This window comes from Rousettus aegyptiacus, unplaced genomic scaffold, assembly GCF_014176215.1.
Source record: "Rousettus aegyptiacus isolate mRouAeg1 unplaced genomic scaffold, mRouAeg1.p scaffold_m13_p_8, whole genome shotgun sequence".
Classification (NCBI taxonomy): Eukaryota; Metazoa; Chordata; class Mammalia; order Chiroptera; family Pteropodidae; genus Rousettus; species Rousettus aegyptiacus.
The window spans coordinates 32,656,980-32,728,248 of NW_023416311.1; the positions used below are offsets into that span (position 1 = coordinate 32,656,980).

Here is a 71,269-nt window from a genome sequence, read left to right on the forward strand (position 1 = left end):
GCATAGCTTAGACCCACTATGGTGCTTTTCAAAAAAAATTGTGGTAAAATATATATAACATAAAATTTGCCATTTTGACCTTTTTTGAGTGTACAGTCCAGGGGCATTAAGTACATTCACCTTGTTGTTCAACCTTCCACCTCCAGAACTTTTTTTGAGTCAAACTGGAACCCTGTACCCATTAAACAGTAACTGCCCATTGTTCCCTCCCCTGCAGCCTTGGTAACTGTTATTTTACTTTCTTTCTCTAGAAAATTACTTTGCGTCTGGCTTATTCACTTAGCATAATGTCTTTAGCTTCCTCCACTTTGTAGCATATGTCAGAACTTTATCACATTTAATGGCTGAACGTTTCATTGCATGGATGTACCATGGTTGTTTATCAATCCATCTGTCGATGGACATTGGAATTGTTTCCAGCTTTTGGCTCTTTGTGAATATGCTGGTATGAGATATCTGTTCCAGGCCCTGCTTTCATTTCTTTGGGGCATACACCTAGAAGTGACATCGCTGGGTCACAAGGTGATTCTACGTTTGATCGCGGAAATAGCCAGAAGGTCATCCACAGTGGTGTGCCATTCCGCATACGGTCATTTCTATGCTGTTAAATTATGTAATCGATTCTTTGCTATAGGAAATTGATACTTGGATACTCTGAACCAATACAGAAGGTACATCTCTGCTAAAATTGTATGATATTTCACAGACCTGTCTGCCAAACACTTCTAATTACCATGTTGTTTAATTACCTGTGTCCAGAACCTTAGGATTGTGTGTGTATATTGGTGAGGTGGGGCAAGAAGAATAATTTTGGGGCAGTCACGAAAGCAGCAAAAATAATTCCACATCCTGCAACTCTACTTCAGTTTGGCTCATCCGACATTGAGTTTTGGAAGGGATGAACAATAAAACCGGAGTGAGGAGGAGAGAAAGATAGAGGAGTGGGGTAAGGTTAGATAATAGGGCTGGATCAGTCTGCAGTTTTTTCAACTGGTATGAAATGAATTTCAATGAGATAGTTTTCCTTGCTTCACCACTTCATCTCAGGTGTTCTGAGCCTATTTCCTTTCTAAAGCATTTATAATGTATAAAGTATGCAACTGACTTATAGCTTTTAAACTGAACCTGTTGGTGAAATATAAATGTACAATGGACTTAAAGATTTATGGGGGAGGAGAGAGAGGCAGACAGAGAGAGATCGAAACACTTTATCACTTTATTCTTTTTTCATCAAACCTGTCGCCTCCTGTAGCCATGCGAAATCACCGTGCTTTGGTATTTGGAGAGAGGTGAATATAAAGGCATATCTGCAATTTTTATTTCTGGTGGGCCTTTCTTTGAAACAGCTTTACGATCCTCCCCATGGCAAAGCCTTTCACTGTGATTCAAAAACAGAGAGTCTTCTAAAGGGCCAGCATAGATCCCACATGCTTCTGCATGCTAAAAGAAAAAAAAAAAAATCTGCTGTATATGACCCCAAACATCACTTTATTAGATTAAGGTGAAAGTTGTCCGATTGTTTTTCTAACTGTCCCTGTCCAGAAGGAAGGTCTAGTGCACAGAGCAACATCCCTTTATTTTAAAGAGCAATAGTCTTTCTCACCGGTGTCTTCCGACCACCAGGAAGAGTGGTGTGCACTGCAGACTGGAAAGATACACTTGGAGTCAGATTGCTGAACTTCAACTTCACTACTTATGTGACCCTGTATTACCTCTATGAGACTCAATTTTCTCAAATATAAAATAGAAATTGTTAAAGGATTCTTTTGAATAGAATATTATATGAGTGAAAAAACTTTTGCCAGCTACTAAGTATCAAATAGACATAAAGAATGCTGCTGCTGCTGCAGCTGTGGCTGGATTAATAACAGCTACTTGAAGCTTTGTCATAAGTAAACATCTACTTCTGATTCTTCAATACTGCTAAACATTCTGGCCTGGTCTTGGGATGCAGCCCCACCTCTGCTATGCCGTGTTCTCATTTTTATGTTGTTAAATAGTTATATCATCTCCTACGGGAGGGAAAAAATGGTGAAAGTAAGTAGAAGGAAGGAGAGCCTAGGCAGCATTTACTCAAGGTACATTCACTTTATTTAAGTCTTATTTCATTTTTACCTTGTAAGGTAGAATGTTCTATATATCAGTCACTAATTACATTTAAAAAATTGTTAAGAGCACTGTCAACAAAATTGTAAAAGCGAAATAATATGTAATAGTATGCTGCGTTATTGCTCTTAAGAGTAAGTTCAAGAATAAAATTACACACTGGAGTTTTAGTAAATGAGAAAAATAAAATCAGCGCCAATGTTGTCACCATGCTAGAGCTACTTAGGACATTTACGATGACTTGATACTCGACTAAACTGCATGAAATACAGCCCTGTATTAAGATTGTAGAAAGACTTAATAATCGTATAAATTTGATGTTTAAGTCTATTATTTGAGTCTTGATATCCTCAGTTTTATCTTTGTTATCAAAGTATCATATAAAAATACATATAAAATAATCATTTCAGGGCAAATGGAGCTTCATTTAGTACATTGTATGTATGCATTTTATAAGAAAATAATTGAGCCATATTTTAATGATATATTTTTTATTATTTTTTTATTTAAGCGAGGCAACCCTTGGTTGACCTCACAGATTGCAAGGAACTTGTCAGCTTCCGATCCCTTATTTTTTAAATTTTTTACATCTACAGCACCTGGTCTTCCTAGGTGATCTCCCATCCAAGTATTAACCAGGCCCGATCCTGCTTAGCTTCTGAGATTAATAACATTTTTTATATTATATAATATTAATATTTTGTAATGTCAAAGTACATTCTTATTTAACATTAATTGTTTAACTATTACCAATTTTCAAATTAGTTACACACCTTTCTTTCTAGGAATGCTAACTTGAAATCTCCTTCTGTAGTCTGATCATTATGATACATTCTGCTCTCCTTTAAAGAAAAAAACCTACCTTTTCACAAGTGAATGGCCAGTCTGAAATTGGAAGATGTTTTGAAACCACTGACGGCATAGGAGTATTGAATGGAAAGTGAGTCTTATCTGTAAATCTAGCCAACCTGTTCCCATAGCTCTCAAACCCAAACATGCTGTACCACTTGAAAAATACATGTTCTGTCCATAGCTTTAATATCAATGGCCCCTACTTCTGATGAACTTCTTAAATGCAAGCGGCATTCAGTGGAGAAAAAGGTAGACAGAGTTCTGAATTTTTTGTGTGTCTCTGCTTTTAAGTTTGTAATTGGGTTATTTGACTAGATAAGACTATTTCACTTTTGCTTGCAAGTTTGTGTGAAAATGTGCCCAATAGTTTTTGTCAGAGAATAGGACAGTATTCACCAGGATCTGGAAGGAGGGAACATGAGGAGAAATGAGGAGACACAGGTAGAAGAGCACACGCTTTCAGTCATAAGAAGAGCAAGTTTTGAAGATCTGATGTGCAACGTGGTGACCACAGTTAATGATTTGGCACTGGGTATTTGAAAGTTGCTGACAGTGGAGCTTAAGCATTCTCACCAAAAGAAAAAAAAGAGTTAAAGCTGCGTGAGGTGATAAATGTGTTCACTGTCAAGATCTTGGTAATCATTCCGCAATGTATATCAAATCCTCTCGTTGTACACTTTGAATATATATAATTATATTTGTCTAATATTCCTCAATAAAGTTGGAAAAAATACAAAATAAATTTTAAAATAGCTTTTGTATAATTACGTGTGTTTATTCATAGATATATTAAATAGCTTAGGTTTTCTATTATGAATATTTATAGGAAAATACCTTCAGATTAATATTCCTGAATATCATGTTTTCTTTCCAAGGCATAACATAACGTCTTGGGATCATCTCTTGCTTTAATGAAAACTGTGGCAAATGAACCTCATTATTCCTAAAAATTAGGAAAGCAAGAAGAAAGGATAGCTTGTGAGTTAAATATAATCATTTTAGCATCACTCTGGGGAATGAAGGCAGTTGTGCACTGTCCATGATATTCGGACCCCCACAGCTGCGGGACAGAGAGCTGTGCCCATTGTGTGAGGCTCGCCTAATACATAATCAACCCATTAAACCCCTAAGTATCACCAAGATCAGAAGTCATGTAGGGCTATCTGTACCTCCAACTGCCTGCTGTCCTTTAGGACTTGCTCGCCACATTCATTTTAATCTGACTTTAAGGGAGAAGACAGAGCACCATGATTTGCCTCAGGCCTACCCATTGCCTCCAAGAATCTCTGGCCATTCAGAAAAAAACAGTAACTAATTTAGCTTCTGAATTTAGTACATGCTCTATACGCAGGTCAGGCTTGCTTTCCCTGCACACTCATTGTTTCCCTCTGGAACATAAAGCTTTCTATAAAGATGCAAAGGGGAAGCACAAAATTATTGTCTTCATCAGTGTAGTTCTTGGATTGCGAAAAAATAAAGAAAACAAAACAAGAAAACAAACCCAAAACCCTTAGGTTCTCACTTATTATCAGGCTTATATGAATTCTCATCAGAAGAGCTGTTGGCCAGTTTAGGTGAGATAGGACAAGTGTCCTTTCCTGATGCCATCGCTGCCAGTAGTGACAGGAATTCCCATTTAGAACTTTGCTAACTCACTAGTCTAATTATGATGACGTTGCTGCCTCAGATGTGATGATGTTTGCTAACTTCATAGCAACCTGTTAGCAGTTAATTAAAAGTAGAGATCTTAGAGCTATTTTCAGTGTTTATTTATACCCTTTCTTTTTTGTTTTCTTGGAGAACAAAGATTTATTCTAAAATTAGATCTCGGTAACAATGAAACACCCAAAGCTAGTCACTATAATAATGAAAAAAGTCAGTGGAATTTATCTGTAATTGAATTATTCATTTTATGGATTATTCATTTTATGGAAATTTTTAAATCATTGATTAGATTCTACCTCATATTTAGATATACATCTGGATTGCTTTTATCTTCAGTAAATACATTCTCAAGGAATGCAAACAAAATTGAACATTTGCTTAAGTAAATATAATTAGGAAGATAAATTGATGCTTAGGAAATGTGCTCCAAAGCAAAATAATGGTTTGCATCACTGTTACCTTCAATTTCCACACTAAAATTAAAAAACTGACTGTATCAAAATACTGGTATTTGAAAGTAATAAATTATACAATTTAGAAACAGAGCAAAGTTATTTCAGACCCAAAGCACAAGGAAACTTTAAAGGTATATAATGACATTTAGTACGATTTGAAGTGCAAAAGCATCAAGAATGCAGGGAACAAAACAACTTAAATTTAAAAGGGCCCGTTACTATAAAATGTATTTTAAGTATTTTGCAAAGATAGAAAAGCAGTAGTTGAAAAACCAGCTGAGGCTAAGTCAGTCATACACCTTACCTATCAGCCCACATCTTTTTTCAAACTAATGTAAACACACGTGTTTCGTATTTCTTCCACACCGCATGTCACATAACCCTGTCATATCTATATTTTAGATAATTTTTATCATCCATATTCATCACATCAATTGGCCATAATGCACAGTGAATAGAAATGATTCTCTATATTAAAATTCTTGATATATAATATTCTCTGTAAACCAAAAGCTGATCACAAAAGGTACATTTAATTCCTATTAAATATAAGTATATGTTCATTTGGACATCTCAGATTATTTTTATACTATTAGTAATTGGCGCGATTTACTTTGACCAACCTAGGATAGAAATACCATCTTAGTATCCAGTCTGACTAAATACCTCTTTTGTCAAAATTTGACCTTGAGTTTTGAGTGCTGGAATATAAACTGTGAAACTGAAAACCCCCTGAATTATGATGGCCGATGTTTGTGACCCTACAATATTGTGCTTTTTCTCTTCATTAACATGACATATGAAAGTGTCTCATCTTCAGCATGGGAGGAAGAGGATTGGTCTGAAGAATATCCAAGTAGGAAGCAGAAAGTTACCTGTCTTAAAAATTCCTGTTTTAAAACATAGTAAGAATTTATTCCAAAATACATTAGTTTTAGTATAAAAATGCTGTGTTCCCCAAAATTTTGGTAAAATCAACAATGTGGGAAAGGGCAGCATTTTCATCCTGGAGATGTTGTACCTTGAGAAGAGCAGCATAACATCTCTGCTTGAGAAACAGTATTAATCTATGGTTCTATACAGTGTTCTGAATGTTTTGTTTTGGAAATCATATGTTTTTTTTAAGGTAGATGTGTTTATATGACAGTAAATATTTCTAGGTGTTGAAAGGAGCTCTACAGCTCTTAAAAACATTCACTAAACATATAATTAATCTATGTTTTAATATAAATTAATTTATTTCCTATTCAGGTTAGCTGAATAGGAAATAAAGCAATTTCCAGTGGTGACAATATTCTCACAGTAGCGAAAATAATCTAGCTTATTTTTTCCCCTCACTTCTTATTTAATGCTATCAAGTAAGTCTTTAAAACGTTGTCATGTTAAACATTGCAATTTGCTGAAATTACCCAGAGGAAAAAAGATAATTATATCAACTGCCATTGAAAGCTCAAAAGAATTTATTGATATTAATAAATTATTAACAAAAAATACATGCTCTCCATTGGCTCTCTAACAAGGCTAATAAACCCAGGTATTGTTTCTGCTTTTATTAGATCTTTTTTTGGGGGGGTGGGTGGGAGGGGAGCGGTGTGTGAGTGTGTGTGTGCAATTTTGTTTCTAAACTTGGCACTAAGCTTTATTTTTTATTTTTTTTCCTGATTTTAATTTTTTTTATTATGTAACACTGGTTAATGAAATCCAGTAAGTTTCAAGCGTAGCTTTAAAACATATAAAATATTTCTGCTTTCTGAAGACATTTTAATTAAAATTATGCTTAAAATTAAGACCTGATTTACTCATAAAATTTGTGTAGTGTTAGTAATTAGGTTATAGCCAGCTTTAAGTAGTTCTGAAGTTCTTTTTGTAAGCAACAAAGACAATCAACATCCTGAGTGCTGTGATGAACTCCTTATTTGTATGCCCAGGTGGCATTGTGCCCTTTGGTGATATCTTCCAGTTACTGGCCCTATGTGACCAATACAAGAAAATGGGACTGGATTTGTCTCATTCTATATTTTCTAAAAATGAATACAGTCATTGCATTAACTGTATGCTCCAAATGTTCATTAAAAACCCAAACCGAACCCTTTTTACCTTTAGTAATCACGAAGACTCTTAACATGCTTACATAATATATCGTACATTATACACATGGTGTGGTTTATACTAGTTTCAAAATGTCTTAAACTAATTGATAGGGTTGTGTCAGTCTTTCTTCTTTCCATTGGTCCCAGATTTCCTTGAATGATGGCATCATGTTCATTAATGGTTCTATGCTGAATGCCTCTTAAATAATACATTTTGCAGCCAATGTAAAGAACAGATAAAATGCCCAGTATTAATGCAATACCACCAACAAAGCTGCCAATATCAAATTTTGAAACTTAATTTTCTTTAGAATTTATAGTTGCTGTGATTGTTACTGATGAAGTAACAGATGATGAAACTATTGTGGGTTGTAATCATCTGTGGATGTTGATGTCTGGAATGTGTTTAGTGAAACACGTTATTTTGGGTGTAGACTTTGTGGTGGTGGAAGAAGTATTTATTGAGGCCCGCCGTGTTGTCTCTTTAGATGCTGCTATGGGTTTCAAGGTGGTAACTGCCACATTTCTTGAGACTGAGGAAATTGGAGTAGGTGATGGTTTTGCTGCTGGCTCCAAGGTAGTGACGCACTGAAGACCCCAACACACCCAAGGTGGCAGTGGCACTAGTGAAAGCTGCCCTCATGTGCCCCAGAGCCTCTTCGCATCCCCTTCCGCTGCGCATGTGTGCCTCTCCTTCTGCCGCCTGCACCCCAATGACCAAACCAGGCAGCAGCAGGCTTTTCGACCCTTCCTTGAGTAAAGCATCACTTATTACAAACACTTAAAAAATGAGGATGCTTGCAGATGTACTACATATTTGACATAGAAAATATATTGGGCTAAATCATTCACAAATAAAATATTAACATTTTCTATTTATTTTAGGTTGATGTGTCCTATTTGTTTCACCAACTATTAATTACTTACACACTTTGAATGTAAATGGAATTTGCTTAAACTCAAACCAATCCAACTCATTTTATCCCCTAACATTTGAGTTCTATTGCAGGGTATTTCAGATTACAAATCTGATTTTAATAAAGGTTACAATGAGGATGAGCACCTAAATTACTAGGAGAGGTGGAGGGTTATTATTGTCAATCTTACAAGCCAGCAAGTAGGAAAAATGTTAGGACGAGCAGGAAGAACTACTGCAAAATATTGAGAGTATCAACCGAAAACATATCTGGCAAGTTTGGACACGTATCCCTTCATTTGGACACACAGATTTAGAGAGGAGCGATTTTTAATAGACAAAACTTTTAGGAGCCTTAAAAATTGAAGTGTTGGTTTCTAATATTAGGATTCAACACAAGCCAGAAATCTATGTGGTTTCCAAATATTAAGGAGACAACTATTGATGAAATGAACCAGGAAGGTGGGGGAAACAGCCCTTTTAATGAGGACGAAATAGTCTCTTAGTCATTAATGCCCTTCACAAACCTCAAAACCAAAAACTTTCACCAGGAAAATTAGCATTATTTACATGACTATGGCATTTAGATTTCTGAATAATTATCTTTCCTAATACTCTTACCTTTAAAATCAGCTCATCAATTATCTTGGGGACAGTATCCAGCTTCCTAATCTTCTTTCCTTGGATATGGTAATCTTATCAAAGAATATGTGATGAAAAAATAAACCACTTGAAACTCATAAAGGACTGCCAAATCTCGAATTTTTATTTTTGCATTTATAGATAAAAAGCAAACGATAACCATTTTCCTCTTCTTTTCCCATTTAGATCCTTAAATTCAACTTCAATGACTATGTATTTCAGAAATTACTGAAAGAATTCAAGTACATTGCCTGTAAAAAAGTTTGTAATTGCTTCCTACCTATTTTTTCCTTAATCTATCTTGTAAACTACAGTCAACTCTTGGAGCATCTTAAATAACCTACCTTTAGAAAGGCTTGTTCCTTCAAGAAAAATGAATAATTTGAAAATTCATGCAGATGTGACATTATTCTAACTTCCTTAACATAAGGTAAAACAGTCTTAGGCAGGCCACCATTGAAAAAATTTAAATGTCCATGGTAATTACAGAGGTATGGATCACATTCAGTACTTAGTGTATGACAGTTAATTAAGAAGTCAAAAACAAAGTTAAAGTTACGAATCAGTACCTCTTTGAAAAGCTTGTTTATTTACTTCTAGACAAGCAAATAAGTGGGAAGAGCTATCAGTACAAACCTATTTGAATTTATTCACTACCCTTAAAATCGTCTAAGAGTTCTTAGCACACAGACAAACTAAATTTGGATGCATCTATAATAGCTAAACAATTTACGTGTCTTATTAGGATCTTTTAATGGAATGTTTTAAAACCAGTCATAATTCACTGCAAAGATAAATCAGAAAATCAAACTTTTCAATGACATAATACCTGGACAAAACTGATTATTAACTAGTAATAATTAGCACATGCAACAGATTGAGAAATTAAATCTTCTGCTATATACTTCTAAGTACTTTGTCAGACATGAGAGATTTTTAAATGTTCATATCAATCACATTCATCTCCCCACAGTCAATTTTATTTAAAATGAGAAAACAGTTCTTTCTCTCCAGATTTTCATGTTTATCAGTGCCAAGTAAAATGAAGCGATCTCAGTAGAAATGGTCTGTTAGGGTGTTATTTTAGAAAGGTCTGTTCCTTAAAATGCACTAAAAAATGTCCAGATCATGAGAATGGTCCACCTCGATGGCCTCCTCTGCATCCAGCTTCGTTTCCCCACGTCCTTCCTGTGGTTCTTCAAGAGAGGCCAGGGCCTCATTTGTGTCACTTGCAAAAGTTTCTCGTGAAGTATCATCATCTTCTTGAAAATTCAGACTTTTAATGGCTTGTTTCATCTTTTTCCCCAACACTTGAGTTCTCCTCTTCCTAGCGGCTTTTTTATTTTCATATTCCTTTTGATTTTCAATGTAGAAGATATCCTATAATAATAAATAATTTAATAAATAGGAATTATCGTTTATTAAAAGTTTGTTACTAGGGAGACCCCTTATGTTAATCATTATCTCCATTTCTCACACACACAAAAAAAACACGGAAATATTATTAGACTCATAATTAGACACAGAGTCCAGGATATTAAGTAAGTCCCCACTGCAAGTAGAGGATGAAGTTATGATGCAAATTTAACCTAGTGCTAGGTCCAGGGCCCATGGATAGTCTACCATATCATCTCTATAGTTAAAGGTTTCCTAAATGGGAAGATACAGTAAGAAATTCGTGTTGTTTAGGATTTAAATGGAATATAATTTATTACAACAAAACAGAAGTCTTTGGGATAAAGATTAACTGTGAAATGCCATAGTAACCATATGTGATTACACTAGCATGTTAAGAAACTGAGCTATGCTTATATTGTGACTCTGTATGATCATGTAGCCTACATGGTACAAGAAAAATTCTATCCCTTAAAAAACACTGCTGTAACTCAAGTGTGAAGATGTAAGTCTTTGTTAAAAACTTTTATCACAAGGCATAAAAATAACATAACACCAGAATACATTCCAGGATGCTAGAAAAGGGGTTTTATAGTATGAAAATATAAGATTCCTTTAGTATAGGGTTTCTCGACCATGATGCTACCAAAATTTTGAGCTAGGTAATTCTTTGTTGTAGCAGTCTGCTGTGTGCACTGTAGAATGTTCAGTAGCATACCTGACCTCTACCCACCAGCACATACTCACCTCACCTCATCCCCCAATTGTCAAATGCCCTCTGAGAGGCAAAACTACCAGTGAATGAGAGCTGTTCAAGCAGAAAATGCACTCAATAAACTATTACATGGAAAATATAAAATAACCTGATACAGATAGATAGGTGTTGTTTCAGAGGGTGGGGGAAAAAAAGAATGTTAGGGATCTAAAGAAAAAAGACTGCTAAGACAGAGGAAGTTCAAAGGATTAAAAGAGAAGCTAGTAAAGACAGGACACACTGACATCCTATTATTTTCTGGGAAGGGGCTCTTAAAAGCTATAGCCAAGCCAGTCCCTATTGTATTTTTAAAGTACACAAAGTGCAAATCCCTTTTTGTTTATGAAAAGCACTATGAAGGATGGTGACATAAAGGGGGCCCTCTCCTTCTAAAATTTATGCTAAATAGTTATCAGCAGTACACAGAGGTAGCAGAGGAAGAAATAAGGAAACTTGAAATTAAAGGGATAAGGGAAAGTTTCAGAATATGAGTGCTCTGATGAAGAAGAGGAATATAAGTATTTCCTAAAGAAATTAGGGGGGACTAGGGGTGAAGGAGGAGGATATATATGTGACGGAAAAGTTCTGGAAGGACAAAAAGGGCTACCATTTACTGAATGAGCACTTTTACGTATCAGGCATTATGTTAAGAACTTTACACATATGTTAAGTCTTCTCATTCTCACGTGAACCTCTGAGGTGGGTATTATCCTTGTCTGCAGACAAGGAAAGTGAGGCGCAAGGTTACATGTGCCTCGTGAAGAGCTAACATGTGAAGGTATAACATCTAAACTCATATTTGTTTTCTCCAAATCCATACACTTAAATCCTATCATGTTGCCCTCGCAAGTGTGATAATTTACATTTTTTTTCAAGCATCTATTTACCTTCAAGTGGACAGATAGAAAGAAGCTATAAAAAGAATTTCATTTTACGTGGAAGCACATTCAAGCATCTTGTAAAAACAATTCTGAGTAGTACAATGCTGGCAACACTAGTAAAATTATGAGGTTCCCCTTTTCCCCCCAAATTGGCAATTCTTATTAAAAAGAGACGTCATTCCCATGGTTATGAATTTTGACGGAATTGGGGGATGGCTCCCCCAAAATGTTTTAACATACTTATAAGTTGCTACAATAACAGATAATCTGAGAGCAATTTTTCCCCTCCCATCTGTATCTCTACATAATTAACTCTATGAGTTAAGAACCTGAACTATATACTGTTTGCAGAGACACTGGTATAGCTGAGCTTTTTAAAAAATATAGCAAATGAACTTTTAACTATTCTTACTTTTTTTCAGAAACTTTGTTTTTTTCCAAAACAAAAATCTCTGCAGACTGTGATCATTAGCAATACAGTGATTAAAAGAATTACATGATCATTTGGATGGCATATGAAATTACCTACACTAAAATTCTATTGCCTTCAGGTTTTTCCCTCTAATAAGAAAAGTACTCATCCCATGTACATACAGAAAATTTAGAAAAACACAGAAAAATCTTAAAGCCAAAACATTTGTAATCCTTCACAAACCAAATCACTGATAACACTTTGGTGTTTTTCATACCAACCTATTGCCCCATGCTTCTTTTTCTTTATAAATTTTATTTTGCCTTCTTAAAAAATTCAGAATTACTGCATTTTCTCATTTCCTTAAAATGGCTTCACAAAAATAAGAGGCTAGAGGACAGTCCTTTTAAGAATGTCCCTGTAAATCAACATTCCCCTATTATTAGGTATTCCAAATATTTATATTGTTTATTATAATGCAACATTTCTGGTAATTTAACATAAAAACCTAACATTAAAATCCCCTTCTCCGCAATGAGTTGGAAAAGAATTGAGTTTCGAAGACATGTGATTCAGTGAAAACAACGTGGGTCTGAAATCAGTGTTCTGTGTAAGCCCAGGCATATCATTTTTCATTACTCTTCATTTGCATAATAATACAAAACCCATTTTGATAAATTGTGGTGAAGTCTAAATCATATAAATATTTGGCCCAGTGCCAAGCTCATGGTGAATAAATGTTATTTTCTTCTCTCTTGCTTCTGAAAACTGGTTTGTCTAAAGTTTAGTTACTTACAAAAAGTTTTTGTAGGTATTTTATGTGATCCTTTTAAAACGCTATTAAATAGGCAGGGCATGTATTAAAGTCTCCACTTTATAGATGAGACAATTAAAGCTAAGAGAGAGTTAGTGATCTGCTCATGGTCATACAATCACTAAATGGCAAATTTAAAATTAAAACCCAGATTGTGAATCTTAGAGAATTCTTTTCATCACGTCATGCTATTTCTCTGAAGAGCGACATTTTGCTATCAAACAAAATCCAAGAAGAATGTTCCTTCTCAGTATACACTTTTTGTCAGGAATTATAGTGCGGGAGTTGGGAGAATATACAGGTATGAACTGTTTCATCAATCAATAACTGTGTTCCTAAGGATATTTACATTGTTACAAATCTGTGTCATCAAAATAATTGTTCCAATGAGAGAAAAAAAGCAGTTACTGGCTAGAGATTTCAAATGTGCAACAAGTTAACATTTCCTGTAGCAATTTCAATAACAGATTTTTAAAAAAGTGAATGGAACTGAACAACCAGAAAATCTAAGGTAAAAGAAATGACATTGAGCAGATGCAAAATAAGCTCACATGGAACATCAGCTCAAGAGAAATGGCTTCTATTTCTGTCATCATTAGCGTAATTTAGCATAATAGCTAAAACGTATTCCTATCACCTTTATCACTCACTGTTATAATAAACAGAATATACCGCTTCTCAAGCATAGCTGCCGTGTTGCATGTGTACACAGCTTTCCTATGTAAAAGGCTAGTTCTCAACCTTCATCTCTAAGTACAAATCATGTTTCTTAATTAACAATTCAAAAGATATCAAATTCTGGGCTGTGAAAAATGTGCACTGTAGGATTCACATATAAGACATTCTAGTAATAAAAAATGATTAATACTGAAGTGCCTAGCTTCCAGTTTATGAGAAATAGAGGAGACAGAGGAATGAATGAAACAATGAATGCATCTTGGCTCTGAAAAGGAAGAAAAAGAGGCAGAGCTTTACAAAAAGCATAAATTTTACTTGACATGAGACAACAAAATTGGTCAATTTAAGGCAGAGCAAGTGATGGAGATGAGTAGAAAATGAAGCTAGAGGCTAGGTGGAAGTCAAATTATCATGAATCTTAAAAGTCATTTTTACCTTAATTTGTTCCTCACTGATACTAGGAGTGTTTTTCAGGAGATTCAGGAAAACTCCACCTGGTGTTCTTCTTCTACTACCATTCTACAAAAGGAACGGGAAAAATATACTGTTAGACTCTTCCCATGAATGGCCAAAGCATCTTTTAAACAGAGACGTGCCCAAGGTCTACCTTGACCATTCCAGTTTAACTGCAATGTCCATCTCTCCTCTCTCTACCTACATTTGATCTATGTCTTTTCCCAAAGCATTTATCACTTTCTAATATACCCGGAGATAATATATTTATTCTTGATAGACGGTCTCCCTCCCACCCCAACAACAGAAGCTTCTTGTGTCTAAAATGGCGCCTGGTACACAACAATAAATAATTGTGCAAAGAAAGAATGAATCAAAAGAAAGTAAATTTGGACTTACACCTGACCAACGTTCAGTAGATTTGCATTAGCTCGCAGGAATATACAATTTAACTATATTACTACAGCATTAAAATACTGATGAACCTGTAACTGTGTGCTGAACTAAATGAAAATCAAAGTATCTTCTTAACAGTGACACAAACAGGGGTGCTGGCACATTCATGACTATTATAATTTGCTTTGGTTTTGACTTCTATAATCTATGTTCATAGACTTTCTTCAGCCAACACTATCAATTCTAATTGGTTTCCACGAATAATACTGAGTTATTCTCTTGTGATGTTACTATTCTTGTGAAGAGCAAATATGGAAGCCGTTTCAAACTACATCCTCACCCTGTGGTGAAAGCTGAATTCATGAGATCTGCCAAACCATTCCATGGGGGTAAAATGCTGCTATTCTTTCTGCCATTTTGAAACAGTAAAGTGTTTTTTAATCTTTTTTTTTTCATAATTTCACCCACCCCAGGAACCTTTCAGACATTTTTTCCCTATTGGCCCCTGCTACCCATATAATTTTAATACTTATAGATATACTACATATCTATTATACTTTATACATAACAAGATTTATTTTGTCCCCAAGAACTGATTTTCAAGAATATATGAACTAAATGGCCAAAAGTAACATTTCTGTTCACCACTACTAAGTAGCAGGCACTGTGATCAGCACTTTACAGGTTTAATGTCATCTAATCCTTACAACATAGAATTAATTTCCATTTTATAGCTGGGGAGACTGAGGCACTGAGAAGTCAAACAATTTAGCTGAACCTCGCGCATAATGAGTCGCAGATCCAGAACTCAAAACAAGGCACTCAAAAATCCATATTTTCTCAGAATCTGAGCTTCCAGGTTTCTCTCTCCTCTGATTTTTTTCTTAAAATTTCAAAAATTTCAGCCCCTACCCTGAATGAATCCTATGAGATGGCTGTTGACTGTACACTAACTGGCTACAATTTGTAGTAAAGTATTAAAACTCAGGATACTTAATATTTTTTATTCAGTCTTCATTGTTAATGAAGTGCTTAAAAAACTGAAGCACACTAATAATTTATGATAAATTTATGACTCAACATAGACAAGTTTACTTTTAAAAAAAATCAAATGAAACACAATTCAAATGGAAACAATGAAACTATTAGTCTTACCATTATAAAAAGGCCACCATTTTGTTCAACTTCAGCAGTTTCCATCAGAAGTTCAATTGCTTTTTTGTTCCCAATTATACTCACTACTCGGGCTATCAGATCTTTCTTTGGTTCCTGCAATCTGATAAGTCACAAATAAAGTAATAGTAATTTATTTATTTGTTGTATAAGGTTGAAGAAACCCACCTTACTCTCCAGTGTAGTCCCGAATTAGATTTAAATCCTATTCTAATAACATTTACTTTTCGAAATCTTCAATACTTAAACCTTGAAATGGTAACATTTGTATCTTGGGTCACCCAAGGAGAGAGTAACCTCAGGGTTCCATATTTCAGTCTTATAACTGGCTTCTTCACTTTGCTTTACTGAATTATGGTGGATTTCAAAATTAATATGCACATATACCAAGCGGAAAGCAAGCCTAAAAGCAAAAGATAAAACCAGTCCACTCCTGCCACAAGTAACAAACATATACTATGCTTTCCATCGTTACGCCTAAAGGTTAGCTCTCCTTTAAAATGGATGGGATTTTTCCCTCACTTGCTCAGCACAAAGCTAATGCTTACCGATGGTTACTATAGGATAAGCATAATCCTAAGAACTTTCTATGCATTATCTCAGTTAATTCTCTCAACAAGCTTTTGAAGTAGGTACTATTATTTTCATTATACCACTGCAAGGTAAAAACACAGGGTGCCTCAGTAACACTTATAACGTCAGAGCCCACACTGCCCACAGATGAAAGAAGAGTAATACTGCAGAAGTCTTACTGGTTCCCTAACCAGACCTGGCTTCTCGATGCGAGGCAACGCAGAACAAAGGGACCAGAGTTTAGTTCCAGGTCCGACACTTACTAAATTTGTGGCTCTGAATAAGCCAACTATTGGGCTTCAGTTTTCCATATCTGTAAAGTGAGGCTTTAGTTTACAAAATCTCTAAGTTCCTTTCCAGTGCTCAAATTTCAAACTTTCTCAGTATTTTAAAACTCCAGTACTAGTGCTGACAGGCTTGCCTGGAAAGTAAACACTTGTTTTCCTATTAGCTATATTACTCTTGAAGCATATTTGTTTTCAAATTTGTGACAATTTGCACTACTGATTTAGAGTTACTGACAAAACAAAATTTAAACTTGTTAAAAAAACATGAAATGTAAATTTACCAATTCTACTCCTCAGTATTTACCCGAGAAATGAAAATACATGTCCAAAGATCTGCATATGCAAGTTCATAACAGCATTATTCAGAACAGCCAAAAAGTGAGACTGCCATTTATTATGAATATGTGTGTGTATAATAAAGTGTTGATTCCTGCTACAACAGGGATGAATCTCAAAAACATTACACTTAGTAAAAGAAGCCAGGCAGAGAGACCACATTTTGTATAATTCCATCAACATGAAAAGTCCAGAAATACAAGTTTATGCCTACAGATAGTAGATTAGCAGTTATCTTGGTATGGGAATAAAGGTTAATTTTTTCTTTGCTCTTCCTTCCTTTCCTCCCTCTCTCTACCCCCTCCCTCCGTCCTTCCTTCTTTCCTTCCTTCCTCCCTTTCTTTTGCCAGTTCAGAGAAAATATCTGCATTTCTGGGACTTTTGCCAGTTACATATTTTAAGATTAAAAATGACAAAGACTTGATTTTATTCCAGAAGATTCACTGCTCCTGAGTTGGTGCATCACAACATGGCACATTTTCTAAAAGAAGGTCTTTCCTGGAGACCAATTTCAGCGTAATGCGGTCCGTGTGTGTACCTTGTATAACCGATGTTGAGTGACAATTCAACATTGGAACCTATTTTGATTAGCTCTTCCATTTTCTCAGGAAAAGCTTCACTTTTATTACTTTCAAATTCTTCATTTATCTTTATTCTGGCTCCTTCTAATGCTCTGGCATCATTTTTAATAACCTGATGTCCTGTCTTGTGCAGTGTTTTAAAGAGCTGTAAAACCTTGGCTGCCTGACCCATGGCTCTCCTCACTGTGGCTTAGGGGTTAACTTTAAAGGAGCATATGGGTATAAGGGATCTTATTGGGCTGAATGAAATGTTTTAAAACTGGTTTATGATGACACTTGTAGAACTGATACATTTACAAAAAAAAAGGGGGGTGAATTTTATCACATGTACAAGTAACAAAAAAGCCATGAATGCTTGAAAACACTAAAAGACAACTGTATGATTTAAAAAAATAAGTTTTTAATCTAAAGAACTCTACGGCACTAAATGGAGTTGCTTAAAAGTTCATAAGTCTGCAAAAGTCTGTTCCTTAAATTTAAAAAAAAAACTCAAAAAGGAACATCATCATCAGTGTATTTGTAAATGAAAGAGTTGGTCAAGTGCTCATTTGTAGGAAAAATTTAAATGCTCACCTGAAAGAAATCTCATCAGCCACTTTCTCTTGAGAATCATCCTCTGTGATCTCATACCGGCCTTTATAGTTCATTTCTAGTCTGTCTCCTACTCTGTCTTTGACAGGCCTTTTCCGTTTGAGATGACCTTGCCCGTTTTCCTCTTCTTTTGAGCCTATTTTCTTGCTGCCACGCATATAGTCATCTAGCTCTTTGTCTAATTCTTTTGTATGTTCTTCAGAGTCCCTCTTAAGTTTTTTAGCAAGCAAGTAATTGTAGGTCTCGGATTGTCTGCTTTTGTCAATAGTGCCTTCCATTTCCAAGATACCAAGTTCAGTGGCCACTGCATCTTGATTCTGCTCCTGTAGCACAGCACCCCATATGTTGTTAACCTTCTTCCCTCCAGCAACAGGCAGCTTCTGGCTGCTCTGCCCAAACGGAAAAGCCTCTGGCTTGGGAGGAGGGTTAAAACATTTCTGTCGCTTTCGTTTCCAAAGAGAGCTATCATCATCTGAATCAGAAAAACTCTCTTCACTTGAATCCACACCTTTAACAGTCCGATAATATGATACTGGTGCACAGGCTGCTGTAGTATCCTGGAAGGGCCTCAAGACAGTGTCCCCATCTAGTGCTTTCTGCAAGCGAAAGGAAATAAATTCACAAAACATATTAACTCCACTCATCAGGTGCTATTTAAAAAAAATTATTTAGGAATTCAACTGGATCTTTTTGAAGCATACTTGATATTTAAAATCTCTATAATTAATCCGGCCCCTGCTTTTCTGAAGATCCACATGGAATTTACAATTTTAAAGACACAATTCTTATATCTATAACAGAATGTAATTCTAAGGCTTCCTTTCAAGAAATTACCAAAGCTCCTAATTCTCACCTTTAGAAGACTTTCGACCTTTTCAGTTATTGTCAGAATGTTTGAAAATGACAATACACTGTTACTAGCAGTTAAAACAATGTTTTCTTTCTTTCCAAGGATGCCGTCCATGCATAAGGACACATAAACTTCCCTTGCATGGTTTCGTGACTTTACTCCTCTCAGATTAAACAGTAACCCCAACATACTACTTTTAAAACTGCAGAGTCCATGACGTTAAGTTTACCAATTCATGGGCTGATCTATGTAATCCTGAAAGACACTGAAAAACAAAACACCTTGGTATCAATTTCCTAAGACATTTATATGCTACATAATCACCTTTGCTTTTTGTACTAAAGCAAGTATTTTTTGAGCTATTATGTGCTAGAAATGGAGGATGGGGGGTGATTTCAGTTAATAAGATAGTCTTCCTATCTTCAAGTAATATTGGCAGCTAACATTTCTCAGGCTCTGTATACTCTACTGAATTTTTAACTACTCTATCAGTGGCGTACTATTATCATTCCTTGTCTACAGATGGGAGCACTAGGCTAAATAACCTGCCACAGGACAAATAGTGGCGGTGTCAGGATTCTGAGCGGGCAGCTTGGCACCAAGGCCCTCAAAGAGGTTGCTACTTAGTACGGGGGTCAAGACAAACTACCATTTAGAAAACCGGGACAATACAAAACCTAGTGCCATATTACCGCATGACAAAGCTAGGTCTGATGGAAATATGGAAGACCAGGCCCCTGAGCAGGTGATAAACTTCATTACCGGTCCTCAGTCTCCTTATGCGCTCAGTGTGAAAATGAGCTCCATAGGCTGCTTCGGGTCGATGTCCCCAGGTGCTACATTTTCCGCAAAATCTGTCCTCCAAGACGACCTAGCAGCACTGAAGTGGGGAACTCGGAAAAGGGGCGCATGGAAGGCGGAGAAAAGACCGCCGCACGCCTGCCTCCGGGAGGCTGCCACCCTCGCGGTCCCTGCTCGCAGCGAGACGCCGACCCAGGGTTCGCACGGCGCGCTGCCGCCGCCGCGCCATCCCCGCTCCCGGCGGCCCGGGCTCCGCGCGCCGGGCCCAGAACCAGCCGCCCGCCCTCCACGCTCACCGGCACCTGCAGCGGCCTGTCGCTGGGTGCGACCGTCATGTCGGAATCCGAGTCGGAGAGCTGCCCATCTTCCATGTCGCCAGCCTCCTGCGCCATCTTCCCGCGGCGCGGCGGGTCAGCAGAGCACTTCCGGCGGGGCGGCGGGAAGGTCCGGCCGCGGCGGCATCGCGGGCGCCCCCCACCCGGGCGCCGGCTTCCGCGCCGCGGCCTGCAGGGGGCCGGCCGCGGCGCCGGGGCGAAACTAAGCGATGTGCATCATCGCCGCAAACTACTCACTGGAACGACTCCGAGAAAATGAATCCCCTGCGCCCTCACCACTTTGGCGCGTTTTCTTCTTAACTCGGTTTTCGTGTAAACCTTAATTTGTGCACGGACAGCAGCCACCGGGGATTTGGTCTCAAGGGCTAATCTGGACGCCCCGGCAGGACTTCCGGCTTCCATTCTCGCTCCTGCGCAATCCGGCGCAATCCGCTCTACGTGTAGCTTCCGGGGGTACCTGAGGTCGGTACCTGAGGTCACTGGCCTAATCTGACCTTCCTTGGCGCGGCAGCCAGGGCCGCTGGCCCGCGTCTGTGCTCCTCTGCAGCTCGCCAGCCGCGATGGTGCTGCTCACAGTGCTGTTCCTCAGGCACGCTTTGCTCTTTCCCTGCTCAAGGCCTTTGCAGTTGTGAAGAAGGGCCTGGTTGGGACCCCCATAGTAGAGGCCGCACAGTGTCCCCAGCTTCACTTTTCCTTGCTCTATAGCTTAACGATAGATTGTCCCCAGCGGCTTGGAACTCCTGGCCGTGAAAAGTTGCCCGGAAACGTTTGATTAATGCCCTTATGCTTAACTAATCACAATCCCTCTGGTCTAGCATTCTTTTTGGACTACTACCATCTTTGTTCTGGGTTGCTAATATCACTGGATGACCACGTTACTAGAGGCCTCTGCAATAATGCCCAGATTTTCCCTTAAATACTCTAAGCAGGACCGAGAAAGGAAGGCAGTTTTGGAGGTGTTAATCTGCTCCCTTCTCAGATCACCGGTGCTCTGAAAATAAACGGTTATTCTAAATATCCCAACTCATGTACCAGGCTATTGGCTGAGTGGCACAAGGCAGCATGAACCATGGACTCAGTGGCCCTCTTGTTCTAGTTTTTGTGCCAGACTCTGGCAACCTTCTTTGCACAGGTTGTTCTCTTACATGATTCAGCATTCTGATTAAATGACATCTCAGAGGCTTTCTTCAACCACCCTAACTAGAACAGAAACCCTTACTGTCACCCTCCAACCCTTTTTCTCCTTCATGACCTCAATAGTCATATGTATATTTATTTTTTGTCGTATCCCCCAATGTCTAGTGCAGTGACTTCTTGTATATAATAGGTGATCAAAAAATATTTATTGAAGTTTTTTGTTTACTTACAGTGGATCTTATTATTTGTACCTTTTATTATTCTGTAACTTGCTTTATAAAAAGAAACAATAGAGCAATTTATCCTGGACACCTTTCTATAACAAAATATAAAGACCTAGCTAGCACCTTCTTTTTAATGATGCCCTAATATTCCGTTGCATGGAGGTACCATCGTTTATTTAGTCTCTGATGGTGTAGATTTAGGCTGTACCCCATCAATTAACAATTTTGCAATTAACATGTATTTTTGCAAACTTGTGTTATTATTCCTTTAGGCTGCTTTTCTAGACTACATGGAAAAGAATAAATATTGATTTTTGAAAAGTGAATTTACGACCTATAAAGATATTTTACAAATCATCTTATTTTGAGAAATGAAGGGATATTACACAGCTAAGCTATTGAACTGAGTTTTAATTCCAGGTCTCCTGACTCTTAAACAACTTTATTGTTTTACCTTTCCTACAACTTTGTTGTTTTACCTTTTCTGATTTGTATGGTATGAGGTAGGAGTCAAATTTCATGCTATAATTAACATTTTACTATGTAGTATGGGATGCAATGAAATATCATTAAATGCATAGAACAGCTCTTCACGTGAAAGAATTTCTCCAATGTTTTCTTCTAGACATTTTAGAAGTTTTAGTTTTAGTTCTTACCTTTAGGTCTGTGGTCCATTTTGAGTTAATTATTGCATATAGTGTGAAGTAAAAGTCAAGGTCCATTTTTTTTTTTCGTGTGAATATCCAGTTAAGATAGCGCCATTTTTTGAAAAGACTATCCTTTCTCCATTGAATTTCCTTGACATCTTCATCGAAAATTGACTATGTATGCGAGGGTTTAGTTCTGCATTCTCTATTCTGTTTCATTTTGATCTTTATGTCTATCTTTATACCACTGTGACACTTCTTGATTACTGTAGCTTTATAATAATTGTAAAATTGTTATAATTTTTTTGTTATTATTGTTAAAATTAGGTAATTTAAATTTGTTCTTTTTTTTCTTTCAAATTGTTTGGTTCTAGAGCCTTTGCATTTCCATTTAAACTTTAGAATCTACTTGCCAGTTCTGGTATTTTGATTGGGATTGCATTGAATCTATAGATTAATTCAGACTTTGAGGTCATTATCTTAGCCTGATGCCATTACACTCTAGAATCATTTATTGTTAATCGACAATTCTTCTTTGGATTCTGGGCTCATTAAACAACCAGACAGATAGTTTGTATTCTGGAAGAGAATGCAGTGATTAGAGGATGGGAATGGTCGGTCCTTTCTGAAGATACTTTTTGCTATAAAATAATAAGCCAGTATTCTAGTTGTAGCATCATTTTTTTTGTGAACTCAATATGAGTCTGCTCAGAGCAATAGTGTCACTCACCCATGCTCTGACAAATCTGGTTCTGAGTTTGCAATAATGAAATTGTACCCTAAGTGATGGTGATTTCTCTAATTTACTGCTGCCTTGAGGGAAAACATGCATGTTCAGGTCATATCCTTCTGCTGCCTGGCTAGCTATCTTTGAAGAATGAAGACAGCTAGCTAGTATTCATTGAGGACATACTAAGCACAGGACATTTGTACCTATGTTGTGATTCCAGAGTGAGTCCTTGCTTTAATCACTACCCGATGATGTCTTTGATAAGTCATTGAAAAACAAAATTGGTCATATGTGGAATTGGTTCAAGCTGTTCTGTGTTCAGTCAGTACATTTAAATTTCTGTAGGGTTTGCAGTTTTATATATGCTTTCATGTATGATTCATTTAAAATTCTCTTTTATACATGGAATGTGCTTTTATATGATTCATTTAATTTTCTCTCTTTCTGCTCTTCCGCATCAAAATTCATTTTTTACTGACTTCCTGTTAGGCAGAACTAAGTGAGTTTTGAAAAATGGAAGTGGAAGAGTGATGCGGTTCCTATTTTCAATGTTAGCAGTTGCTAGTGTCTACCCAGAACTCGTCAACAGCATGAACCTCTCTCTTTGCCTTGGTGAAGAGAACAGAGGGAAGCTAACATTTCCTGAGGGCATCATGTGTCCCTCCTACAATTTAATGCATCTGCAATTGTCTTTTTCTTTTTTAAATCAAATGGAGGAGGAGAGAAGGAAGGGTGTGGTGGTAAGATACCCACACAAAGGATTTTGCCGGCAGCCAGAAATTGAGATGAATTAAATTCTCTGTTAAAATGTCCGAGAAACAAGATGCCTCAGTCCTAGGGGTACATGGAAGACAGTAGTTGGGTTCTTGATAAAGATTACCAATGCCAGACCAGGGTATCCATGCTTTCTACTCCTGAGGCATGTACCTAGGTTCACTTGTTTATTCATTTTTATAGTTTATTCTTATAGTTTATTCATTATAGTTTATTCTTATAGTTTATTCATTATACAGGTGGACGTGATCCTGGTACAATGCTGAGAATTGCAGAGCTGTGTAAGGATGAGTCAGAGCTGGTCCTTGCCTTAGCAGGGAAAAATACGACATAACAAATGGAAGCATGTATCTCTCCCATTTACTACAGTTTCTAGTAGGTGTTTGATACATGCCAAGTATTTGCTGAAATCCTTTGTGCCACAAGGGTGGAAGAGATAAAGCTCAAGCTTGAACGCAGAGATGAAAGGAAGGATTTTACAGGTGAAGAGAACAGCAAGGGCAAAGGCACAGTGGGAGAAGCACATCGAAACAAAAAGTGACTTTGGCTGCAATTCAGAAGGCCACAGGCAAGTAGTGAGAAGTAATATTTTGAAAATCACGTTGGGAATCACAAAAACATGTATTAATTCAATTGATTTGAGTGTGCATGTATTAACTCATGTCCAAATCATGCTGATTGAGATGTATTTCTCTTACACAGGGTAGGCACAGTTACTGTGAAATTAGATGGGAAATAGGACGGTGAGGGCGGGGTGGGGGGGGGGGTGGAAAAGATATCAGGAAGACAGAATTGAGAAAGAAGGAAATTGATAAAAACTGTCTTTGTTTTTCAAAAGTAAGAATATACCCAGGCAGGATATTTAGAAAGAAGTACCATAATTTAACATTGTTCATTAATTAGAAAACTCTAATTCGTAATTTAACAAAGCAGTGAAAACAAACAATCTCCTTTCCTCCACCAAAAAAACCCCTCCTTTGGCTATTCCACAGAACAGCACCTGGTTAGAAATGCCCACTCTCAGACCGCAGCCCAGACCCATCTAATTAGAAGGTTCATTTAACATGATCGCCAGGTGATTACGTACACATTACAGTGTGAGAAGCCCTGCTCTAATCTCCTTTACTCGGAGCCAATATTTTGTGGAAAGAATTTCTAGCTGGTGCCGAGGTTCCGGCGTCTTTCACCAGATGGCAGTGGCCCTCTCTCTTCCTCCGTGCGGAACGCGCATTGTTCCAAGCCGCGGTTCAGCTCGGGACTCCAATGAAAGACTAAGGCCGGCCTTGAGACGGCGGAGGCGGGTCCCGGGGGCGGGGCCGGGCCTGCCTGATGGGCTGTCCCGGGCAGGGGCGGGGCTCTATTTCAGCCGCTCCTCGGCCCGCAGGCGCGTTGCGCCTCCCGGGCTCAGTATGTGGCGCGCTCTTCGTTGTGTTTGTGTGTACCGTGCGAGCGGGAGCAAGCTCTCAGGATCTTGGGACGGGCCTGCCGCTTTCATGTCCACTCTACTCATCAATCAGCCCCAGTATTCTTGGCTGAAGGAGCTGGGCCTCCGCGAGGAGAACGAGGGCGTGTATAATGGAAGCTGGGGAGGCCGGGGAGAGGTATGCGGGCGTCCCAGGAAATCTCTGCAGCCTCAATTCTCTCCGGGGGGCCCGGCGGGCTTTGATCATCCAGACTCCCCGCTGCCGCCGTAGGCGGTTGTACTGGATGGGAAGTTTGAAAGCTCCACAGTAAAAGTTTCCCCACGTAAGGTGCCCTAAAAATACTCTTAGATTTTCGGGCCTTGTGTGATATGGAGAGGCGATGTCGTTTTGGAGCTGTTCGGGGTTAACTCACACATACTTAAACCCGTAGGGCAGAGTTCTGCGATCTGTAGTGAGAAATGGCACATGCTTAAAGGTGTAAATTGTCTTAATTTCGTGTTTGACTGTGGCTCCTCAGATGTGACATGCCCGCAGATAATGTTTTATTGGATAGTTTTATGTTGCTATTTTCTGAAAGTCTTTGGAGTTTGCAAGCTCGGACTTGCTGAAATTCTGTTGTTTTTTATTGGGCTCGGAGTTCCCTTGAGGACTGGCTTTTCCGCATTTCTCCATTTCCTGAACCTAACACCGTTCCTGGCACCCAGTTAAATCTCAATAAAACGTTCTAGAATATGATAGAAAGAGAAGAAAATTATCGCTTAGGTATTTTGAGAGCCACATACAAAAGAAAGCTTTTATAAGAAAATGTTACATGCAAGAAATTTTGTTGCATGTTATACAATGAATCTGCTTTGTTGGTGGAAACATCTTCCTTTTGGTTATCTGTGACTAGGAGATGCAGGTTACTTTGGCCGCCCCACCCCCTCGTGTGCCCCATGGGTAGTTTCCTGTTTTTCCTATACGGAATCTCTTAAGTTTATGGATAAAATACCCTCTCCTGAAGCGCCTGGCCCCCCTTTTAAACTATGGTTTGATTTTTTTCTTTCTAGCTGATCTCTCCAGTTTGTGTGATATACGAGTTTGGCGTGTTGTTAATGGAAAAAGAGGCAAAATAACGGGTTACATTTAGGCTTTTGTTTATGTACCTAATACTTAGATGGCAAGGGTAAATTTTGCAGAAAAGTAGTTCTGAATGTTTAGGTCAAAAATGAAAGAGCTCTGTAGAGTGGCTTCTTTGTAAAAGAAGTTAAAGATTCTGAGTTTGGATACACTTAGTCTCTGATTTTTTCCTTCCCCCTTTTTTCTCGCCTTTTTTGGTCTGTTCCCCTGTTTGGAAGGGATTACACATGGTGGTCATCTTCTTTTTGTTTTAAGGTTATCACTACCTATTGTCCTGCTAACAATGAGCCAATAGCAAGAGTCCGACAGGTAAGTGTTTTGTTTGTTTGTTTGTTTTGTTTAATGCAAGCTGCCCAGAGGGAGTTTGTGGGAGTGATCAAGACTTATACAAAATTACAAAGTCAAAAAATAATTATTTCTTTTTCATTGGCATTTAAGAATGGGAGAGACTGTCCCCTCTTTGGGTAGGAGTGTGTGTGCCCTAGAAAAAGTAAACCATAGAGAGGACTAAGGAGAGGGGGTCCCTTTAAGGCCATACTTCTGGCTCGCTCACCTGGGGACTTCGTTAGAGTGAAGGTTCTGACCTCTTAAATCTGAGTTGGAGCCCACAGTTCTGAAATTCTAATACATCTCAGGCGTTGTTCCCAGATGAGTTTAATAGACCTTGCATAGAGAAACAAGATTAAAAAAAAACCTACACAGCCAGATTCTACCTTGTCTTACTGAGTGTTAGTGAGGTTTTGGAAGAGTAGGCTGTGAAAATCATTCTAAACCAGAAATCTTAGGGGTCACCCAGAGATTTTCCAATTCTTTCCCAAAAACCTGTGTTCTTAGAAGGAGATCATCACTTCCCTTTTCCTTTGTCTCCCCCCTAATTCCTCATTTAGGCCAGTGTGGCTGACTATGAGGAATCTGTAAAGAAAGCAAGAGAAGCATGGAGAATCTGGGCAGAAGTAAGTATGAGCTTTGTTGTTTGCTAAGAGACCATAAGTTAGGGTCAGTGTTCTATTGCACACAATCAAAAATAGCTTTGAGCAGGAAAATACCACTTCCAAAAGTAAATGGTGTGCTTAAGTAAAGTTCACCCTACCTGGGTAGAGAGGGTAGTGTCTAATTTGTTTTAATGTTTTGAAAATAACTTATCATTTTCTTTCTGATCATAAAAATAATACATATTCTCTGCTTAAAAAAAAATTGAATGATGCAGTATATAATATAATCAAATTTAATCCCCTTACTTTCTCTTCAGTACAGAATGGTTTTTAGAGTTATGTTTTGGTGTATTTCCTTCCAGTCTTTTATGTGCTAATTTCATAGTTGCAATTACTATATATACATGCACATATGCTTGTTATGTGCAAATTTTGACCTGTGATTGCGTTATGTACCAGCCTAAAGTTACTGTATAATATTTAAAAATCATTGTTTTCCTGTACTCCATTTAAAAAAAAAATTTAGAACAGTTTTAGGTTTACAATGTATGGGAAGAAAAAATTAACCTTGTTCCATTCTAGGGTCTGTGTTTGATCTAATAATTAAATCGACATAAGACAGATTAACAGAAAAACAAATTTTAGTTTTGTACATAATGCCCTCTCTCTACCCCGGAAGATATGAGACCCAAAGGCAGCCGCCTAGGCAACTGATGCTTATAAAGCATCCTGAGTGAAGGAAATGGATAGGGGTCTGGGGCTTTAAAGGAGAGGAAGGCCATTCACAAGTAGGTGAGAAGAACAAATGTTTGATAAGCAAATGTATGCCTTCTGCTGCAGATCAGTCTCTCACATATAAAAAGTTATCTCTAATAATAGCTGTCTTCCTGATACAGGCCCTCTTTTTAACTAAGTTCTGGGAAGTTAAGGGGAGGTAAATAGCTTTTCCGGGTTTTCTGAATTTGATGGGTCTTGAGTGCCTTTAGCATAAAGTAATCCGTATGTCAAAGTGGCACATTCTGGAGTGTCTTGTTCTGAGCCCCCTCAACAGAAAGACAGCAGAAAGTACAGATATTCCCCTACATACCTCACCAGAGATCCCCTCCCCACCACTGTTAGTGAGTTTCTCTTATTATTAACATGTTGCATTAGTGTGATACATTTGTTACAATCTGTGAGGCAATATTGGTACATTATTATTAAGTATATAGCCCATCATTTATATTAGGATTTACTCTTTGCATACCCTCTTTTGAATGCCAGTGAAACATTTGACAGAAACATTTATGTGTATATAATCATGTTTGAGAAGACTGTGAATTCAGGGTCTTTTCTTTTCGTGACCTGGACTTTAAATCTGTCTTTGTTTTGGCCTGGGGGGTGGCAGCTGACATTGTGGTGTCTTTCTTAAATATTGTGCTATATTTTGTTGTTGTAGTTGTTGTTTTTGCATTCAGGATCTTATTCTGCAGTCTGCTTTTACTCCACAGTGCCAGATTCTGCACCTCATGTTCCTTCTCACACTTGTCACACTTTTAGACTTCCCAGGAGAGTGGGTGCTGCTAACAGATTGTTTTCCTGGGTGAAAGTAGAGTCAGTTAGGGATTCTACTTGTTAGAATTCAAGTTGAGCAATTGGATTCAAAGTTTAGGAAAGAGGCAGAGACTTTCATAACTGTGCCTCTGGGACACCTGCCAGTGGGGGCAGTGACTTAGAGCAGGGGTCCCCAACACCCGGGCCCTGGACTGTAACCATTTCTGGCAAGCAAAGCTTCATTTGTATTTACAGCCGTTCCCAATGCTAGCATCACCGCCTCAGCTCCACCTCAGATCATCAGGCATTAGATTCTCATAGGAGCACCGGTCCCTGGTGCAAGAAAGGTTGGGGACCACTGGGTTAGAGGCTGCTGTGGCCTCAAGTAAGAAGGGACCAGAGCTTGATCCCCTCCTGATCTGTTCCCTCTTGGGTCCTCACTCATGTGGAGCCCCTAGATGGCCATGAACTTTTTGGCTGGCTTTGCCTGTGTGAGGACAAATCAATGTTTCAATTAGTTCATTTAGTTAAGCCTGGAATTTTTTAAAGGGAGCACTTTTCTCTAAGGGAAGAGGAACAAGGATAAAAATATGAAAAGCTAGTTTATAAAAACTAATTTCTTTCTCTTAACTAAAACTAACCACAGAGAACCTAGTCTGCTGCTTTTTTGCATGAACCAACTTCAGCCCAAAAGGCTACCTGTTTCTGCCCCTCTGTATCGCCTGTCCATCCTCATTTTTCCTCTCCGTCTCTGGTGAGGGAGACCCAGAGTCCTTTCTTTCTCTGTTAAGAATAGGGAACTGTAAATGCACCATCTCTAAATGAATAAAAGAATATAAGACACCTGGTAGTTCCTAACATGAATATCATCATATTAATTTCTTCAGAGACTTAGCTAATACTCCCCTCCATGCTCATAGCTCTTGCCACGTGTCTGTCTTTGATGCTCATTCTGAATGTGACTTTACAGGGGAAATATGCAGAGACAAGGGCTCTTGTTGCCCACCTCAGAATGGTCTGAGGTTCCTGATGCCCTGTCACTAGGACTGATCAAGCTCACTGGGAAATGGGCCTGTCTTCCTTGTCTCCTACTCCCTTCTCCATTCCCTCTCCCCAAACTTAATTCTGGCAGTCTCGACTCTCGCTATTCCTGCAAATTATCTGGGAAGCTGGAAAAAAGTGCCAGATTTGAGTGTTCTGGGATGAAATCTAGTCTTAACGTTCCTTGAGTGGATTCTAAGGCATAGCCAGGGTTGAGAATCGATCAATTACCAATTTTTAATTAATGAAATTTCTTTCTTTTGTAGTTCAGACAGCAACCATCTCTGGTCTGGCCTAATGGTCTTCCTGCTCTAGTCTTGTGTCCCTCCAATTCATTTTCACAACTAGAGTCATTTTAAAATGCACTGTGACCCTGCCCCCTCCCCCTTAAAACCCTCTTACTAATTTCCCCACTGGTTTTTGGATTCTTTACACAGCTATTTGCAGTGTGTCCCCTACATTCCTCTCCTCCTTCTTTGAACTCTACAAAACCCCCATATCCTTTCTCACCTTTTGGCCTTTGCATATGCTGTGTTCCCTGTCCCCTATAATTTTCTTCTATTTTATCTCTTCACCTGGCCAACACCAATCATGCTTTAGGTCTTTGGTCTCAAATCTTCTTTACTTTTTTTTTTTTAAAGTAAAGCTCTCAAATTCTTTAAAAAGTCCCCTTTCTCCCTACTCTCTTACTCCCAAGTAATTCTAACTTAACACTCCTCGGTTTTCTGGTTGTAGTCTAGCTCCTCCATCATAGGGATTATAATTGCCTGTTTCTTACCACCCCCACTGGACTGTCAGCTATAGTGCGAATGAATGAGCTGTCTTCTTTCCCTAGATTTCCTGGGGATTTGCACAATATTTGGCACATAGAAATGTGCAATAATTCTTGGTTGAAAGACTGATTAAATAAAATATGTATGGAATGGGAAGTTAAAGGCCATGTATATTGGTCATTCTGAGTTGAAATTAGCTGGTTTGCTAAACTTATAAATATGTTGGCTAAATTCAGTTAAAACATAATTAAACCTGTTCCATATGCTAGGAAATGTATAGCATCTGCACTGATTCATTCAACATTATAATTTTTGTTTCCTGTTTCCAGAAGAGTGCCTGTATTGTAGAAATGGCAAATGTTGCCGACATAAAATGTGGGGAATGAAAATCCATTATGATTCCATTCCCCAGAAATCACTACTACGAACATCTCATTGTATATTCCTTCAAGTTTAAGCAAAAGTTTATTTACTGTATGCATTCTTTTGCTATTTTCAATTATCCTGTTATAGCTGTTAAACATTTTCCATATAGAGCTACCTCATTTTTTTAGAGAGAGTGAAGTATCCCATTTTAGGACTGTTCCATAGTTAACTAATTATGTGCTGGTGGATGTTTAGGTAGTTTCTGTTTTTCTCTACTAGGAAAAGCACTGCAATGAATTTGTTGTACCTATACTTTTGCGCACTTCTGTATATGTTCAATTTCCAGAAATGGAATTGCCTAGTCAAAGGGTTGGAACATTTAAAATGGTAACAGGTTGCTGAGTTACCTTCCAGGAAAGCTGTTCTAAGACGTGGTGACATATTTGGGAGGGACAGAGAGCAAAGAAGAGCCCTGAGATCACAGCCAATCTCAGGAGGAGCCCGAGCAGTGTGTGATGACCCTGCGTGTGAGGGAAGAGGGAAGGGGAAGCTAAATCAATAGTGTGGACACACAGCCAGTTCGACCCATCAAAAATCATCTCTGGGAACCACATAAGCCTATAGGTATTTAAAGTATCTTAAGCTCTCTGGAGTCACCCCAAAAGGTTGTGTTCAATCTCTGAATTTTTTCCTGTAGTTGGCATTGTCCCTTGCTCCCGTGAACCTGTCATCTGGATGTTTTCTGGGTCTCTGGCATTGGTTTGAGGGCCTGACATATCATAGTCTTGAGGTGATCAAAAAGTCATCTTTGATGTTCTTGTGCTTTGCTCTTTCATAGCGCATTTATCTAATATTGTATTCTTAGATAACACAAGTTTCCACTTTGAATTAACATTAAAATTCCATTCCTTTCTTAGATTCCTGCTCCAAAGCGAGGAGAAGTAGTGAGACAGATTGGTGATGCCTTACGGGAGAAGATACAAGTCCTGGGAAGCTTGGTAAAGTATTTCTGTAGTAAAAATATAATACCTTGAAAGGTAATTAGACCTTTACACATTTCTGTATATGAGATTGTGATTTTTAAGACAAGCAGTTTATACATTTCAAAAGTCTTTTCTTTGGAGAATGGACAGGAAAAAAGTGAAGACTATTCTTGGGTTTTAAAAGTTTTCAGAAAAGTAAGAACAGACTTTCTGAAGTTTCTTACCTTCACAGAAAATATGTTTTGCATTTCCCCTCTGTTAATTTAATGTTTAAAATGTGAATTCTGTTGAAAAAAATGATGCTTGGCTTTTTGTCTTTTTAGGTGTCTTTGGAGATGGGAAAAATCTTAGTGGAAGGTGTGGGAGAAGTTCAAGAGTATGTGGATATTTGTGATTATGCTGTTGGCTTATCACGGATGATCGGGGGACCCATCTTGCCTTCTGAAAGTAAGCAGTGAAGTCACTTAAGCTAAGAATTTTGTATTCTCGATGCAGAGATTCAAACAGAATGCCCTGGTTGTGAACAGGTTGCAAAAGAGGAATTGTAAGAGACATACAAATGTATGAACATATATTCTTACTTTTTCTACTCAGACATGCAAATTAAAACAGGTGAAAATAGCAGATTAAGACACTTTAAAATTTTTAAAATTTTTTGAGATAGAACTCAAAAGAAAGTGTTGGCAAGGTCAAGAGACAGACACTCTTTTATGGGGACATGTGGTAATGTGAATTGCCAGTCCATTTGGAAAATAATTTGGAAATAACCCAGAGAATCTTACATTTAATACCAGTTTCAGAAATCTAATGTAAGTAAATAATCTGAAATGTGACAAAGGTTTATGTGTAAAGATGCCTATTGTGGTATCGGTAGGAAACAGGTTGAGGTAATTTTGGCAGCCTGTTAGCAGGTAATAAAAACTCCTGTTTATAGATTTTTCCTTCCTCATCCCCACATTTTTGTGGGATGATCGTATTTACTTATTTTAATGTTATTTTTTAAAGAGGCAATATATTCGTATCACAGAATTAGAAAGAAATAAAAGCACGAAAGATGAAAATTCTCCCTCCTACCCTCCTGGGTACTCGATAGTATCCCATGTTAGTAGCCCATGTTGCTGGTTTCTTATATATCTTTTTAGAGCTTTTATTCACTTAACAGGCAAATATATGTCTTTTTGAAACACAAACATTAGCAAACTATACATTATGTTCTGTACTTTTTCATACTTCATGAGTCTTAGAAATTGTTTTATGTTATTACATTAAAGTGCTTCCTTCATCTTTTTTTAATGGCTATTTGCTGTAAAGATATTATATGTAATTTATTTAACCCAAATGATGGGTGTTTAAGGTGTTTTCAATCTTCTGCTGTTACACTATGCTGCAAGAACTATCCTTGTCCTCTGAGGAGGTTTCAGTGATGAGGATAAGGGCTTTTGTGATTTGTAATGTTTGCAGTTTTAATAGAGCAAAACAGGCGGCTGTGCGGGTACGTTGAAAATGCAAGGGGCAGAAGTCCGCCAGAGTGGTAGCAGTCATCCCAGGGCGGCAGGATCGTTGAGGATTTTCATTGTCATCTTTCCATTTTTCAGTATTTTTCAAAATTTCCATCATGGGAATTACATTACATTTATGATCAGAAATGAAAATATATTATTTTCAAAGAGTGGATTATTCATCTGTGTGGAGGCTTTTGGGGTAACTTTGACCTCTTTAATGTAATTAATGCTTATTGAGTGCCCACCAGGTGCCAGGTGATCTAATTGGTGGTATTTGATCAATAAGGCATAGTCTTTGTCCTCAAGAAAATTTTAAGCTTATAAATTCCTTACATTGAAGAGTGGGAGGAAAGTGGGAGACAAGTAAAGGGATAATTACAGTAGAACACGGTAAGGACTCAGGGAAGAGAGGGGTGGAGTGCTGGGCCAGGGGTCCTTTTAAAAAGGGAGGAAAAAAAGTGAAAGCTTAAGATGGGAGAACGTGGCTTCTTTGGGGAACAGTAATAGTTTAGCACTGCTGGAGGGCACAGGATGAGGGGAGAGGAGGTGGGAAGGTACTTTTCCTGTTAGGGAGTTTGGACTTTTTGGAGGGCAGCTGCAGTGGTGATCTAGACGACAAAGGGTTTTAAGCAGGGGAGTGATGTTATCAGAGCTTCCCTGGCCTCCCTGGGGTGAAGGATGAAGAGGGGAGGGCAGGAGAGGAGGAAGGAAGTCCTGCCAGGAAGAGGCTGTGCCAGCACATCATCTCCACAGGGAGATTTAGGGTGCCCAGACTGAAGGAGGGCCTGGCAGTCGGGTGCAGCAGCTGGTGGGGTCCCTGTTCCTAGCTAGCACTGTGAGCGTGGCCAGAAAGGTGGATGGCTGAGAGCACCGCCCTTCCAGTTGGTCTGTGGTTTTCACCAGGGTTCCTGAGCCATCACTCCTGGCTTTGGCTCTTCAGTGCTCTGGCTGCCTTTGATTCAAATAATCAGAATTGCTATGAGGATCAGAGGCATAGTGTCTTATTATGTTTTATAAGGTCTGGAGTAGTAACAGCTTTTGTTGTATGCTAATTAATGTACCAATATCCTGCTGCTACGTAAAGTGTTCTGCTACAAGGCATCTGGAATCCCTCGGTGGTTCTGTGCACCTTTGTTTTGCACACGAAAGATCTGACTTTGTTCTTAACTGGACATGCATTAAATGAACGCGCTAAAGCATGTTCCTCGCCTTCTCCTGTCCTCAGGACCTGGCCATGCTCTCATTGAGCAGTGGAATCCTGTAGGTCTGGTTGGAATCATTACTGCGTTCAACTTCCCTGTGGCTGTGTATGGCTGGAACAATGCCATTGCCATGATCTGTGGCAATGTCTGCCTTTGGTAAGACCCGCTCACTTTCTTATTCAGTAGTTAGATGATAAAAGTCACCATGTTCATGTACTACTAAAAGTATTTTAAAAGTATCAAAATATTTTTTATTACCCCACTCTTTCTGTTAACAATTCACATCTGCAAGTTGTGAAATGCTGACTTAATTATTATGTATTTTATTTATCATTGGTACAGTTTTTTTTTTTTTTTTTACTTATTAACTTTTTTTTGACATAACCATGCCCTTCCAGTTGTTTCCACCTCGAATGGGTATACTGTGATTAAATTCCGACACTAACTTCCTGGACTTAGTGTCAAACTCCACAGGTTTCAGGGCTCAGTCCTCCACAAGGCTGTCCTCACTTTAAATGTAAGCTGCAACTGTCCCCAGGTCCCCAGGACATCTGTTGTTCTGACCATCCATCTACAAATTTGGAGATTTCAATGAACCTTGGTTTCAAGAATTCATTAGAATGACCCACAGAATTCAAGAAAACACAATACTTAATGCTTACAGTTTTATGGGATACGCAAGACAGCAGGGTCTGGAAGGGCAGGCCAGGAAACGGAGCTTCTATGCCCTCTCCTGGTGAAGTTGGGGAATGTCAGCCTCCCAGCCAGGAGGCCTCACTGAGCCTTGTGGGGTCCAGAGTTTTTACTGGGGTTTTATTACACAGGCACAGTTGATTACATTGTTGGACATGTGATCGAATTCAATTTTCATCCCTTTTTCCTTCCCCTTGGTTGGTCTTCTGGGGACCAGTGACCACCTCCCATCTTGAAGCTACCTAGAGGCACCCGAAAGTCACCTAATTGCATAATAAAGACACTTCTATCACTCAGAAAATTCCGAGGGGTTTTGATGCTTTGTGCCAGAAACTGGGGACAAAGACCAGATATATTATGTGTTGTACTATTCTCCCCAAACAAAAAACGAAGTAAACAAGTAGGAGGGGGAAAAAATATTTGATAAATCACAACTTTCTTTTTAAAGTTTGACTTTTTTTTTTCATTAATAAAAATTAAAAATTTGATAGTGAATTCCCAAATGATTGAGGCACTTGGCCTATGTTCTCATTGGTACATTAAATTTTACATCTTTATAAAATATTTGCTAGTAGAAGTGGCCAGGAAAATGCGGGCATCTTAGAGATGACAAAGCACTTGCTCGTTTTTAGTTTTCCTGTTCAGTGGAAGAAGTTAGAAAGCTAGAAGAGTTGTCTTTGCCCATTGTGCATCTGTCCCACTAATTAAGTGCAGATCTTAATGTCTTCTATCGAGTATCTGCAATGACTGTCTACAAAAGCAAGGCAGAGTTGGGAGGGTTAGTGATTTGGCACCATGTTGCTAAAGGGACCCACGCTTTCTGCATTCTAATCCAAAAAGGCTAGCTGTATAGTTTTCCTCAGCTCACTGAGCCTTCCACTGAAAATTCATGTTGACTTCCGTTTCACTCAGTTCCCATTATTGGCGGAGATTAATGTAACAGTTCCTATCAGTGCAGCAAGCAGGTTTAAAATTGCTTTTTGCCATTTTTGTATTTAAGAAAGTTTTGTAGTCTGTTAAGTCCCAGAGACACCAAGCTGAAGGAGAGATTCCTGTTTCAGTTACTAGGATCTGTTGTCTAATTAGAAGTTTTTCTCACAAAGATGTTTGCTTCTGCTTGATAATAAAAGGCATTTATGAGTTCCACCAAATTAAGTTGCCTTTTTTTTTCTTTTTAACCCCTCTCAAGGAAAGGAGCTCCAACAACTTCCCTCATTAGTGTTGCTGTCACAAAGTGAGTATGTGTGGTTTTTTTTTTTTTTTCCTGGGTATGGAATAAATCTCTAAAGGGTGATTGGTACTGAATTTTTAATCCGATGTAAAAATATCATATTTAAGTGTAAGATTTGGACAATTTCTCCCTTGATTGTAGTAATATTATTTTCTTTTGCAGTTTACAGAGCTCTTTTAGAGTCATATTATTTAACTCATTGGAAACATGCCAGATACTGATATAAATATTGAAATTGAACTCTTATAAACATTTTTGTCACTTGAAAATAAAAACAAATCTAGTGGAGAGGAAATTTTCTTGCACTGTAGGAGCTATACTTTATAACTTTATTCAGTGTGTGAATGAATGGTTTTGATTTCTACCCAGTTAATATTTCTATTGCTTTTGTTTAATAGACTGTTAGGAAAACAGAAAGAAATGGTTACTATCCTAATCCACAGATTCTTCCTAATCCACAGATTCTTCCTAATCCACAGATTCTTCCCACATTATCTAAAATGTATTTTATCTTTTTATTGAAAGATTTTTTATTTGCTCATTTGAAAACTTGGCAACACTGATTTTGTCATAAAGTCGGCGTTACTAATGTGTCATTGCAGAGTTGAGCGAATGTACACGAGAGAACGCGTCCCCATGCAGGACAGGGGTGCATCCTTCGTGCTCTGCTGGTTGCATCATTTGCATTCTCTCATTTAAGTGCTGGTAGAGTGCGTGTGGTGGAGTCTATATGTAAGGGCGTCCTTAACATCAGGTCGTTTATGACACTGGTTCAGGAATTGAAAGATGGGCTGAAAAAGAGTAGCGTTCCTTAGTATTTACTTGAAAGGAATATGTGATATTGAAGAAAATGTCTCCTTCAAGCTGACGTGTTCAAATTAAATATTACATAGAACTCTGCTATACAAAACATATAAAAATGATGATTCCCCAGGCAATTTTCTTAAAATTAAAAAAAAATAGTTAATGTGGTCATAGCTTGCCAATTGTTAAGTGATCGATTTAAATACTATTAATTTTGATACTAATTTCAATATCAAATTATTGTTGCTTTGAGCCTTTTTATATTACTTGCTTTAAACAGTTCGAAGGGTTTGAAATGTTCATAGAAGAACATGGCTGATATTTTAGATAATTGAGAATATTATAAGATTTTGTAATGGAAGACAAGTCAAATAATGCTAAATTTTGCCAGGATTAAACAAGGGTGCTGCCGTATCTGCTGGGAGTTCTTAAATCCAACTGAATCTCCAGCCTCATAAGAGGAGCACAGGCCACATATCGTACCTCTGTGTATTCAGAGGGACAGAGGACAGGGATGTAGTTTGCCAGGAGCATAGCTCCAGGCATTCCTCTTCGATCCTTGTCTGTAAGGCTGAGGAGATAAGATCTACAGTCCACAGTGTGGAGGTCACCCTGGCTTAAAAGCCTAGTGCTCTACAGGAGCCAGAATGTCTTGTAACAATTTTGTAGGCAGAGCTCCTAGCTACCCACAAGGGTCACGCAGTTACAGGAGTCACTGCACTCAGGGAAGGCCAAAAAGTATGAGGTTCCTGTTTCTAGCTCTTGGGTAGTTATCCCAGTCCAGATGCAGTTGACCAGTCAGTGGTCATTTTTATCATAAGCCACGTTCTCTATGTAGCATTGTTGACACTGACATTTATCAGGTAACCTTGTAAAGGGTGGAAAATTTTCAAGTGAGCCAACTTCTGCTTCTGTAATCTGCTTGCTTTTCTAGGCTGTATAAAATGCCTCTTTTGGGAGCTCGGTGCTGATCTCCTCTAACCCTGCATGGGTAGAGAGTCAGTCCCCGGCCGGCTAATAAAAAGGCTCACAATTCATCTCAATTGGCTTCATGGGCCTTAGATTTGATCGAACCACAACAACCAGGGGAACAAAACTAAAGAGTTAACCTAAGTTCAGATTCTCTCGCAGTATGGGAAAAGAGTTTTGTTAATCTGTACTTACAGCCACAAAGCAAAATCCCTACCTTTCAGGAGCCGGCAGCCCACTTGTGTAGACAGGATGTGTATATCACTAGGTCCTGGAAGGAACTGTGCAATCTGACACCTGATCTCAGACATGACAACTGCAGTATATGATCTTCAGTTAGGTGGGAAAAAAACTGCTATAAAGGACATTTTTGGGGACAGTTGGAGAATTTACTTAACACATGGCAATGGTGTCTTTTTTATGTGAGTGTAGGATTTGGATCTTTTTGAAATTTAAACAAATTAGAAAGTATCCAGAAGTTGGGATCATTGATCAAAGAGGGACCTTTATTTTCTTTAGGATTGTGCTCCTCAGGAAGCTCAGAATGAAAGGAAGGACCCTGTTTCTGAGAAACTGGAGCCATATTTTATAACTCAAAATCAGATTTAATTAGCATTGAACTGCATTTATTATTTTAGCTCTAATAGCATAAGTTGTAGGAGACTAATTAAGAAAAAACTGGCTTGTCCACAGTTCTTTAGCTTGGAAGGTGCTGAATTCTCCTGACTGAAAGGCTTGGTGTGCTCTTGAACTTTGTAGGGGTTTGCAGGCAGGTCCAGCTCCCTCTGCTGTATCTCCTCAGCACCTGCTCTAGGTTTTGGGGTCCACTTTCCCTTTTCATCCCGTACCACTTCTCTGGCTGGTTCTGCTTTGCAGAGATGTATTGAAGTCTCTGATTTGCTGATGGGAACACCCTTTCATTTCTCCCTTTCTAGGTTTTATTCCTTATTCCTTTTTTATTTCTTTACCATCATTTTAATGAATTTGTAGTGAGAGGCCAAAAAAAAACCCCTATGATCAGTCTACCATCTTGAAATCAGATATGTTCATCGTTTGGCAGAAAATACTTGAAAACAGGGATCACGTGAACTGCCTGACCAAAAGTTCTGCTTTTAAGGATTTGAAAACCTTATCTCTATTACATGAGGAGAAACCCAGGCCTAGATGTTTGAGGGGTAGGAGAGAGAATTGAAAAAGGAAAGTCAGGTGGTTGAATTTATTCCTAGTTTTAAAAAAAAAAAATCCTAAGAAATTAAATTGCTCTTCTACTCAGTAGTAATTGCCTTTTATTTTCTAGGATAATAGCCAAGGTTCTGGAGGACAACAAGCTGCCTGGTGCTATTTGTTCCTTGACTTGTGGTGGAGCAGATATTGGGTAGGTCAGTAGGTGGAGAGCATCTTTCCACTGATCCTGTAGAATCATCTCCCAAAATAACTAGACCCGGTACAGCTAAAGTGAGGATGGTTTTTGGGAATCATCCTTATTATGGACCCCACTGGGCTCTGCCTTTATTAACACATAGCCTCTGTTGGAGGATGAGTAAGAATCGACTTTTTAATTTTCCAGAGCTACTACTATAAGGTGTTTATATATTAACTGCTGTAATGGTGGGCAGTCCATGGCTTCCTGACACAGGATTTATAAAGGTGCTTACTTACAAAGCAAAGTTGTGGAGTAGTAATCTGGTGTCTCACCGGAACCTACAACCTCACTTATTGTCTGGGTGACCAAAAAAGAAAACCCTGGGGATATAGTCTTTTTATTTAAATTTATTGTTTTTTAAAAACTGTCATATAATTCACTTACCATAACATTCTCTCTTTAAAAATGTATAATTTAGCGGTTTTTAGAATATTCACAATGTTGTACAACCATCACAATTATTTTATTCCAGAACATTTTTGGGGTGGGGGTGGTCCCAAAAGGAACCTCCTCACTATTAGCAGTTACTTCTCATCCCCCCTGCCCCTAGCAATCAGTAATCTACTTTCTGTCTCTATGAATTTGCCTGTTTGGGACATTTCATATAAATGGAATCATACAACATGCGGCCTTTTGTGTCTGGCTTCTTTCACTTAGTATAATGTCACAGCCTCTTTTTAAGCTGGAACTGACTTTATAATTGCTCTGAACTGTAATGAAAGGTTATCACTGGCTTAGACGTTGATTAGGTGAGGTTTCATAAAGATCAAGTCTTATAACCCATACTGATGTGGTTAAAACGTTAGTCTCCCACGTATAGTGTGCATAGTGAAGTATTAGTTAAATGTCATTTAAAACATGAGTATTCTATCCTTTGACCAACTCTGTTCTTGCACTCTGGGCTTCCAGTCCCAGCATTGGCCTTCGAGTGGCTCAGGTAGTTGCATTAGTGTACAGGCATGCATTAAGGAACAGCTGCATTGGGTATCAGTGCTCATGTTTGCTGGGCTGAAGCTGGGGAGGCCTACATGGGTAGATTCATCAAGCTATTCCTGCTCTGCATTAGACTGTTGCTGTGGCGGTCCCACTTGGCCCACACTAAGCCCTTTGAAGCACCGAACTATGAACAAAGAAATTCCAGTCAATAATGTCTGGTCTGCTCTACCTAGAAGCTACTGGAAATTCTGGCACAGCCTTTATATGTCAGTTTCCATGTGGAATACTTAGGATGTTTCCCTATAGTCTTTACATTTTTAATTCTTAGAGAAGTTAGTAGTTTAAAAGCCTGCAAAATAGCTGGGATGCTCATCAAGGCAATGCAAAGGTTGTATTGTCCAGTCACCCACTTAGTACAGTCAGGACTTTCTTCCTTAACTAATGATGTCCTTGAGGTGATTTAAGTTGATGGAGAGCTCACAGAACATGTTAGCCTATTCTGCTGTGTGATTCTACTTGTGAAAATCTGGTTCATTTGCATGTAGACTTTCCCTTGGGAAAGACTTTCTCGTATCTTTGACTGGCTGCCTTTTCAAGGGCCCATGCCAGAGTTTTATGTCTGGGTAGCATTCGTGCTGTCATAGCTGGGTTTCTGTGCTTGGGTGACCATGTCTGTCCCCCTGCAGCACAGCAATGGCCAAAGATGAACAGGTGAACCTGCTGTCCTTTACTGGGAGCACTCAGGTGGGAAAACAGGTGGCCCTTATGGTGCAGGAGAGATTTGGTAAGTGTTGGCTTTCTCATGAGGATTTAAGTTTCCTTGGGTATAATGCGAAATCTGAAAGTTGAGTTTTTTTTTTTTTTCTGATCCTTTCCATGTTTATTTGAAGGTCCAAGTAAATGAGAAAAAGTACAGTTACTAGAGAGTTAATAGTAGGGAGATCACAAATATAAATAGCACGATTTGGAAAAGGATGTCATTTTCCCTCTAAATGACTTTAGGAGTCGGTAGTGTATATAGTGGCCATAATAGTCATACCCATGGCCCTGACCCGAGTAGATAAGCGGTAGATAATCAATAATCAATATATTCAACATTAGAGAAGTAGCTAAATAAAATTTGGTACATCATCATGGTGGAATACTGTGCAGTGATATTTTTAAAATAGCTTCTAATATTTAGGGGGAAAGTATAACATTTTAATCATAAAAAAAGCAAAAAATATTAGATAATATGATCTCGACTAAATATAAACACGAGAAAAAGACTGGAAGGCACTGTACTAAATTATAAAGAGATTTTGTGGTGACCTATGGGCTATACTTTTTGCCTGCTCGATGCTTTTGCTCTTTAAAAAAAAACTATTTTCTACAATGAGTGCAATGGTAAAATATATATAACATAAAATTTACTATTTTAACCATTTTTAAGTATGCCGCTCGATGGCATTAAGTATATGTACATTGTTGTGCAACCATCACCATCATCTCCAGAACCAGTTTTTGGCTTCCCAGCTGAATCTCTGTACCCGTTAAAAAGGAACTTTCCATTTCTGCCTTCCCCCAGTCCTTGGCAACCACTATTCTACTTTCTGTCTATGGATTCGACTACTCTAGGAACCTCCTATAACTAGAACAGATGCAATATTTGTTTTTTTGGTGACTAGCTTATTTCACTAATGTAATCTTTTCAAGGTTCATCATGTTGTAGTGTGTGTCAGAATTTCTATTCTTTTCAAGGTTGAATAATATTTCATTTTATGCATATACTTCATTTTGTGTACCCATTCATCCCTTCTTGGACACTTAGGTTGCTTCCACCATTTAGCTGTCGTGAAGGATGCTGCAAATATTTATTCAAGTTTCTGCTCTTACTTTTGGTTATCTACTCAGAAGCGGAATTGCTAGATTGATCATATGGTATTTCTGTGTTTAATTTCTTAGGAAATGGCCATACAGTTTTCCATAGTGGCCATACCATTTTACAGTAACTCTTTGGGTTTTGGGGGGCATAATTTCAAACTTATAGAAAAGGTAGTAAACACACAGGTAATTCCAGTCCAACATACCCTTTAACCAAATTCACCAATTGCTTATTTTACCCATTGGCTTTATTATTTTCTCTCTTTCCAGCAACATAAACACACACATTGTGGTCGCATATTATTTTTGAACCATTTGGAGAAAGTCGAAGATATTGTGCTACTTTATCACTGAATATTTCAGTGTATTTCCTAGAACAAGTACATTTTGTCATATAACCATGGTATAATTATTAAAATCAGGAAATTTGACTCATGCTGTGTTTTAATCAGAAAAAAAAAGCATACTTTGGATAGGCTGTGATTTGAGACCATCTAGCACTATGCATTAAGTACTAAAAGAGGCACTAATTTGTGTTTATGTGTTTTTAAAGGGAGAAGTTTGTTAGAACTTGGAGGAAACAATGCCATTATTGGTAAGGCTGCCTTTGGTTTTTGTTTGGTTTTCTGTTCAGAATATCTTCAGTGGCTGTCCTGAAATTATAAACTTGTTTAGGAACTCACCCATTCTACATTGTGTGTGCTTAAGGCCTAATTTCCATGTTTAGGAGTTTTACTTATGAGACAGGACGCAGTGGTTTGAAGACAGATAACTAGGAAGCAAAGGTGTTCGTGTTTGGAAAATGTAACGTGGGCTCGGAACCTGTGTATGAGGCTTCCTAATGTGATATTCTTTCTTGTTTTTCCTATTTTCTGAAAACTGGCCATGTCTGTCTCTAGAGTAAGTAAGTAACTCTTCAGTGACTTGCTGATTACATTAGATTTCAAAAAACAGTAGTTTGTCTTGAGTGAAATGTTTAGTGCTTTTATACTGAGAAGGAACACTTCCTTAAGGCATTTTAATCAGTTGCCTAGATAGGCTTGGAAATGGACAAGAACCCTTGTCTGTTTGGTTGCACAAACCACCTTAACCATCATGCTAGTCTGAGAATGCTATTAGATTGGACAGGGGCAAATTGAATACATAAGAGGGAATTATGTCTGTAAGTTTCTGGAAGTAATAAGGAGGAAGGAATTACAAATAATATAAATAGAAGAGTTAACCTTGTAAAATAGAAGAGTTAACCTTGCTAATTTTTTCTTCTGAGGGCAGAAGAGGAGGAGAAAGGAGGAATAGATAAAACTAGAGAGGAGATTGAATGATTTTGCATTGATCTGTTCAGAGGAGCAGAGGAAGCAGGAAAAGCCCTCTGTGTGTGATTACTTTGAGATTTTCCATTAAGCGGGTGAGGTCAACTGATGCAGGAATGAAGCGCTTGAATCATTTTAGAGAATTGGAAAAGCTTCTGGGGAGCGGCAGTAAGTGGTGTTTAAGGGAATGGACTGATGCAGGTGAGGGTGTAGATGGTGTTAGGGAGCTCAGTTTCAGGGTGGTGATTATCAGTAGGGTCCCATTGTTCTCTGTGGGCCCGGAGCAGCTGACATCAAAATAGGCCATGGTTGAAATTGGAGGCAGGTAAGGCTGACAAAGAAGATGGTGGTCTCAGAGGAGCAACCATAATGAGGGTACAGAGGAGGCTTGGTATCCAAAACTTATAAGAGATGAAAGATGAAGAGGTCAGTGGAGGGAGAACCTCAATTTACACCTGTACTTGTTTGGATGAACACCATGGAGCTCATTGCTCTAGTCTCATGTAATCGTATCTGGAAGAAAAGTGGCCTCTGTAATGTGAACATGCTTATTTTACAGGGCTAGTTCTGATACTCTCTTCCTGTACGTTATAAAGGCATTATTTTATACCACCTAGCAAGTACCTTGCCTGCCTACTTTGCGACACTGACGGATGTGTGTTTGTGCTTCTCTAAGCTTTTGAGGATGCGGACCTCAGCTTGGTTGTTCCATCAGCTCTCTTTGCTGCCGTGGGGACAGCTGGCCAGAGGTGTACCACTGCGAGGCGCCTGGTGAGTGTGTCTGTACAGGCACGCGAGGTTGTCCTGCTCTTCAAACCATACATTTCAACAAATGGTACTGTTAGGGAGATGTCATAGAATTGCTGCTGGAAACATGTAATTCCTAGATGTGGTTGGCAGATAGGGGACCCTACTCTCGCTTCGCTGCTCATGGCTGATATTGACCGTCAGCCAGGGACTCGGCCTTACCCTCCAGCCTAAGCTAAACATGGTCTCACACTAATCAATTGGACTTTGACTGGGAGATTTGACCATTTTCAGTCTCATACCAAAAGCAGTATGGACAAAGTCCAATGTCAGAGAATAAAACAAGTTAAAATTTGGAATATTCTAAAATTATCTAAAAGATATACAGCCTTGGCTTTTTTATAAAAACATTTTAAATACTTTAATTTTTGGCCTCTAAGTCAAATCTCAGATTTGACTTAATGTGACATAGTTTATTGAAAAACAGGTGACTCTATGTGGGAAGTAAATAAGACATGTTAATATTAAGTACCTGTAAGATGCTGTTTAGCTGGATCTCAGTTTTGTTTCAGATGCAACCTTGATTTTCATGACCCTTGTAGTACTGAAAAACTGTATTACAACCAAACAAGTTTTGATTAGGTACAAAATTTGGCTGCATTTGCCATTTTTAAGTTATTGATAATGAGTTTTCCTCCTGTGATTAAAATAAAAAACCGTTTATTATTAAATTATAGAGGAATTGGATTTAGGTTTTTACTCTCACCTACAACGAGTATGAATAAATTCTTTATAAGGCTGACATAATCTAAATTAGAATAAGATAAAGGGTATGTGGATATTAAGTCTTTACTTTTCCTATAACATTTTATATTTTTTCTTATGTTTTTACAACAAATGAATATCTTTCCTTTGTTTTTATATTATAATTACAGTTGAAGCTTTCAAAAAAAATTTAAGATGTAATTTTCACAAAGTAGTTACAGTTCATTAAATTTGTTCACCTTAAACATTTATTACATTAATGCTAAGAAGAAAATGGGTAATTTAAGAGATTATAATCTTAATTACATGCTAAAAGGGCAAATGACATTAAAGAAGCATTGCTCTATTCAGCCAATTTTTATTTTTTTGTGTGTCTTAGAGCAAATATACATAGCCATGCTTTATATTTAGTGTTAAAAATTAAAGGATATTATTAATTTTTGCCCAGATTGGTTTCCATAGGGACAGTTAAGTGATATGTAGAAAAATCCATTGCATGACTGGTCTTCTCCATGACTGGTTCTCATAATGCCAGTGCATTTGCCACATGGAGACCAACTCAGAGAGTGGATGGCTTGACAAGGTCATCATCACCACTGGGAACAGAGCGCGGAACTCACATCTTACCTAGAGTGAGCCCGAGGCCTGTCCTCACCTCAAGGCCTCACTCTGGAGATCTCAGCCTGAGACTGACAGCATATGGTTACCCCGTAGAGGCAGACTGACCAGGTCTGTTCACCATGATTCATACAGTTGTAGCGTGGGGTAGGTATATTTGAGGTTCCCTGCTACTTACGATGTTGAATGCTCTAGAAAAGAAACAGTCATAATTGTTTTATTAGCCTTACCTATACAGGTCCTTAGAGACCTGATAAAGACGTGGCTTTTGATTTTATTCTAACATCCACCTAGAGGAAAATATTAACTACATGAAATGCCCTATTCATGTAGTTAATATTGGAATTAGAAATTCTGTAATTACAAAAATAAACATATACTTCTTTTTGCATGTTGTCAGAGATCACAGTGTTTCAAAAACTAAGAACTATAAATCAGTACTATTAAAAAATTGTACATGGTTAACAAATACGTACATTTATTTGACTTCCCATGCCTGTTTCTTTTTTTTGCTCAGTTTTTACATGAAAGTGTCCATGACGAAGTTGTAAATAGACTTAAAAAGGCCTATGCACAGATCCGGGTCGGGAACCCATGGGACTGTGAGTATCTGGTTGATTTCAAAGGTGTGCCTTTTTGACAGCTGGTGCTGCAAGTGTTTCTGATCTTCCCCCTGCCCTTTCCTGAGAGGCCTAAGGGCATACGAAGCAGGTTTTAGGGCATTTAGGGTGACATGTCTGCTCCTAGGTTAGGATCCTGAGTGCTCAATGTGGTCTGGGGGGTAAGCCAGGGAGAATGTGTTCAGATGGGGTGAGTTTGAAGAGCTTTTCTCTTCACTACTATTGCCCTTGCCTCAGCCACCGCCATCCTGTCTCATGGAAGGCTGCAAGAGTCACCAAACTGACTTTCCTGCTTCTACTTCTGGCTTCCCCAGTAACCAGAGCGACTTTTAAAAATGTGATTAGAATAGATAAATTCTTGGTTAAAAAACTCCAGTGACTTCTCATTGCTCTTTGACTAAAACCAAGATTCCTTCTGACTTTCTCTTTATTAGACTCGCAGTCTTCCTGATCTCATCTCTGCCACCTCCCCTGCCCACCTTCTGACCCCTGTGTGCCATTTGCCCCCGTGTGCCAGGGATTCCAGGCTCTGTCCTGCTCTCTCTGCTGGAAACGTTCTTCACGCAGCTCTTCCCATGACTGGCCTCCTGCCACAATGCCACCTCCTCCCTGAGGCCTAAGTCATCCTTCTTCCCCTGTCCCCAGGATCAGCTTTAAAGCTCTGCTTTCCAGCAGCCATACACAGGGCAGCATCAGTCTCTCTCCTTTAAAATGCATACGACCTGCTGAGCCCGGTGGAGTTCTTAGAGAGCGATCAGACTGTCGTGAATAAATAGGTGCTGTATTTTTAATGCAGTGCTCTGGTGAATTGATCGCCAGTTTTCTGAACCAAGAGTTGACAAAAGATTTGGCTCACCACCCTTTCTGTAAAGGAAGTTTATCAGGATACAGCCCCACCCGCTCGGTTCCTGATGTTCTGTGGCTGCTTTCACAGTACAGTGGCCAAATCGAGTAGTTGTGGCAGAGACCATATAGGTCTTGTAAAGCTTTAAATATTTCCTGTCTGGCCCTTTACAGGAAAAGACCGTTACTCTAAACTGTGAGGCTATATGAAGGGATTGGTCTGTTCATTCAGACAGCTGTTAGGATAATGATGCCATTTAGGGTGAAATGAAGAACATTCCTTTTTCTCCCCAGCCAATGTTCTCTATGGGCCACTCCACACCAAACAGGCAGTGAGCATGTTTCTGGGAGCAGTGGAGGCAGCAAAGAAGGAAGGCGGCACAGTGGTCTATGGTGGCAAGGTAATGACAACTCCGAGCTCAGCAGTGACAGATTTTTTACCTCCTTTCCCTTAGGCACAAGCAGGGCTCTGGGCAGATTGATGAAGGGTCCCCAGCTGCCATCTTTCTTCTTTCTTTTGTAAAGGGGAAATACGTGTTTTAAAGAATGACAACGTAAACTGCATGGAGATTTTCTGGAAGGGCACACAAGAATCTCAGAGCCATGGTGGCCTTTGAATTGAGTCTGCAGGAATTTGTATGGAAGGGAGACCTCTTTTTCATGATATGGTAGAAGACTTTGTATTCAGAGTAATTAGAATTTGCATTTATTGATTATTTTAAAAGGTCAATTAAGACAAGGAATCAAAAGAAAAATACACATTAAAAACATTTTAATTTAACACAGATAACTATATTTGTTTGATTCTTTAGATGTAGAATCAAAGCGTTTTCTTCATGTATGGTAGGAATTTGTGTTTGTCCTTGCATGAGCTATAGCAGTAACTTATTATGAGTCTCGCAAAGCTGTGTGAGAGAGGACCTCTCCTCCCTAGTTGTCCTACCATTGACATACATACCCGTATCTCATTGGACCTGCCATGTAAGAGGATATTTGTGTATTTTTTGTTACTTACATTTTTTTTTTTCTGAAGCACTCAACTCAATCTTTATAGAAATAGCTCTTTTTTCCTTTTGTGTAATACTTAAGTAAGGAATGCAGTCTGGCATTACGGTAACAGACAGCTGCCATGCTCAGGAATGGGAGTAAGTACAGCTGACTCTTGGTAAACGTACAGCTCAGAGGGTGAGGGCAGAATTACACAGTCACACTGGAGAGCTGACCACCATCTGTAGTAAGCAGCTCGCTGTGGGCGTGAGAATATTTCATAGAAGGAAAAGTAAGCATTGTTAAGTGGACTTGAACTGGTAATTTGCTTATGTGGCGGTCGGTTAAGAGAGTGTCCACAGTGTACCCTTGTGGAGCTTTTGATCTTCGTACAATGTGCATTCGTTTGCTAGGGCTGCCCTAACAAAATATCGCAGACTGGGGGCTCAAACAACAGAAATTTATTTTTCTTACTGCTCTGGAAGCTAGTAGTCTAAAATCGAGGTGCTGGCTGGATTGGTTTCTAGCGAGACCTCTAATCCGGCCATGAAGTGTCTTCACATGGCCTTTCCTCCATGTGTGGAAAAAAGGTCTCCAGTGTCTCCTCTTCTTTTTTTTCCCCATCTTTATTGGAATATAATAGATGATTAGTTACTCGTATTTACATTGTATAATTCAATGAATTTCTTTTCAAGTATAGTTGGCATACAAGAATGTACCAGTTTCAAGTGTGTAGCATAGTGATCACCCCACTAAATCTAGTACCCCTCTTCCCCTTACATATTTATTACTTTATTAACCATCTCCCCCATGCTATTCTGCAACTATCCATTTGTACCTCTTAATCCCTTTGCCTTTTTTTTGGCCCCCCAATCATCCTCCCATCCATTATCCCTCACATTCTCTGTATCTTTGAGTTTATTTTCACTTTTGTTGTTTTTGATTTTATTCTTTAGATTCCACATGTATGTGAAACCGTGATATTTGTCTTTATCCAACCCATTTTATTCAGCGCAATACCCTCTAGGTCCACCAAGGCAATATCTTTTTCCATCCCCTTCCTTTCAGCCCGTGTGTGTCTTTTAATCTGAAGTGAGTCTCTTGTAGGCAGCATATGTAGGGGTCTTGTTTTCTTATCCATTCATCTTCTTATAAGGACATCAGTTCTGATGGATTAGGACCGCACTCATGTGACCTCATTTAACTTTAAGTATCTCCTTAAAGGTTTTATCTTCAAGTTCAGTTATACTGGGGGGGTTAAGGCTTCAACATATGAATTTGGAGGGAGTGGAGAACACATGCAGTCTATAACACAGTGGGTATAGATTACATATCTTAGTTATATGAATTTAAAATAATTACTTGAAACAATGTCTTTTCGATATAACTTGGTTGTAACACATGGCACAGCTCCCCATTCTTGACCCCCCCCTTTTTTTTTCCTATTTTTCTCTGACCAAGGTAGAGCTAATAGGTGGCATAGAAAGGTTTTATTCGTGTTGGGGAGTTACCTTGGAGAAATAATTCACCTATAAATGGTGTTTATTTTTTCTCATGAGTATAGGCAAAGATCATGCCCTCTGCTTCCAAGTACTAGAAAATAAAATGCCTCTGTTCTTTTTACTTTATTTCTCTGCTGAAGGTTATGGATCGCCCTGGAAATTATGTAGAACCAACAATCGTGACAGGTCTTGCCCATGATGCAGCCATTGCACACACAGAGACTTTTGCTCCAATCCTTTATGTCTTTAAATTCAAGGTAAAGATGGATTCCATCTCTCTTTTCTCTAGTTTAATGACATGAATGAGAAGACTAGGAGAAAATGAAGGCATATGAAATTTCACTTGATTCGCTTTTAGGGGGCTTAGAAAGTCACTCCGATTAGTAGAAATTTGGAAGTTAAGGATAAAATATGATGGGAAGAACACTTTTACCTGTAGAGCATGTCAAGCTAAACTACCAGGGAACCCGAGATGAGCAGAGAACCAGCGTTGCAGTTCATGAAGTCTGTGGCCTTCATCTCCTGTGTCACTTGATTCTGTGCTACCTGGACCTAAAATCAGCTTCTCCACAGAAGGACTACGTAGTTTTCATAGTTCAAGAGCTACGTGTGAGCAGACAAATTGAGAAGGATATAGGACAATCCAAAATCTGCAGTTACGGGCTGCGGAGGTTTTAGCAGATGAGGATCACTAGGTCCTCATGAGGCAGGTCCTTGCCTTACCAGACGAGGTAGGTCCTCGCCTTACCAGATGAGATTTAGAGGTCAAGTCAGGGTTTGAATGTGCCATGATTAATAGTTGAAGAATGAGAATTGCACCTTGTTGCTATTACATAATTGCATTTTAAGAATCTTGCTTTAAATTGTCTATCGTTTCATATGTGGTAACTAGACAGTATAATTTCATGTGTTGTAGTGTGTATATGTGTGACTATGAGCTTTTGAGCAAATTATTTAGCTTCTGGGCCCCCAGTGCCTAATTCATAAATTGGGGTAGTAGAAACCTATGTCATAGGGTGGGGATTAAATAACTAAATGTTTGCTAAGTGCTAAGGTCAGTGTGGTGCATGTATTAAGAGTTCAATAAATATTAAATATTATATGTAGTAGATTGAGTGGAAGAATGTACTGATCGTTTTCAAAGTACAATTAGGGATAAAACTCTCCAAAACACTAAGAGAAACAGATTTTGACAGATGTTTACTCTTTAGTTTTCTTTTTTGCGTTAAAGTTAGACTGGCACATCTCACAAAATGAGTTTAACATCAGTAAACTTTGACCTGAACACTTTGTCATCTAACAGTTTCCAATCAATGTCCGTCCTTTTAGAATGAAGATGAGGTCTTTGCATGGAACAATGAAGTAAAACAGGGACTTTCAAGTAGCATCTTTACCAAGGATTTGGGCAGAATCTTCCGCTGGCTTGGGTATAATAACATTGCATATTTTGAAAACTTACGTAAGTCTGTGTGGCGATGGACAAAAAAGAATATGACACCATCACAGTTGACCCATTTTTTGGCATTGAGAGTCTTAGAGGTCTTGATTGGATTTTTATTTATTTGTTTTTGTTTTTTACTTTCCTGTGTGTTGCTCACCATGGCTTTCATTTTACACACAGACCAAAAGGATCAGACTGTGGCATTGTAAACGTCAATATTCCAACAAGCGGGGCTGAGATCGGAGGTGCTTTCGGTATGTAGAATCGTTTCTCCTTTTCCGCGTTGGGCAGCGTATTGCACCACAAGGGCTGCCATAGCAAAATACCACGCACTAGGTGGCTTAAACAAAGCTGGGAAATCCAAGATCAAGTTGTTGGGGAATTTGGTTTCTCCCGAGGCCTCTCTTTCTGGCCTGTAGATGGCCACCTTCCTACTGTGTCCACATGTGGCCTTTTTTTCTACATGCACATCTTTGGTGTCTCTTCCTCTTATAAGGACACCAGTCCTGTTGGCTTAGGACCCTACCCAAATCACCTTATTTAACCTTAATTACCTGTGTAAAGACCTTATCCTCAAATACAGCTACATTCTGAGGTATTGGAGGATAGAGTTTGAACATATCAATGGGGAAGGTGGGGGAAGGTAACCAGGGCACAATTCAGTCTGTAACAGGCAGCAAAGGAAAAGCAGTAGTAGATTTTAGAAAAGTTTGACCAAGAAACTGAAATAATAGGGTTATCTGGTCCAACATGCTTGAGAAAGCTTGTTTCATATGTGGAGTTATTGTTTAAGGTTCTCCATTTTATTCTTGGATGTAGCATCACATTAATGGAGGACCTTCAGCCTGGGATGTGTGAACCCCTGAAATGGTGGTATCTACTGTTTTCTGGGGAGAGAATCTAAGAGCTGAGAAAGATTAAGAACCCCTGCTTTAAGGCCAGAAGATTTCACGTGAAAAATTCTGGTTTTTATTTGCAAAGCGGCCCAAGTTCATCTGTCTGCTCCTTCTGTAGGCTTTTAATCCCCGTGTCCAGCCCATGCTTTCTTTGTATAATTGACTCTTCTTCATTTCAGCCCCTACAATTGATTTTTAAAGTTTTATTTATTTTATTTTTTTATTTTTTTATAGGTGAGGCAACCCTTGGTTGACCTCACAGATTGCAAGGACCTTGTCGCTTACAATCTTATATTTTTTATTTTATTTTTTTATGCCTACAGCACCTGGTCTTCCTAGGTGGTCTCCCATCCAAGTACTAACCAGGCCCGACCCTGCTTAGCTTCCGAGATCAGATGGGATTGGGCTTGTTCAGGGTGGCATGGCTGTAGACTAAATTTTTAAAAAAGTCTTATAATGGAAAAAGCAGTTCTGCCTTCTTCTTCTTGCTTTCCCAGAGGCAGCCACTTCGAGATTCTTACTAAAAGAAAGTAAATTTACCTTTGAATTTACTTCCATTTTTCTCAGCGGCGTGCGTTAACTGCTCTTTTTTCACAACATTAGGCACTATGTCTTGATACTCTGTCATACTAGATTAACCTTAAACCCTCCCTCTCTTTCCCTATATATGATACGACTTTATTATTGCATGGGGTGAAGTCCAGAGAAAACCACATATAAGCTTCTGAGAGCCTTGTCTGGGTGGAGTCACACGAGATGTGCTTCATTGTTCTAGCAACAGATCGTGACAACACAGTCTCCCAAGAAAGCTCTTCAGAGACTCAGTATCCAAGGCTTTTACTGGGGGCTAGTCACTTGGACACCCTCTGCCTAGAACATACCAAAATTCCAGACTCCCAGGAGGAAGGCAGGCATCTAACATAAACCACATTGTACAGAAATAGCTTAAGCCCAATGAGACAGCTTGATCATTTAGGGAATGTTTTATATCAGTGGAGGGAACTGTCAACAGCCAAATTCCCAGATACCAGCAACATTGAAAGCAGCTCTGCTATGCCTTTTCGGCACCGTTTGTGATAATTTTTCCTCAGACTTCTGAAGCTATTATTCATTTGTATTCTGGTTTCTAGTATTGTGGTTTGAAAGCCCAATCCACTTTGATTTTTGATCTTTTTGTTTTCCCAGTTTCAAAAAATTTTGGGTCTATTACTTAGGCCAGTGTTCTGAAATTTCACAGGAATATGCCTCATTGGCGTTCTTTGTTAGAAATTTTTGTTGAATAATCAGTGAGCCAGTGATTGGCCTTACAATATTAAGATACATAGTTTTCAGTTCTGGGAAGATTTGTTTTGATAAGCATAAATGAGAAAATAAGATTATATTTCTACTGTCTAGAGGTTTTCATTTTTAAGACCTTGGTCTAATGGTAAGGGTTTTTTGTTGTTGTTGTTTTTTTAAGGTTTTCTTCCTGATATGATTCTGTTTCCTCTTAGTTCTTTTTATTTTGTTCTCCCCCTTAGTTCCTTTTTCATGTTTATTTTGCAGAAAAGATACTCTGGGTTAAATGTAAAGGAACTAACTGGTCACGTAGCTCTTGCCTTGTCGCCTCCTAGTATCGTCATTTCAGTGATAGCGAGTAGGAACCCATGCAGGAAATAACTGCCGAAGAGAGGAGATGTGAGCTGCTTTTGTATTTCCCTAGGAGGAGAAAAGCATACTGGCGGTGGCAGAGAGTCTGGTAGCGATGCCTGGAAACAGTACATGAGAAGATCTACGTGGTAAGAAAAGACAGGTTTGGGCTTAAAGCCATTGCCACATGCTCATCACATACTCTTCTACCTTCTGCTCTGTCTGCATGCAGTTTTATTTAATTTTATTTTTCTAATGTTTCCAGCTCTCCCCTCCCAGAGTATCCATTTTGTATTATTATTTCCCTACCCTTTTTGTCCAGTTCCAGCTAGTGCCCAACGCCTGACTGTAAAACCGTCTCATTGGTTTCTCTCTAGAGACGTGGAAACAGGACATTTGGGGAAAAGGTGTCAACCAGCAGGAGAAAGTGAGAAAAGCTGTCCTTTTAGGTTTGTCCTCGGGTGCAGTTATCACCCTTGCAGACTTTAGAAGCAGGTAGAGATGGAGGTGGGCAGGGGACCTGGGGGCCTAAATAGGAAGCTGGGGGATACTAGCTCTTAGAAGAGTGAGCATGACCCTTGAAAGCAGGATTAGCTGATGTGGGAGCCGGCTTCTGCGAGGTACTGACCGGGAGTTCTTTCTTTTGCTTACATTCTGTTTTCCCTCCCCCTAGGTAGAAAAAGCTTTACTCAAGTGCAATAAAACAGAGTGTTTGGGGTCAGGCCCATGTTGCGTTAATGTTGTAGAAAGGGCACAGGGTGAGGAGCCAAGGACGCCCGTCCTAGTCCCATTTAATCCTCACTAGCTCTGTACCTTGGGTGACTTTTTCATCCTAGGCTCCTTACAGTCTCTGTGACTCTATATCCGTCAGGAATTTTTGAGGTGCTTTTGGCTATGGCCTGTTAAGTCTCAAACAAACGCACTCTTTGCCTGATTCCCATTCTCTGAAGTCAGTTATCTTCCTTTTCCTTTTTTTGTGCGCTTGAGAATGAGAGTACAAAACATTTAGCTATTGCCTTTTGGGAACCCATTTAATGGAACACTTTTCCTCTTAGGAGAAAAATGAGATTACTACCATATAACTGACGAATAGAGAAGCTTTTATTTTCTAAATTATTACAGTTTCTATAATAATTCTATTTTATTTTTATCAGAGTGGGAATATCTGTATTTCTCCTGTCAATTCAATCCAAGTTACTGAGAGATATAAAGTTTATCACAGTCCTCATATCTTTGTGCCCTGAAAATTATGAATAACATGTATGCTATGTGTCCAGACTTGTGTTTCTCTTTCTCCTTTCTTTCTTTTATAAAACTGGATCCATACTAACATTGTTTTGCATCCTGATTTTTTTCTTCAACCAACTTGCAACTTGAACATTTCACCTTGTTTATATATACAAATCTACTACATTTTCTTAATGGTATAAAAATATTCTACATTATGTATGTACTGATCTTTATTTTAATTTTTTTTTCTCCCTAGCACCATCAACTACAGTAAGGACCTTCCTCTGGCCCAGGGAATCAAGTTTCAGTAAAGGTGCTTTACACCGACATTATTTCAAGTCTTTTAGGTGTTTTTACATTCTTTCTTCTTCTGAAGAAGAAACAAGACATAGTCATGTTTAGTAAAAGATAGAATACCTGGATTTTTATGTTACTAATAGTTACTGATGTTTTAGAAGTTTATAATTATTTTATGATTTAGAAGAAATAATACATGCCATGGTAGGAATTTGGAAATACACAGAACATAATAAAGAAGAAAGTAGAAATCTTCTCGATAGATGCAGGAGCATCCCCTGAGCCAGTCAAGCGTTCTCTGGTGAGTGTCGATTTACATTACCCTCCCCTAGCCTGTGCGGAAAGCGTGTGATTGAAAGGGAGTGTTTCCCTTATGTATAGGGGACCCCACAGCACAATATCCCTGTGGAATGACTTGCTCTGTTTAAAATGACTAAGTATATTCATCACCATTACAACTTCTCTTACTCGTGATGGCGTGACATAGATATCACTCATGCCCTAGAAGCTGCACCTGCCGAGGTCTCTGCCTGTGCAGAATTCTACAGAAAGTGTATCTGGATTTCCTGTGCAGCGGTAGGCCAGTTTCTTTAGCCATTAGGCTTCCGCGGTTGCCCTTAAATTTATGTAACCACAGTGTGTGTGGCAGCATGTGGCAGAGTGAATTGGGCTAAGTCCATTTACTCTTTGCTGAGAGTCTGCTTCCTTCTCTTGAGAAGCTGCCTGGGAGCTCTTGGAGTGGTTCAGCCCAGGGCCCCTGTGGAGCTCACACTGGCTCCTGCACTTGTGTCTTCCTGGAAGTCTGCACTCCCCCAGTGGATTGCAGCCGCCACTACTTCTGCCAGATTGGACTGGGACAGAAGCCTTTGAAGACGACATTCATGGATGACCTGATGTTTCAGGGTGTATGGTGACATTTGCACAACTGGCAAGGAGTTTTGGGTCGTTATGACAGAGAAGCAAGCAAATGAAAAAACTAAGCAGTTATAAATTTATCGAGAGTGGAAAAGCATTCAAATACATTCTGTGGCCAGCTGTGACCAGTGCTCACTAAGATATGTTGTTGTCAACCTTGAATATTAAGCCAAGTGCTCACGATATGTTGGCAGGAAGAAGTCAAGGGTTGAGGGTAGGTTAGAAAGGTGGACAATTCTTTATGTTTTGTGATGGGAAATCAATAATACCTAAAATTACAAAAGTTAAAATAGCAACATGGGCTTATAAAGATAGGGAGGTAAATGCTAAAAGAATTATTGCTCTGAGGGAGGGCAAATGGGGAATGGGGCGTGGAGACAGGATTGTATTTGGTATTTAGGTATTAGGTGTTTGAGGAGGCTCTCCATTCTACTACGTATCTGCTAAAGCCACTACATTGTGGTCAATTTATAATAATAATTTCCAGTATACTGGTTAGAGGGGGTGACTTCAACTCTCATCTTAGGTATAGAAAATCGAGTTAATTAAACTGATTCTGAAAGCTTTCTTTAAAACAAATTCAAAATTTTTCTACATATTTCTAGCAGCAACAGGGACATTTTTGTCATAATGTTTATTAAAATTTTTGTCTTTAAATTGGCTCTCTTTGTTCTTAATTGTTGACCAAAGAAATAAAAGTTGCTTATTAGTATTTTTAATCACAAAAGTTAAAATGCGTATTTTTCTGTGCTATTACTGACCACATACTGTAAGATGCTAGAAGTTCTGTGCTGCCGATTACTAGTTATTCTGAGCCCCTCATGACTGTCCTGTCCCTTCCCGCCTGCATCTGCTGGAGTAACTGCTGTCAGTTCTCAGCCCACACTGTGGACCCAAGGAACCTGCGGTTAGCATGCCGACATCTGCCGCTACGGTGAACCCTATGTTTAAGATCATGCTATACATCTCCAGTCCCTGGAGAGAGCATCCAATCAGCCAATCCTAGGATCCTGACTCTTGTGTTTCCTCCATGGGAAAGGAGAAGAAGATATGGTCCTTTTGGCTTCCTTTTCGTGAGGCAGGCACTCCTGATGAAGACGTCACACAGTGGATCTGAGACAGTTTTCTCAAAGGAAATTGGGGTGCTATCACATCTTGCGCTCCTCTTGCACATCCTCTCTCCCTTACTGTTGGTAGCATTCTCTGTCCCTGCAAATGCCCAAGGGACCGAGATGGGTCGGTGTTCTTGCCCTTCTCTTCCATGGCGCTTTCAAACCTTGCTCCTGCTGCCTTCACTCTAACAAGGTTGCCAGCGAGGAAGCTATTTGGGAATGTTTTAAAATGTTTTCCATTTCAGTATTTCCAGACAGGGACATGTACACTTCCTTTCCTGTGGTCCCCAGCACTTTATTTTCTTACACCTGGCTTGGTCACTTGTTTGCCTTGTTTTCTTGATTTATCTGCCTGATTGCTATAGACAGTTAACAATGGTAACCATTTTTGCAATTTCCACATTCCCCATCCTTAGGACCTCTTCCGTATAAATGCTCTTGTTTAAAGTTTTTAAGAAGCTATGCGAAGAGATTAGGTGATGGGCCATTATTTTTCAGTCCCAGAAACTTGATACATTTTGATATGCCCAAGTTTTGAACTTTTTATATAATGAAATCTCTTGATCTTTTATAGTTTTTCAAATTTAAGTAAAAAAGTTAGGTTACAAATATTGTCTCTGCTGTTGCTTTTAAACATTTTTAAAGAAGTGTAACTAGTGCATACATAGTTAAAAATTCGGATGGGACTAGAACGCTTACGATAAACACTAACAACTCCTGTTCCCTCCCGCTTTGTCTCCCCACCCCCACACCAGGTTCCCACTTACAGAGGAACCACCTTTACCTTTTCTTCTGTTATTGACCTCCATATTTCTAAATAGTAACCTTATACTGCTATTTTTCAGTTCATCAATTCAGATATTGTCTGTTGGTTTGATGTGATAGGTGAGGATTCATTTTTTTTATCACTTACCCAAACATAAACCTTACTTTAATTTCTCTAATCTGTTAATATAGCTTTTGGTTAAGTCACCATTGAATTATTCTGAACATGCAAAGACAACCAAGCCTAATCATGCCTTAAAATCGTGCCTACTTTCTTGTCTAATCTTTTATTTTTCCTGGAGTTAATAATTGCCCTTCTTATTGCTTAATTTGCTCTGTGTCTTTTTATTGTGGTAAAATACAACATAAGACTCACCATTTTAAAGTGCGCAGTTTACTGGCGTTTAGTACCTTCACTAAGTTGTGTCACTGTCACCACTTTCTAGTTCTAGACCATTTTTATCATCCCCAAAGGAAACCCCATACCCATTTCGTAGTTATTCCCATTCTCCCCTCATCCCCAGTCCCTGGCAACCATTGGTCTGCTTTCTGTCTCTATGGATTTGCCTATTCTGGACATTTCATGTAAATAGAATATTACTATTTATTTCCAAATGCCTGTAGCATGCCTATTTTTCTGTAGCATACCTCTTAATATTTTCCAATTACTCATATCAGCTTGAGTTTTTTATTTTTCCTGCAATCAACTCTCCAAGTGCCCTTTGTCCTATTGATTCAATGGTACTGGTTACTCTTCAGGGCTATTGCACAAGCGTCATCCATGGACTTCTCTTTGCTGCTCTTCTGTGTTGGAGTCTCTTGTTTCCTGGATCCTTTGTTTTCCTCTTTATTGCTTTATACTCTTGCTGGAGCATATCCTGCAGAAGCATCCTGAGAATGGTTGTTTTGGAGGTAATTTTTGAAAAGCCTAAAGGAAAGGTCTTTATCTCCAGATCAAATGGAAAATTAGATATAAGATTCTGGATTTAAAATATGCTCTATTGTGTTTGCATTGGAAGGGCCCACAGATGTTTTATGCTAGTGACATTTTGATCTTTAATCCATCCGCAATTTGAGTATACGTTATGATTTGATCTAAATTGATTCCCCTTCAGATATTTAAGAATTCTTCCTACTCCACATATGACAAATGAGTTGTCCTTCCCCCAGTCACATATCATACATAACACACTGCATTCTTACAGGTAGTAGGATCAGTTTTTAGATTGTGTATTCTGATTCAGTGATTGGTGTGTGTGTGCACATATAGACATATGTATTGGACTGATTTGGGTTTTTTGGCCTTTTAAATTTCCTTTATTAAATTTAAGTTGTTTTAGAGTCCTATACGCATTACCCATGTGACCTTCAGAAAGTAATGTAACCTCTTTGAATTTCATTTTTTTTTTTTTTATCTGTAAGGTGAAGATATCAGCTTGGCTTTGTTGTAAGCTGCAGAAGCCAATTCTGCCTTTAGCAAAAATTGGAAAGCATACTGGACAGACTCATTTTGCTCCTCCAGATCCATTCCCCAACATCCTCTCTCCTGCCGTGTTTCCTTTGGGGCCGACCCCGATAGACCGTTTCACCTGTGCTTTCTTTGTGTTCTGGCTTTTGATTGATTGGCCAGTGGTAGAACATGAGAGCAGACAGAGGTCAGAGTATTATTGGCAGTTATTGTCAGCCAGCCCTTGGAGGTAGTTGTTTGTGGCTTTAGTCCTCTTCCTATGACCACAGACCTTGTCAGCTGTCCGGCCACACAGGATTCTACCATCACCACTCCCTTTTCTTGCTCTTCAGTCAGCAAATGCAAATGGCATTATATTTTCCCTCTTGATTTCTTGCCTCCAGGGCTGTAGCTAGATAAGAGGTAATAATCAACTACCTTGTCACACTACCACTGCTGGAATGAGTGAACTTCAACCAATTTTAGGCTTTTTGTTTCTTTACTCAAAATTTGACACAGCAGGCAATTGGATTATTTAACCTGTGATATAATTTACCTGTATCTTGGCTGAGGGCGAGCTGGACACCTGAAGTAATAGTCCTAATGCTGAAATTAAGGGCAGAGAATTCCATTGAATGGGAAATTGGAGCAGTGTTATAAGAAAGAAATATGGATGCTGCTTAGTTAAAATAATGCATTTCCACTACATAGAATAATATCCGTCTCACAAAATTGTTAAGATTACAGAGAAAAATTATAAAAGTAACAGCGTTTGGCTCAATAAATATTGTCTATTATTATTATTGTGGTGTTTTCCACATTTTTCTAAATAAAAGTTAGGAGCACTTTTCAGGTTTTTGAAGAGGAAATTTCCTTAGGATTTTAATTGGAATTACATTAAATTTATAAATAGGAAATAATTAATTTATGGTACTCAGATTTAAAAAATTTAGTTTTATGATATGTATATCGATTTGTTGACATATTTCCTTGCAAAATTCTGTAGCTTATTTCATGCAGTGTCTTAAGTTTATTTCTATATATTTTTGCGATTTTAAAAGTAATTGTAAATGGGATTTTTCTCTCTGTATGCGTAAGTTATTGCAGCAGACATAAGGTGGGTTAGGTTTGAAAATAGAAACATGGATCTTATAATTCCTCAGCGTTTGTTATTTGCTGGTTAGCGTTCGTTTTGGCCTAGCAATTCCAGAGTTCTAGAAATCTGACCAGGATTCTGTTATCAAGTTGTCTTTATGGTGCTGACCTGTAGGTGGCACTGTTGGTTAGAGCAAATTCCACTGTTTGGCAGGGAAGTGAGTTGTGTTGACTCTGGTATCCAGGTCACCCTGGAAAAGGTTTTCTAATCAGCAGACAGATGTGCTAAACTCTATGCCTCACTTTTATGAGCTGCGTTACATTCTGGTACCGTTGGTGCCTGCCTTTCCTATCTCACGTGTGATAACTATGCAGATCACATGACCTTCAGTTGATTACTCTTCCTGGGTAAAACATAAGCCCAAAAATATCAAAGAGAAAAAATGTTTGGCTATAATTGCAGATTAATGTCTTTTCTTTTAAATTAAGAAACATAAGTTTTATTTTCCATCCACACCACCTTTCCCTCAGTGAGCATATGTGGGACAACTCCAGGGAACATGTTACATGTTTTCCTTATATGATATTTACAATGTTCCAGGCACTTTTCCAAGCACTTAACAAGTATAAACCCATTTAATTCTCATACCAATTCTTTAAGGTAGATGCTATTATGCCCCTTATTTTATTAATAAGGAAACTGAGGTACAGAAAGGTTATATAACTTTCCTTGAGTCACACAGCTGATAAACAATGGGGCTGAAATTTGAACTCAAGCAGCCTGGCTCCAGAGCCAGTGCTCTGGTGATAGGAATCGCCCGCAACTGTGGAGTTCTTCCTGTGCTCCTCTTCCATGACTGCCTCCCTCTTAATTGTTTTTTCTTTTGGAATGTTCTTTATTTTTTTATTTTGACATGATCACAACTTTAAAGAAAAACTGCAAGTATAGTACAAAGCATTTTTTTCCATTTAACTATTTCAGAATATGTCGTTGACCTGATGCCCCATTATCCCAGATACTTGAGTGTATATTTCCCATAAACCAGGACATTTTCCTACATAACTACAACATAGCCATCAAAATCAGGAAATTGTTGCGGTGTTACTAACATCTAATTCACAGGTCCTATTCACCTTTTGCCACTTGTCTCAGTAATATCCTCTATAGGAAAAGGAGCTACATTGTCTTATCTCTGTAGCCTATAGTCTTTCATGACCTTGACACTTTTGAAATTACAAGTCTCTTGTTTTTTAGACTGTCCTTCAACTTCGTGTTTCCCCATGATTAGCTTCAGGTTGTGTTTTGTAAGCAGTACCATCACAGAAGTGATACTCATTGCATCCTATTAGGTGGCACTTGATTGTGATTTGCCTATCACTGATGTTAACATTGATCTCTTGATGAGGGCAGTGTCTGCCAATTGCCTCCACTGTAAAGTTTTTTACCCTTTGTAAATTAATGTCTTTCGTGGGGAGGTACTTTGAGACTAAATGTATGTCTTATTTTCCATCGTACTTTCTATTTTCTTCACCTTGTATGTTATGTTTTCCTATTTTACCCAGTGAGGTATGATTTATTTATTACAGGACTTATTTTGATGCTTAAAATAAATTTTGATGTCTCTGATTTGGCCAGTAGGATTCCCTTCAAGTCGGCCTCTGTGTTCTTTTGTCGTGTGCCCGTTCTTTGAGCACTTCCTTACTTTTTGGAACAAAATGTCCTAGGTTCTTCCTGTACTTATCCTGCCCCAGCCCTGGAATCAGCCATTTCTCCAATCATGTTTAGAAGCCTTGGTCTGGTACAGATATGCCTATCAACAAGGATGTCACTTGCTCCCAGGTGTGGACAGAGCTGGGAAATACATGTACACACAAGTACATCTGTACGTATTTCTAAATCTATCTGCTTATATTGACAACCATGAGCTCACATCAAAACTTCCATGTTCAACCCCATGTCACAGTGTTCATGTTAGTTTTTTTTCCCTTTCAGTATTTGCAACTCTTGTCTCTGATAGTAGGAAACCTTGGCATTACCCTCGATGCATGTTCTCTGTATGAGCGACTTCCCATCCTCCCAGGGACACCCTCCTCACCTCATTCTGGTCCTGAGCATGCTCGTCTCATCCCCCACGTGGGTGTCACTCAGCTCAGCCTTTGCCAGCTGTGCACAGCTGCCACCATGGGGATGCCCGTCTCACTCATGTAAGGGCTTTAGGACTGACCTTGTTCAAGAAGAAAAGAGGTAGAAGAACTGACCTTTCTTTAAATGCAGGATTTAAAAAAATATTTACTATTTATTTATTAAAATGTAATAAGGACAAGGGCTATACACAGCCCAGTCTCTGCATATAAGGAGTACGGACCATCAACTGAATAAAATTAAAACAGTATTACTAACTCTCCTAAATGCAGGATTTTGCGTCAAAACGATACTTGACTGCACTTCGCACTACCTGCCGCCAGGGGGCAGGGATGCCTGCGGCTCTAGGGCGGCTCTGGTCTGGGAGGTGGAGAGCCTGTGTTCTGTCTGGCACAGCTGTTTCTAAAGGCCCAAGGCTCTTGGAGAAGTAATCTGGCCTCTCCACGCTCTAGCCAGCGCGCGCGCTCTCCCTCCCCTCCCCTCCCCTCCCCTCCCCTCCCCTCCCCTCCCTCTCTCTCTCTCGTAAAATGAATGGGCTGGACCAAATCTGAAGTTAGAAATGGGCCCCATGGGCCAAAATTGGCTTAATGGTTTGTTTTGTTTGGGAGTTAGCTTTCAGAAAAATCAAATTTAAATTTCTTTAAGTGGAGGCCTTGTATTCCAATTAGCCACAGCTCAGATTATCATATTTCCTTCACCTATGCCCTTCCAGCCAAAGGATTCTACAGCTTCATTCCTTAGGCTCTGATGAATTAGGTGTGCTTCAAACTACCCCTTCTTGGCTAAGGACAGTGTTTCTATCCAGAAGAATGAAATAATTTATAGACTTCCAGTCAGGGCGCTGGTATTATTTAGGAAATTACTTTAGCTGCTCTAACAAAAAGAATAAAGAAAAACTAAAGGCTACGCAAGATAGATGATCTCTTCCATTTAACAGTTTAGGTGTGAGTAGTTCAGGGTGGACGGGTGAGCCAGGGTGTCCAGACCTAAGGCTTCTTTTCTGCATGGTGAAGGACGGCCCCCGGCTGTCACGTTTCTGCTGACTTGTGGTTATGGGAAGGCAGTCTTCCATTTAAGAGTGTGACCCGGAAGTCACACACGCCACTTGCACTCACGTCACACTGTCAAAATTTAGTCACATAGCATATATGGCTAATGAGAGATTGGGAAACAAATTTTTGTTCTCAGGAGCTGTGAAGTCAGTAAAAATTTGGACATTCTATTATGTTGAGAGAGGACAGAATGGATATTGGGGGGAAATTAGCTTCCACAATATTCGTTAAAAATATTCCCCTTTGCTCAGCGTCAGGAATATCTGTTAGAGGCATGCCATTTTACTTCCTCATGCTAATCTGCCAATTAAGAATTCATTTAGATTTTGCTTTCATCCCCCAGGGCTATTATCCTCATTCATCCCTCAGTAGAAAACAGAAATAATCAGCTTCTCAAAGCAGCCAATCAGGGAAATTTCAAAGTTGGTTAGGAAAGGGTAGGAGGTAGAAGAGTAAAGTTTGGACAAGTGGCACAGTTGGACGTAGGGCTGGCAAAGATAGGTAGGAAACCCTGCGGGGAGCCAACGGGACAAAAGGAAAGGGCACCTGGAAAAGGTAGCTAGCTGGTGAAATGTGGGAAACGGATGAGAGGCTACGTGAGCTTCCTTCAGCACGGCCTCTTTGTTCTACTTTCTACTCTCTGGCTCAATGGATTCTTTATCACATCAGGGCTATCAAAAGCGCTGGATTTGATTCTCAACTCTGGGCCAGATAACACTAGGGAAGCCACATATCTTCTGTGACTCAGTAATCTCCTCTGTAAAGTGGGTATAATCTTCCTACCATATTCACAACAGTACTGTAAAATACAAATGCAATATCAAATGTGAAAACTTACTGTGGAAAGTGTATAGTGGGCAGTTGAGATTACTGACAAAAGTCATAGAGTTCCCTGCAGTCTGTGTGGGGCTGGGCTAGGTCTGGGCCATCCCAGGGGCACTGATTTAGTTGAGAGAGGCTCACAGGGCATCCCTAATTCAAAGGTCATTCCTTTGGTAAACAGCCCGCGGGAGCCCACCCACTTGACAGATCCAGGACCTGGGCACTGAGTGGATACTTGTCTGGAGAGGTGAAGAAGGAGGAGATGGACATGTGTCAAATGTGTAATCAGAAACACCATAGGCTGGGCCCTTGATGTGGTGGGAGGGAATTAAGGCGGTCCTAGCCCAGGGCTTTTGATAGAGACCTGAGAACTGTGACTAGAACTGGTTTTGTCTCGGATTGCAGTGAGCCCAATAGCTGGACAACTGGATCTCCACTTTTGACCTGGTTTGAGCCAGTGAATTCATATTCAAATTGCTTGGCTTTCAGCTGTGAAAATGCCCTGAGTGGGATGAGGAGACCTTTTCTCCTGTCAAGTGTGTCGTTGAAGTGTGCTACCAACATGAGGACTTTTGCCTGTGCGCTAGCAAGGTGAGCTTTGCTCACAATCTCAAGCAATGCCTGTGAAGTAAGCTTTGCCTGTGTCTTTTTTTGGGAGGTGGGTCTAGATGATACATTGCCTTATCTTTTCTGGGGATAGGATGAAGGGGCAGTGTCTCAGAGAGGCATTTCACTCTATTTTGCAACTGGAAGAATCAGATATTAGTTTTATACTACATCACTCATTATTAACGGCTTTCATTTTTAAAGTACAACAAACCGTCATAAAAATAATCAAGATGATTCATCGAAGATTTTTCTTTCTTGCCTCGAGGTAATGATCTGTTCCTACTTTAAAAATTAGGCATAATCATCGCAATGTTTCCCTCGTGTTTTAAAACCAGACTCCAGATAGCCAAAGTAGGGTTATCAAGTGATTTTTAACCTCTTGAAATGGGAAAACACCTCTAAAGAAAAAGGGCCAAGAATTATTCAACAGCTTCTGGACCTTAGGCCCTGCAGCAATGACTCAATGAATTTTATTCTCATAGTCAGATAAAGATGAGATGTTTTCCACCTCTGCCTTTCTCTGCCATCCGCCTCTGCCACCAAATAAATGGCAGATGGCAGATCAGTCTAGTATTTCCTGCGAACGAAGGTAAGCTGAGGGTCTCCTGGCTTCATTCCCCATTTATATTTTTTGACCTCCACATGTTTAACATGGACTTTCTCGTGACCACACTGCCTCCTTTCCTCCTCGAGGGGTTTCTTTTTACTCTCGCTCACAGAAAACACAGCCGTCCTGGCTGCGGCTGGTTTAGCATTCCAAAACTCTCCGCCCTGTGGCCTCCCAGAACTTCCACACCGCAGAGGGAGCATGGCTCCCTGCTAAGCTCTCACAGCCTACAGTACCTCTCAGGCTAAACGGCTGGAGTCCTCGCAGCCCCTCAGGTCTTGTGTCTTTATAAATAACTTAGTGTGCCACCTACTCTGTCCCAGCAGCAGGATGCTTCTCTATAAAATGCTTTCTCTGAAGTAGGCAGAAGCCTAATTGTTCCCTCTGAGTTACCTAATCGACTTGAAGGGCTTGAATTTTTAGTAGCTTTCAGAAACAAAAGGGGCTTTTTAACTGGACAAACTATTCCCTCCAGCGAAGTCCCCTTGGCTGACCTGTGTTTACTATTAAGCAGCATAGTGCCAGCCCACGGGGGCTCTTAGTCAGATAATCACTGCAGGAAATTTGCTTCAGGCCTATAATTGGACTTCCAAGGTCTACCTCTGGTTTGTCATTTTTTTTTCTTGTGTGTGTCTTTTAACTACATTAAGGAAGGTTGCAGAAAGCTTTTTGTGGCTATCCTCACTACGAAATCAAATTGACTTCTCCTTCTTTTTGCCTCTGAAAGTCATGATGCCCCCTAATTTTTTAAGGTTTGTTTCTCTCACCTAGTGAGAGCTCTATGAGGTCAGGACCTTCTCTAGATTGTTCAAGCTCTGTCCCTCCTATATCTAGAGGGATGCCTGGACTAGTATGGAATCAGGAAGTGTTTGTTGACTAATCTATTAAACGGATCCTTTGTGGAAGTTTTGGCCTGTTTTTGTATGTGGAGGGGACCTGCGAATTAAGCTACCAAAGAAAAAATAAAAGACTAACAGGAGAAAAGGAATACTCTTAACTATGTGCACAGAGGCCTTCATGGAAAGAAAGATCCAACGGAGTGGTTAAGTGTTGGGGCTTACGGTTTAAACAAAAGCAGTACGTTGCGTAAAAATGGCAGACAGAGGGAAAGGGGCTTGAGATTGCAAGAGTGGTGAACTGTGGGAAGGTAGATATATGGGAGAAGCTAATGAAAGATGAGGGTTATCTAGTAAGGTTTAGTTGATGTAGACTTACCTTGGTGCCCTCGCTATCTCTGGTGATAAAAGGTGGTTCTTCTCTTCCGGACATGAGAGAGGGGGCACCTTCACAAGGGGAGTTTATGTTCTGCTTTTTGGTAGATGGGGGGAGGGGAGAGAGCTTCTCCTGTATCTGCTTTTTCTCAATTGCATTTAGCTCAAAATAATTCTTATGCAAAGGTGGCATGTTTTGGAGTGGCGTATTCTGACCCCCTTCATGTATATGGTAGAAATTGATTTTGGACGAGACGGCTCATCTATCGTCCCAACATCCATCCTCTCTATCCTACAGTGAGCGCATGGCTGCCCGGAATAAAGAAAGCACCTTCCAGTCTCTGCAGTGAGGTGGGACCACGTGAAAAAATAGACCAGGTCCCGGAGAACTTCTAGGCACAGACCCACCAGCCTTGGACTGCCTACCCCTAGGCTCTTCTGAAACAGAGAGATAACCTACCTTGTGTATGCTGCTGTGTGATTTTGGTGTTTTGTTCGTGACTTGCAGCTAAACCTAACCATACCAGGTATTTTGGTTTGATATTTGCATATATGAGGACCAAGGCAGGATTGAGATTAAAAATCTAAATCCAGCTGGGATGACTATAGAAAACTACGTCAGTTAGAGGGGTTCAGAATCTTATAACAGCCTTAGCTGAGGCTATCTTCTTTACTTATTTCTTTGCTTATTTATTTCATATCTATCCACTCACAAAGGTGAAGCATGTCCCCTTTTTCCGTCTTGCCCCTTGGCTTAGAAATATTATTAACAAATTAGTTAATATGTTAACTAATTAGTAAATATATCAAAATGTTGATATATTTAATGTATCTTGTTAGGCTGAAAATATCTGTACAGCTGAAACTGGCAACAACGCAGGAAGTTTGATGGGCCCGCCTTCCTGTTTTTTTCTCTCTTAGACATAAAGAGAAGGCAACCAATTGCCTTTTGTTGTTGTTGTTGTTGTTAAGATTTTTCCCTGTTATTTTTATGTCTCAAGAGCCAATTTCTTTTTCCTGGTTCCCTTTAAAGGATTTAAATTTCTCTATTGTCTAGTTTAACTTGGCTCATACTAGTAAGAACTCCTTGACGTTGGAATGTTTATTTTTTAAACTGCTTTTTTCCTGTTTACATTGGTTGTCTAAACTGCATTTCACTTACCTTCTTAACTGTAAGGGAACAAGGAAATTCTATCTTTTTAAAAAAGGAATGATGGCTGTGAGTGACATGCAGATAGTTGGTGATCTCTTAGCTGTACCTCAAGATGAACAGATTTGTAGACCATGGCTTCATGAAAATTATTTTTCTTCATTTTTAAGGGAAAGATACCTCCCCCCCCCATGGGAATTCTCATTAAGCTCACATAGTCATGAAAATGGGAACTTTATCAGGCTAATTGGAGCTATGGGACATTAAAAATCAGAAATTTTACCCCTGAAAGTCCCCGGACCCCAAACTAGTAGGGATCAAAAGGGGCCTGTCGGGGCCATTTTGCGACATTCCGTTGGTTTGGACAGAGCTTTGGCTGGTTGCAGTGTCCAAATTTTTGGCTTCCTCCCGAACTCCCAGACTGAAAAAACACCAATTATGTTGAATCATACCAAACTGCCATTTTGTCTTTAAGCTAAAAAAGAGTCAAATAGTGGCAGTTTATTTGCTTCAGTCTACAGATGAGGTTTTAGTTTTTGTGCTTTTTTCAAGGACAGTTAACTTCTTAAAATACAAGCACGGCTATTACCAAGGACAAAATATTATATATAAAACAATGGCAGAAAAATGGATATTTTAAAAATGAGTAAGTCACAGATAAGAAAAATAAGGCTTAGGGAGTTAAGATTACTCACCTGTGTGCACAGAGCTGGGAACTGGACGGGTCATTTTGGGAACCTGGATCTGGCTGAACCTGAACCCATGATCTTGCCCCTGAGGCTCACTGTCTTTTCACTTGTGTTCACTGTAGTAAGCTCTTCAGTCAAGTTTCGAAGGTTCACTGCAGAAGTGAACCTTCTTTTGTTCTCGACCTCTTGAAAAAGCCTTGAGCTTCTACGTAGTTATGCAGTTCCTTGAAATTGAAGAAGCACTTCAGCATGTTGGCATTAACGTTCATCTTTTTAAAATGTAAAAATAACTTATTTTTTCACTGAACACAGGGCATTGAGGGGGAAAAAAAAAACTAGCCAGAAAATTCAAGTAGGCAAAAAAGAAGAAATTCGGCAGCCACTATCTCAATGAGCAGAGACAAGCACCGTTAACACTTGCATGTGTATCCTCATGTCTTAAATATGTGCTCATTTATTTAGCAAATGTTTGTGGCACAGGGACTGTCCCGAGTGCTGGGGGTCGTTGCTCTCAGTCTAGAGGAGGACAAAGCCAATGAACAAGTAAAGCAGCAAATCATTGACTACACATTGAGATACGTGCAACAAAGGGTCACTGAAAATAAAGGGTGGACCATGATATAGAATTATGGGGTGAGAGGAGAGGGAAATACCATAATGTAGACGGGGGGTCAGAAAAGGCCTTGTTGAGGAGGAGACATTTCAGCCGAGATAAGAATTAATTGTAAATAGTCAGTGATGCAAGGAGCTGAATGTCCAGGCAAAATTACGGCCAGGGCAGGGAAGGACATGCCGCCCCCAAACATGCTGCTTTAGCGCAGGGATTATTTTGAGCTAAAGGCACTTGAGACACAGCAGATGCAGGAAGGATCTCTGACCCCCCGCCCCCACTCGCCCGGCTTTGTACTTCAAAACAGGGCACAAAACATCCCCTGAGGAACGTGACATCCCCTTACCGGGAAGGGAGATCATTCTCACCATCAGAGATGGTGAGATGAGTCCACACAAACAAACCCTTCGAAAATGAAAACGAACCTTCTTTTTCCATTTCTCCCATGTATTTCCTAGTTACTTTCTCCCAATTTACTGCTTTTAGCCCAAACCCATTTTCTTTTTCTCTTGTCATGTCTCTACAATGTATCACTCCTTGTTTAGGTGGTACAGAAGCCCTCCGGTCTAACTGCTTGTTTGGGGTTTCCACTTCCTTCTAGGAAGCCCCCAAGCCATGGAAAAATATTAACATCAGATCAAATCTGTATGCTTTTTCTCCTGTTAATCTGTCTCTTTTCAGTTCAATTCACAGGCCCCAGCCCCAGAGTTCGAGAGGGTAGGGGAGAGGTCTCACTCCCCTCCAGCAGGAAGGCAGTTAGCACGTCTGACAGACCTTCCAGGAGGAGGGAGAGGAGGCCGGTGTGGCTGGCCTGCGGTGGGGCAGGGGCGTGCCCCAGGACCTGGGCACATGAGTTCACAGGACTTGGAAGAGAGCTGGAATTCTATCCCGTGGGGACATTAATTATAGACGTAGTGTTAAAAAATGAAAATGGAATAATTCTGTGGACAGGACCATTTGCAACTTGTTTTTCTTAATTACCAAGGCATGCACATTGAGTCCATAGCCTTTTTGATGCACAAGTGTCCTTACCCAGGTCGCCTTCTCTCACTGCCCTTGTAAGAGAGAGGACTAGACTCTATTTCTACCATTATAATATAAATTAGGAAGAAGAAAAACTGCCACTTCCCTGTATATGTGTCTATGAAAGTAGTTCCCTGGTACTGAGTGAAAAACCATTAGTGGGTTTTTTCCCAACAGGAATTTGTTGTTGTTGTTGTTGCTACTGGCCTATCTCCTGCGCTCTCTGAAGCCCAGGCAGAGGATGAAATTGAACCTGTACACAATATTAATATCATTAATTAAATTGTAACACCTTACGATTACATTATCTACCTACTCTTATTTTCTTCAGAATCTCATTTAAGATAACGTGGTATTTAGTTAGAACAGTTGTCTGATTCCTCTAAGAAATTAGTATGTCCCTCTGCCCTCCAGCTGGTAGAAAAGTGGGGTGTCTTATCTACCAGCCGGCGGGCAGAGGGACATACTAATTTTACATTGTTTGCTTTGCATCACTGTGCTTTTTGGTCACTTGTCACGATTTTTTCAGTTGATAATCACTAAATGGCCACATGCCAGTGCTGGGACATGAGTTTGCTCGTAGAGATTCAACACTGACAATCACAGTATACAGTCCTGACAAATCAAACGTTATGGGCTTACATGAGAAAGACAATGTCTTAAGAGACAGTGCAGTACAAATGATTTGCATATTTTGGGTGGTACTTGATAGGCTTACCCAAGACAAAACAAGCAAACAAAACAAGCCGGAAAACACGTTATACACGATAGGTAATTTCCCAGGGTTTATAC

At 39.3% G+C, this 71,269-nt stretch overlaps 3 protein-coding genes, 1 non-coding gene and 1 pseudogene across 6 annotated transcripts; 1 reads left to right on the forward strand and 4 right to left on the reverse strand.

Annotated features, from left to right (window-relative positions):
* Window positions 1-1,189: 1,189 nt before the first annotated feature.
* On the reverse strand, window positions 1,190-4,566 carry TEX43 (testis expressed 43). Its single transcript, XM_016121917.2, has 3 exons — window positions 4,481-4,566; window positions 3,793-3,901; window positions 1,190-1,440 (listed from the first exon to the last, which is right to left on the reverse strand). Exons 1-3 carry the CDS (start codon window positions 4,564-4,566, stop codon window positions 1,231-1,233), a joined length of 405 nt encoding a protein of 134 aa, XP_015977403.2. The 3' UTR covers window positions 1,190-1,230.
* A 4,258-nt stretch (window positions 4,567-8,824) lies between these two features.
* PHAX (phosphorylated adaptor for RNA export) lies at window positions 8,825-20,238 on the reverse strand. Of its 3 annotated transcripts, none has more exons than XM_036225647.1 (5): window positions 18,904-19,608; window positions 18,033-18,646; window positions 15,665-15,785; window positions 14,096-14,179; window positions 8,825-10,106 (listed from the first exon to the last, which is right to left on the reverse strand). In XM_036225647.1, exons 1-5 carry the CDS (start codon window positions 19,087-19,089, stop codon window positions 9,837-9,839), a joined length of 1,275 nt encoding a protein of 424 aa, XP_036081540.1. In that variant the 5' UTR covers window positions 19,090-19,608; the 3' UTR covers window positions 8,825-9,836. The 3 variants fall into 3 exon arrangements, with proteins under 3 accessions (XP_036081540.1, XP_015977418.2, XP_015977417.2); XM_016121932.2 differs by lacking the exon at window positions 18,904-19,608 and adding an exon at window positions 20,004-20,238 and having other exon boundaries at window positions 8,924-10,106; XM_016121931.2 differs by lacking the exon at window positions 18,904-19,608 and adding an exon at window positions 19,998-20,238 and having other exon boundaries at window positions 8,924-10,106.
* Window positions 16,933-18,022, reverse strand: LOC107498606 (annotated as a pseudogene).
* Window positions 20,239-24,926: 4,688 nt separating the features above from the next.
* On the forward strand, window positions 24,927-56,869 carry ALDH7A1 (aldehyde dehydrogenase 7 family member A1). Its single transcript, XM_016121918.2, has 18 exons — window positions 24,927-25,149; window positions 26,347-26,400; window positions 26,979-27,044; window positions 31,654-31,734; window positions 32,043-32,166; window positions 34,447-34,579; window positions 36,306-36,350; window positions 39,418-39,495; window positions 41,166-41,263; window positions 42,896-42,937; window positions 44,329-44,423; window positions 46,300-46,384; window positions 47,540-47,646; window positions 49,875-49,991; window positions 51,064-51,161; window positions 51,356-51,429; window positions 53,774-53,849; window positions 55,187-56,869. Exons 1-18 carry the CDS (start codon window positions 24,958-24,960, stop codon window positions 55,239-55,241), a joined length of 1,620 nt encoding a protein of 539 aa, XP_015977404.2. The 5' UTR covers window positions 24,927-24,957; the 3' UTR covers window positions 55,242-56,869.
* LOC118607141 lies at window positions 52,386-52,504 on the reverse strand. Its single transcript, XR_004952703.1, has one exon. It is a non-coding gene; the product is annotated as a 5S ribosomal RNA (ribosomal RNA).
* Window positions 56,870-71,269: the final 14,400 nt, after the last annotated feature.

Coding starts and splice junctions, on each gene's coding strand:
- TEX43 (XM_016121917.2), bottom strand. CDS start 4,566: ATGGCATCAGGAAAGGACACTTGTCCTATCTCACCTAAACTGGCCAAC. Junction 3,902..4,480: donor TCATATAAGCCTGATAATAA/GTGAGAACCTAA, acceptor CCTAATTTTTAG/GAATAATGAGGTTCATTTGC. Junction 1,441..3,792: donor TCAGGAATATTAATCTGAAG/GTATTTTCCTAT, acceptor TTTTTCTTTTAG/CATGCAGAAGCATGTGGGAT.
- PHAX (XM_036225647.1), bottom strand. CDS start 19,089: ATGTTGGGGTTACTGTTTAATCTGAGAGGAGTAAAGTCACGAAACCAT. Junction 15,786..18,032: donor GCTGATGAGATTTCTTTCAG/GTGAGCATTTAA, acceptor GTGACTTATCAG/ATTGCAGGAACCAAAGAAAG. Junction 10,107..14,095: donor TCAGTGAGGAACAAATTAAG/GTAAAAATGACT, acceptor TTATTATTATAG/GATATCTTCTACATTGAAAA.
- ALDH7A1 (XM_016121918.2), top strand. CDS start 24,958: ATGTGGCGCGCTCTTCGTTGTGTTTGTGTGTACCGTGCGAGCGGGAGC. Junction 42,938..44,328: donor AGGAAACAATGCCATTATTG/GTAAGGCTGCCT, acceptor TGCTTCTCTAAG/CTTTTGAGGATGCGGACCTC. Junction 53,850..55,186: donor TACATGAGAAGATCTACGTG/GTAAGAAAAGAC, acceptor TTTTCTCCCTAG/CACCATCAACTACAGTAAGG.